General features: G+C 42.0%; 1 long non-coding RNA gene across 1 annotated transcript; it reads left to right on the top strand.

The window, feature by feature from the left end:
* Positions 1–45,779: 45,779 nt before the first annotated feature.
* Positions 45,780–47,946, top strand: LOC139356035 (uncharacterized). The gene is made up of 3 exons (XR_011607405.1): positions 45,780–46,146; positions 46,540–46,671; positions 47,636–47,946. It is a non-coding gene; the product is annotated as an uncharacterized lncRNA (long non-coding RNA).
* The last annotated feature ends 24,143 nt before the right edge of the window (positions 47,947–72,089 follow it).

Here is a 72,089-nt window from a genome sequence, read left to right as displayed (position 1 = left end):
CAAGGCAGCAGGAAAGAGTGAGTGAAGGAGGAACTTCTAAACACTTACAAATCATCAGATCTCTTGAGAACTAATTATCATGAGAACAGCATGGGGTAAACCACCCCCATGATCCAATCACCTCCCACCAGGTCACTCCCTTGACACATGGGGATTACAACTCGAGATGAGATTTGGGTGGGGACGCAGAGCCAAACCCTGTCACTCTATATTTTAATTACTACAGTCATTTATTCATTCATCTACCCAACCAACCAACCATTTATTACACACTGTTCATAGGGCACTATGGCAGACACTGGAAAGGAGACAATAGCAGTTCATGTCACCTGATCCTTGCCTTCTGGGAATGTACTGTCAAAAGGCTGTTTATAGGCACCCAAATGAACATGGCAGGTAAGAACCATTGTAGACAACCAGTGAGATGAGTGCTCAGGAGCTGGACAGGATCATTAACCAGGTGTTCAAAGTGCAATATTAACTGTGCATGTAAGGAAGCCTTGTGTTATCTTGCTCATCTGGAAGACAAGTGTGGTTGTCTGGTTAATCAATTTCTCTATTTGGGGGAAAGTTACCTTAATCTGAACCTAAATTGCCAATTATACAGGGAGTGCTTTATTTTCCACTCATATTTATCTTCAAGCATTCCAAGACAAGATACTCAGCTGACTACAGAAGGGTAAGAGTCCTCAAAAAAGACAGTAAGTGTAAGACAGAAGCAAATTTTTGTGGAGAACATTAAGAGACACTTGACCTCTGACAGTCCGAGCTTCAGGCTCAATAGCCAGCAGCTTGGCTGACATCTCCACTCATTATCCAATGAGCATTAAAACTTAACATGTCTAAAACACAGCTGCCCATTCCCCTTCCCCCAGCTAGACCCTCCAGCACTTTCTTCATCTCAGCAAGTGGCCAATATTCCCTTCCAGCTGCCAACCATGGGTGGCCTCTTTCTCCTCTTTACTCTCACACTTGATGTCTGATCCACCAAAACACTCACTTGGCCTGATTCCCACAACAGACCCAAAATCGGACCCCTTCTTATGCCTCCATCCCACCCACCCCATTCAAGCCACCATTCTCTCATCTGGACTAGTGAAGGGGTCTCCTGGAGCTGTTACCCCCGCCCTCTACCATCTCATCTCAACACACCTTATGATCAATTTTCTGACCGATGCCCACAGGCCCTGGACAATCAGGCCCTTCCATTACCTCCTGACTTCATTTCCTCCTTGCTCCCCCTTGCCCATACTGCATGTGCCTCCTGGAGACTTTCAGTCTTGCTGCTTTGTACTGGACATCTGCCTTGCTTCCCTCCTGTGACCTCATACTCTTTACTTTGTTCGCTTTGGTATCCCAGCACCTACACCAATCCCTGGTGCACAGCAAACACTCTGTACCTATTTGTTGAATGTGGTGAATGAATGAATGAATGAATGAATGAATGAATGAATGAATGCCATCTGGAATGTTTGATCCCAAAGTCCTGTGTCAAAGTTGGTGAAGACACCCCATGGGAGGACCAAACTGATATTGCTGGAAGTTTTGGTGTAAACTTGGGATGTGGCTCCTTGGAGCAAAAGATTCCATTTTTCATACATTCAGAGGAACTGATTCCCACCCCTGTGGATGAGGGCCCTAAGCAGCCTTGCCAGTATCCACAGACCAACTAGGCTTCTCCTGTGGGACCCAGATTTTCAGAAAGAGACAATGTCATCTTGTCCACATTTGGCAGTTGTACTACATCCCTTAAAAGCCACTGTAAGTGAGAAATGTACATTCTACTTTCGGGAGCGGGGAGGGGAAAGAAAGAAACTTTCCTTGAGTCAATTAGATGACCCGATGGTCAAAATCAAAATTCAACATTAAGAAGAACATTAAGGAATAATGTCAGTGACTTGGGCCTCCACACAGTACTTGGGCCCAGCCCCACCAGATTACAGCCACTATGATATGCTGTTTCCCTCTTCCTCAGGGGGAACCTGCTAAAAAGACCCCCTGGCTCCAAGCTGGACAATGGCATCCATGACACCATTGCAAACTCTCACCCACCCTAAACCCAACAAACTTTCAGTCAAATGCTTCTGCTCAGCACTCCCGTTGCCCCGAAATCATTCAGGTCTTTGTGGAGACTCTGCATTCCAGAATTTCAATGACGTCCCCAACACAAATCCATAGTGGACAAACCTAGGGAGTGCATTCCAACATGCTAATTTTCCAAGTTAGTAATAAGACAGAAGTGTGAACCTGGATCTGTCATTATCACCTTCTTGGACTTCATCAGCCAAATGACAGCCTGAAAACAAAGATGCTTTCAGGCAGGCAAAGAGTAGCCCCTTAAGAAGGCAGACAACAGGACTTGGAACCGGCAGGCCACACCTGCAGCGCCCTGTGACTTGTCTGAGGATCACAGTCAGTGAATCCAGAACCCTCCCTCCAACCTGCTCCTCCTAGCCTGGGTCCTTATCCCCCTCCAATTTCAGGACCCTGAGCTACCTTGCTGTTGATTCTGTCAGCGTGTCCTGCACCAGCCCAACTCTGACTCCAACTTTAAGGGTAAGGGTGGTTTCACACTCAAGGTCGCACATGCCCTGGGCAGGCCGACTCCCACAGCTTATTTCTGCAATGATAGGCTGATGCCAGTACTTAATCTGCCCAATTTGTGATGTGGATTTTTCCCTGCTGCAGTGTCTAGCACAATGCAGCTACTCAAAATATAAATGCCTGTATGAGACATCACATTAGGACTCCTAAAAGATCATTATGATGCCCCGAATCCGACTTTTATTCATAAACTGGGTCCCCTATGAATGCCCAGCTCTCTTTGCCACTTTCCTGACACAATATTAATAAGGCAGGAGCTGTTTCTGATGGGACATTGAGTGAAGATCCCCACAGAGGGTCCATAAGGAAAGACAATCTCTTCCTCATCTGAGCACTGGCCTCAAGGTAGCAGGGCCAACCAAGGAAGAGGATGCAGACATGATAAGGAGACAACTTTGCAAGCCGTAAAAAGAACACCGCTACTACCGAGGTTGCTTCCTTTGGCCAACCCTGGGTTGACAGACATGCTCCTCTGCAAGCCCCGCCAACCTACCACTGAGTCCTTTGTAGCAACAGAAGGTGAGTCGTCCCCACTGTGGGGAGAGAGCACCTCCCTACCAAGAAACAGTTTGTAGCCAACCGTCCACAATATGAAAATGTATTTAATGCAATTAATAATTTAAGAAGTGAGAGCATGTGCTCTTGGAGAGTTAAATGCTTGTCAGAGTGATCGATGCACGCTTCACCACCAATACATTTCGTATGAAGAGCAGAGGGATTTTGCAAACTTGTGTTGACCTTGGGTTGCCATATATAGGAGGCAGATTGCAAAGGCAGGCCTACTTAAGGAGGAACAGTGCTTCAGCTCCCAATTTACAGCCCTTTCTCCAATTAAAGGACTGTAAAAACATTAAAATTAATGCAGTCTTAACTCCTAGAGCAGGCCCTACTTTCTTAATTAGTGCATAATTATTCAGTTTTTGATATCCTGGAAAATTATCACATGGAAATTATTTTAGGCAGAGTAACAATAGCAAAAACTCCCTCCCCCAACTCCATTAACATGTGGAAGTAATTAACACTTTATTACAGTGAAAATACTATTACTGCTAATGTTTAATGACTTTTGCCATTGCATCCTAAGCAGGAAATTCAGAACACTATGGAATGATAGCTTCCTATAAATATATTACAAATGACTTGCAAAGATTATGATGGTTTGAACTAGCTGCGTTAAAAATCAAGAGGCCATAGACATTCAGTTGCTAAAAGCTTCATGAGCAGAGATACATAATTCGGTGTGAACTCACAGGAAGATGGCACGAAATCATCATTTAGGCATGGCCTGGACGGGCAGCCCGGGCACAATCTCAGCTGTGGCCTGCTGTTAATGAAACAGTGTCCCCTCTGCTGTGCTAATGGATACTTTTAAATGGACAGCCAAACTGTTGGAAGTTCAAGACATTGGAAAAAATTAAAATTAAATGTCTCCAGCTGAACAAACTGGAAATGATAGCAGAACTTAATATTTCTACAATTGGGAGGTATTAGCGGTGTTTGGAGTGGGGTAAAAATTATGATCGCTCTTACATAAATATCTAAAAATACAGATGCCTACTTAAGTTGACTTATAACAAGAAAAACTTGCACATCATACCTTTATAAGAAACTGAAAGGGAAAGATAGTTTGTTTCTCTGCCTGTGCCATGGAGTGTAGTATGGAGGGAAGAAAAGAAAGAGAGTCTTCCTAGGACCACTTTCAAAGTTGTAATCGGGGACATCTTGTGACTAAACCATTGTTCACCACTGTGTGCATTCAGGAACTGGAAATGTTAGCTTCTTTTTAATTTTAATTTTATTCATTTACTTAATGAATTTTTTTTTGAAAATTGTGTTGAAATCTCTACGCAAGAAGCATTGCAGAAAGGGTACCAAAAAGCAAAAAGCACTCCAAATAAATATGGGATGAATATGGGGTAGAAAATGCAGGTGACTTCAGCTAAGTTGCTTGAAATTTCCTCTATGTCAGGTGCCAGGTTTGCCATTAATGGTGCCCTCATGTTGCCGCCAAGTCTACAGCTCTCTAAAGTTTTATTACTGTCTTTGAGTAGTTCTAAAAAATTTCCGTACACCATCTTGTTTTCTGAGTCTTTTTTTTCCTTTGTTTCCATGCATTCCTGGGGTTTTAGTTAGTTCCCTTGGAGGAAAAATGTCTCGGAAACATTTCTCAGGCAGAGGGAAACACCTATGTCCTTCCTAAAGTGGATAAAAGAGCAAGTTACATCATTCAGAAAACTTTCAAATGGCTTCAAACCCATGCAATTGCTTTGATCCTAAAACACACTTGGGACCTGCAAGCTAAGCTGGCGGGGTCAAAGAAAACATAGCTCAAGTCATCTGAGGCACTCTGCCCAGAGCAGGGTAGCTGGGGAAGAGAGGTGCCCATCCATGAGACACACTGGGGGTCTCTCTGGGTGAGACCAGCCACAGCAGAAAGGGTCCAGGACTCATTCACTCAAACCCCACTCCCTCCTTCAGAGAAGGGAGCACCACCACCTCTTTGACGCTGAGCAGCCAGCCGAGGAGGGGAACATCACCTCTTCCTTTGTAGGAACGAATCCTGTTTTCTGCAGGTCTCATTTACCACCAAAAGGTAGGGCTTTGGGTTGTTAGTTCTAAGTCCCTTGAAGACACGGACAGTGTCTCATGTTCTTTGCATCTCTTTGGGCTCTATGAATATGAATACACCTGTATGATCGGTTAGTAATGCAGGAGGGGCAATTGGGGTCATGACAGGGGGTACAGACCATGAAGGAGGAAGCCAAGGCTGAATCCCGGTCCTTCTCTTTACAGGCTGCGTGAGGGTGGGTGGCTTACTCACTCTCAGTAGCCCACTTCCCTGGGAGAACACTGGTAGTCCCTGCCTCACAGGACTGCTGCAAGGTTAAAGAATTCATACACAGGTGTATTAGTCAGGGTCCTCTAAAGGGACAGGACTAAGAGGATAGATGTATAGATGAAGGGCAGTTTACCAGGAGAATTGACTCACACCATCACAAGTCCCACAATAGGCCATCTGCAAGCTGAGGAGCAAGGAAGCCAGTCTGAGCCCCAAAACCTCAACAGCAGGGAAGCCGACAGTGCAGCCTTCGGTCTGTGGCCGAAGGCCCTCGCAAACCACTGGTGTAAGCTCAAGAGTTCAAAACCTGAAGAACTTGGAGTCCGATGTCCAAGGGCAGGAAGCATCTAGCACGGAGAAAGTTCAAGGCCGGACTCAGCCAGTCAAATCCTTCCACGTTCTTCTGCTTGCTTTATTCTGGTCACGCCAACAGCTAATTGGATGGTGCCCCCCCAGACTGAAGATGGGTCTGCCTCTCCCAGTCCACTGACTCAAATGTTAATCTCCTCTGGCAACACCCTCACAGACACACCCAGGAACAATACTTTGCATCCTTCAATCCAATCAAGTTGGCACTCAATATTAACCATCACAACAGGTGTACCAAGGAGATGCTGTGGGTTCGTTTCCAGACCACTGCCATAAAGCAGATATCACAATAAGACAGATCACATGCATTTTTTGGTTTCCCAGTGCATATAAAGCTGTGTTTACACTACACCGTGGTCTGTTAAGCGTGTAATATCGTGATGTCTAAAAAAATGTACATGCCTGAATTTAAAAAATATTTTAAGATTGGGCATGGTGGTTCATGCCTGGAATCCCAGCACCTTGGGAGGCCCAGGCAAGAGGATCACTTGAGGCCAGGAGTTCAAGATCAGCCTGGGAAACATAGTAAGGACCTAATTCTACAAAAAAATAAAAATAAAAATAAAAAATTAGGCAGGAGTGGTGGTGCATGCCTGTAGTCCCAGCAACTCAGGAGGCTGAGGCAGGAGGAGCACTTGGGCCCAGAAATTCTAGGCTATAATGAACTGTGATTATGCTGCTACATTCCAGCCTGGGTGACTGAGGAAGAGCCTGTCTCTAAAAAATAAAAAATAAAAAAATACCTTATTGCTAAAAAATGTGAAAGATCATGAGCTGTCAGCAAGTCATAATCTTTTTGCTAGTTGAGTCTTGCCTTGATGTTGATGTCTACTGACTAATTAGGATGGTGGTTGTTGAAAGTGGGGTGACTGCGGCAATTTCTTAAAATAGACAGCAATGAAATTTGCCACATTGATTGACTCTCCCCTTCGTGAAAGATTTTTCTGAAGCATGCAATGCTGCTTGATAGCGTTTTACCCACAGTAGAACTTCTTTCAAAACTGGAGCCAAGTCTCTCAAAACTTGTCACTGCTTTATCAACTAAGTTTATGTAATACTGTAAATCCTCTGTTGTCATTTCAACAAGGTCCACAGCATTTTCACCAAATATATATTCTATCTTAAGAAACCACTTTCTTTGCCCATCTATCCATAAGAAACAACTCCTGATCCCTTCCAGTTTTATTATAAGATTGCAGCAATTCAGCCACATCTGCAGGCTGTAATTTCTAATTCTACTTCTCTTGTTGTTTCCACCACATCTGCAGCTACTTCCTCCACTGAATTCTTGAACCCCTCATAGTGATCCATGGGGGTTGGAATCAACTTCTTCCAAACTCCTGTCAATGTTGATATTTTGACCTCCTCCCATGAATCATGAATGTCCTTAATGGCATCTAGAATACTGAATCCTTTCCAGGTTTTCAATTTACTTTGTCCAGCTGCATCAGGACAATCACGATGTCCAGGCTATGGAAGCTATAGCTTTAATGAAATGTATTTCTGACATAATAAGATTTGATAGTTAAAATTACTCCTTGATTTATGGACTGCGGAATGGATGTTGTGTTAGCAGGCATGAAAACAACATTCATCTCTTTGTACGTCTCCATTAGAGCTCTTGGGTCATCAGGTGCGTTGTCAATGAGCAGTGATATTTTGAAAGGAATCTTTCTCTGAGCAGTAGGTCTCAATAGTGGGCTTAAAATTTTCAGTAAACCATACTACAAAGAGATGTTCTGCCATCTGGGCGTTGTTCTTCCAATTATAGAGCACAGGCAGAGTAGAAGTAGCATGGTTCTTAAGGGCTCTAGGAGTTTTAGAATGATCAATGAGATTTGGTTTCAATTTTAAGTCACCAGCTACCTTAGCCCATAACAAAAGAATCAGTATGGACTTTGAAGCTTTGAAGCTGGGCTCTGAGGTTTCCTCTCTAACTATATAAGACCTACATGGCATCTTCTTCCAGTATAAGCTGTTTCATCTACCTTGAAAATCTCTTGTTCAGTGTAGCCACCTTCTTCAATGCTCTTAGCTGGATCTTCTGGATAACTTGCTGTAGCTTCTCCATCAGCATCTTCTGTTTCACCTTGCACTTTTATGCTGTGGAGGTGACTTCTTTCCTTAAATCTCATGAACCAATCTCTGCTGACTTCAAACTTTTCTTCTGAAGCTTTCTCACCTCTCTCAGTCAGTATAGAATTGAAGAGAGTTAGGGCCTTCCTCTGGATTTAGCTTTGGCTATGGGAATGTTGTGGCTGATTTGATCTTCCATCCAGACCACTAAAACATTTTCCATGTTAACAATAAGGTTCTTTTTGCTTTCTTACCATGTTTTTTGTTCACTAGAGTATCACTTTTAATTTCCTTCAAGAACTTTTTCTTTGTGTTCACAACTTGGTACAAGAGGCCCAGCTTTCAGCCTATCTTGGCAGTAGACATGCCTTCCCTTCCTCACGCAGCTTAATCATTTCTAGCTTTTGATTTAAAGTGAGAGATATGTGACTCTTCCTTTCACTTGAACACTTAGAGCTCATTGCAGGGTTATTTATTGATCTAATTTCAATATTGTTTTGTCTCAGGGAAAAGGGAGGCACACGAAGAGGAAAAAGGATGGGGAGTGGCTGATTGGTGGAGCAGTCAACACACACAGTTTTTGAGTACGTTTATGATATGGTTTGGTTTGGTTCTGCATCCCCACCCAAATCTCACCTTGAATTGTAATAATCCCCAGGTGTCAAGGGCAGGGCCAGGTGGAGATAATTGAATCATGGGGGCAGTTTCCCTCATACAGTTCTCATGATAGTGAATGAGTTCTCGTGAGATCTGCTGGTTGTATAAGCATCTGGCATTTCCCCTGCTGGCACTTCTCCTGCCTGCTGTTGCTGCCATGTAAGATGTGCCTTCCACCTCCTGCCATGATTGTGGGGCCTCCCCAGCCATGCGCAACTGTGCATCCACTAAACCTCTTTTTCTTTATAAGTTACCCAGTCTCGGGTATGTCTTTATTAGCAGCGTGAGAACAGACTAATACAGTTTGCAATATTGTTTAAGCATGGTTCACCATGTCCCCAAACATTTACAATAGTAACATCAAAAGTCACCGATCACAGATAACCATAACAGACATCATAATCATAACAAGTTTGAAATATTATAAGAATTACCAAAATGTGACACAGAGACTTGAAGTGACCACATATTAAAAAATGGCACCGACAGACTTGATGAACTTGGGGTTGCCACCAAGTTTCAATTTGTTAAAAAAAAAAAAAAAGTGTCTGTGAAGTTCAATAAAGTGATGTGCAACTGACAAGGCATACCTGTATAAGCACAAGCAGCACAGTAATGGCCTCTAGTAAGGGCTCCGTCGGAGTTTGCTGTTGCTATCACTGCTACTACTATTATTACTACTATGACTATGCCCACATCATTGGTGGAACTGAGAGTTCTCTCAATTGTACAAGAAATATTGTGAAAGCCATCAGTTCTGCAATGATGACACACGAAGCCCATTACCATCAGAACTCTTCCCTCTCCCCAGGCTGCTCCACTGAGTGTCCAATGTGACACATCTATGCTCTCTGTCTGCTACTCTCATTTCCAGCTAATTTCCTGCCTTGAAAGTCTTGCTCGTGAACAGGAGGCAGAAGGCACAGAGCCCTCCTGTCCACCCTGCCTCTGGAGCCCATGAGGGTCTGGGGTAAGCCTGGAAGACAAAACAGACCCGAGCACATCTACTTGTGAACTAAGTGCCCCTGACCTGACTGGTGTCAGCACTGTCTTCCTAGCTGGAGACGAGGAAGAAGCCATGCCCCAAGGAGGACCCCAGGGAGGACCTGAGCCCTTCCTATGAGTGCCTCAGGAGAGCAGAAGACCAGAGGCAGGAGAAAAGAGAAGAAACTGGGTGCAAAGGAAAATCAGAGGGGGCATGAGGGGATGATGGATAAAAGACCTCACGACCCAGCCATCACATGCCTGCATGTGGGCCAAGGGAGACTCTCCCACAGGACACAGGAGACTCGTCAAGGGATGTCCACAGCAGCACTTCTCATGCTGGACAAACTGGAAGTGACCTCTCAGACTGCCTTCTGGGCCACGGGTGGGAAAATGGGGCCTATAAACAGACGCATATTCACACAATGGAACAGTGCACAGAAATGACGTGACTGGACCACAACTGCTTACAACACGAACGGATCTTGAAATACAATCATGAGTGAAAAAAAGTTGGCCCCAGAAGACTGCATGTGGAATGATACCATTTTTATAAACTCAAGATTAAACGAAACTACATAATGTACTGTCAGACATGCATACATTTCTAATAAAACCAAAATTTTAACTCCAGTTCCTTTTCCTCAGGGAGAGTGGACCTTCTGGAGTGAGGAGTGGGGCAGAGTCTAGAGAAGGGCAGATAGGAAGGGACAGGTTTGGAGCAGGGTCTCTTATAGGGTCATGCATGCTGTGGGCAGCATGCATGTGACACATGTGCTTTGCCTATTTCAAGCAGCTACTCTTAAAAGGCAAAGTAACGAGGGAAAAAAGAGACATCTGTCCTGAAATGACTTCAGATTACTTAATATTGCACCTGAGAAATAGGTGCAATATTTGTAGGCTCTAAAATCATTTCCTCTTCTAGTATGGACTTTTTTAAAATGGCAAAGGATCACAAAACTTACAAGACAGCAAGAATTGCCCACCCAGCCCCTAGTGGACACCTAAACATGGCTGGGTTTATCACTCCCACCCCTTCAGGGTGAGTCCCTCTGAGTGCCTGCCCTTCCCCCCATTGTTTTGGGGGTTCTTCTGCAGCTGGGGCGTGGGGTTAATTTCCAGTGTCCCTTTAACAGACTACCAGGACTAAAATGCTAGAACTCGTTCAAGGAAACTCACATTATCTGAAGCCACTGACAGTTTGGTGATATTCATCACAGCAGACAGCATTACCTATGCTGACACAAAATGTGATCTCTTATATAGGAGGAATACATGAAGGAAAGGAAAAGAGCATGTTGGAAAGCACCTCAGCTTTTCAGTACTATAATAGTAGATCAGTTTTAATAAACAAGGAAAGCATTCAGTTTTTCACACTGGTGAAAATTATTCAAGCAGCTAGCACACCTTTCCTGTGGTCAGTACAGGAAACTCTTCAGTTCTCATCTAATGCTTCTCCAATATTCAATTGCCTCAGTTTGCCATATTATCGTCTTGGCAACGCCAACACGCTCACCTGGGTCATGGGCTATCCACCTGAAACTGCTCCTCTACAGAGGCCACCTGTGGCCACTGGCTACGTAAGAACTTGCCTCTAATGCTGGCCATATCGCCATGTTAATGAATCATAGTGAATAACTGTAGGAAGTTGTCTTCCCAAAGAAATAACAACAGAAATATTAGAGCCAATGGTTTGCTTGTAAAATCGATTCCAGATTATTTCAAAAGGCCAACTATACAACTGGCAACAAAACACTCTTATGACAATTTAAAAACTATAGAGCTAAGGGAATTTTTATGCCTCAGCCAACTGTTTTGACTGCTTTTAATTAAATACAAATGAAATAATTGACATAAAGTGCCATGAGGCAATTATTTTGTTGGCATTTTGTCTCTTTGGAGGCAAACTGTTTACTGCATTGATCATCTAGAAAATTCTTTAACTCAGTTGGAGCCAGTTGTAACATAGCTAAAGAGGTAATATCAACTTAAGGTAATCAAGAACTCTTATGTGAGTATTGCATTTGTATTAACAGCACACATTTTAGATCCCAGTACAGTGCTATTTTTATACTTCTTTATCCCTGGGCCATCGCTGTAGAGATGTGGGATGTTAATTATCTTTTTTTCTGATTAGATATTTCAAATAAATGAATAAATTACAGTAAAATTATGTTTATCTGAGGTTTTAGCAACTTAATTGTTATTTCTCATTTTTGCAATAATCAGAATTTTTATTTTCTTTCCCAAAATGTACATAAACCCAACAAGAGTGCATCTGGCTCGTTGGCAAGACCTTAAGATATTTTTCCATCCACAAAGTCATCAGAGAATGTCATCATGAACCCACACAAGTTTCTTCACATTTTTGCACAGATGGAGTCAATCTTGGCTTTGCATCTTATAATAAACATTTAAAATATTAGTCTAACTTAGATTCAATATTAAATTTATAGTCACTATGAACATTGGTTAGCTTTCCAATAATTTCTAAAGGTCTGAGGTGAATGTCCAAATGAGATGAGACATTCATTTGGGTTTGAAAAATCAGCTATTCTGAATTTTTTGATGGCGTGTGGCCAGGGATCATGCAGGTGTTCAACTGGGTGTAGGAACAGCCAGCTCGACACTGCGTCCCTCCTAAGAGAGAACCCTTCTCCCAGTGGTGCGCACGAGGGTTTGTCTGCATATTTATTAGAGATGTAATACAAAATAGTTCTCCAGCTTAGAGAAAAGTTGTGGGATCATTAGGAAACTCCCTAGTCAACTTGAATTAAATTCTTATTTAGAAACTCGAGGGCTGCCGTCTAAAAGGATCAGCAACCGAGTAGTCTGAAATAACTAAGAAGGTGTCGTAACTAGAGCATTCAAAAAGAGACATCTATCTGCTAGTTTGGCCATTTGTAATAGGTGGTTTAATAACCAGATCAAAAACCAGCTTTGTAAGCTTAATATTTTTAATTGTGGTTCTGGCTTGATAAATTATCTTGATGAACTAGCTGATTGGTCCAAGTTCAAATAGCTTAAAAAGAAAGAAATGGCTTAGGCTCCTAGCCAATATATTCAGAACAAAACCAAACTGTTTGCCAGCTTCCCAAACTATTGCAATCAAAACCAGACAAAAGAAGGAGAAGATACCTCCTGGAACCTGCCAACATTTTAACCGGCGCGATTCTTCCGCTGAGCGCGCGCCTCAGCCAGAAGTCGGAGTGCCAGGCCAAGAGCGCACGCTCTGGCGGCAGTTCCGCGCTGACTCTTCAAATGATTGTCGTTTTTTCCTCTCCTGCTGCCAACTGCTCCCGGAGCTCACCAGCCTGTGTTCTGAAGCCAACAGTTCATAGTAAACCTTGCAATATCTCATTCAATCGTAATGCAATTAGTGAGGCGCGCGCTCCTGCTGGGCCTCTCCCCTCCACGCTTTGAGCCCCCAAAGAAGTCAATCACTGTGCCAATTTCAAGGGGCTCCGAGCTGGGCAAGGGAGGCTCAGGCTGCCCTGCACTTTGTCATTTCTGCTGCCTCCACCGACTCCTCCTTTCAGCAGCACAGAAGGTGGCTCCAGTGTGATGGCTTTCCAAACACTACCGGAAAGGCACAGCTCCTTGGTCAAACTATTTCCAAGTCAACTCTTGTGAGAAACGGGGCACAACCAGTTTCTCCAGACTGTGTAGACTTGCAAATGAAGCTCTGAAGGTGAATGAATTTGCACCGTGCAATTCATCAGGCAAATTCGAGGGATAATCAATTTCCAAATTACTTCCCTCCCTGGCCCATTGAATCCTGTATTTTCTTTCTGATGATTTGTATCTGGTGCATCCCCAACCTTGTGCTTGAATATATTTTACTGATCACCTAAAGCACTGAGCACCCATACTGGGGTTTTCAAATACCCATGCTCACTAAAAAGAGCTAGGGGTCTTTGGACACATGGCCGATTCCAGGGCTCAAGCCAGAAAAGATGAGCCTGGAAGAGCTTTTGTGCTAGAAAGTCAGAAAGTGTTTAGAAAATGATGGAGACATGTCAATACAACACAGAGCCAGTTTGGAGTGGCTCTTGTTGGCCAAACCCAGACAATTCAAACCACAGAATTACAGTGATAGCAATAGACTAAAACTCATTGATCTATAAGTCTGTACTGATATAGATGAATTAGTAAATAAATGAGGGGAAGAAGGATAGCTCGTCTTCACAGTTGATTGACAAGTAGAAGAAATGCTAGTGATTTTGTAATCATCATAGTAATGATTGAATTAGGCATGAATCCTCAAATGGATGCTAAAACCAATGGACGAAACTTTGATGAGAAACAGGATATTGACACCGTCTTAAAGTATGTTCCCACAAATTACTTATTACTATCAGAGAAACAGTAAATTTACGATGGAGAAATCTGGCAGACCCCACCCTAGCCAAGTAGCCAAAGTTACTGGAACAAAGTGACCTCATGGTTTCTCCTGATACAAAGCACTGGGAAGGGCACCATGTCGCTCCTGTGATATTCCTGCCAAAAATGCAAAATCTGAACCCAAGCATTCAGAAAATATCACACAAACTCAGATCAAAGAACATTGTACAAAATAACTAGTCTATACTTTTCAAAAACATCAAGGTCAAGAAGATTTTTTAAAAGGCTACGAAACAATTCAGGAACTATCCAGGCTAGAATCGAGATACTAGAACCCACTTCTGGGAAAATATGTATGGCTCTAAAGAACATTATTAGTGCATTTGATGAAATTTAAAAATGGACTATGCATCAATGTTAAAGTTATTCTTTCTCATAATTTTACTGTGACTGTGTAAAATAATTTTCTTGTTTTTAGAAATATACTTTTAAAGTATTTTGGAATAAATGCAACATGATATCTGTCACTTATTCTCAATGCATTCAGAAAAAATATGTGTGTGTGTATTCATGTATGCTTGTATATATGCATGGGTATGAATATGTTGTGTATGTAATGGTATATATATATATATATATGCACATGTGTGCGTGTGTGTTTGCGTATATGTATGTCTATAGATATGTATGACAGAAAGAGTTGAATCGGGCAAAATGTTAGCAATCAATAATACTGGGTAAATTCGGCAGTTCTTTGTAACTTCTGTGTATGTTGGAAATTATATCAAGTAAAAGTCTCAAAAGTTGCACTTAAATTTAGCATCCATTTGAGGATTCGTGACTAATCCAGTCATTACTATGATGATTGCAAAATCACCAGCGTTTCTTCTACTTTTCAGTCAACCATGAAGAAGAGCTGTCCTTCTTCCCCTCATTTATTTATTAATTCATCTACGTCAGTACAGACTTATAGATCAAATTAGCGGCATCGTTAAATATTTTGCCCAGCAAAGAGTGTCTGAAAAGGCTCCCCACACGGTAGGACACAAACCTCAGACACTGTTTACACTCAGGCAGTGGGGAAAAGAAAGTCCTGAGGATGGACTCCATGAGGAGTGAACTCCATGGGAAGCATTAGTGAGTCAACCCAGTGGTTCTCAACCAGGGTGGTTTCGTCCTTCCTGGGTGCATTTGGCAATGCCTGGTGACATTTCTGTTGATACACTTGGAGATGGGAGTGATGCTACTTGCATCTAGTAGGTAGGGACCAGAGAAGCTGCTCAGTATTTTACAATGCACAGGACAGCCCCTGCAACAAAGAATTATCTAGTCCAAAATGTCAATTGTGCCAAAGATGAGAAACCCTAAGCTAAACAGTTGATTTTCAACAACTACATGGTTAGAGATTGAATGTCAAATAAATTTAATTTCATAAATTAGAACAGCTTAATAAACCCTAGAAATATATTCAGAATTTTTCAGTTATATAAATGAGAGGTTTCTGTGTTGCCCAGGCTGGTCTCAAATGCCTAGCCTTTCCTCCTTATGTACCTGGACAATAGGCCTGAGCCACTGCAGCTCCCTATATTTGGAATTTATAATTCCTGTCATTTTTAAGGCTGATGAGAATAGATATTAATCAAAGGCAAGGCAGCATTTCTGACTTAAGAATGAAAGAATTTTTCAAGCTATCGTCGAAGCAAATAAGAGATACATGCTTTTCCTAAATTTAGGAATTTAATATAGATATAGCCATTTTGTGAAGGAAAAATGATAGCCAGAAAGTAATGTAATTGGACATTCTTGTTTTCTAATGTCTTTGAATCTTAAAATCTAAGATGAATATATTTTTAAGCTTTCTAAATATTCTTCCTTATTTTGTGTTGTTATTTGAAATGGCGTAGATGCGTCTGTCCTATGGACAATCACAAGCAGTCTAAATGTGATTCCTTTTAAGCACACTGAATTTTTTCAAACTGGCAATCTCCATTATTTTTTAAAAATTGCAAATCTAATTCAAATTGGTGATCACAATATGGAGAAAATGCGTCTAAATAACAATAATGCATTTTGAGGAGTTTAGTCCAATTTCGGTGGCTTGCTAAAATGCCCTCATCAAGACACGCTATAACCCTCTCAGTGCAGCTGATGCCAGGAAGCCATTCCCAAAATGAGTTCAGACGTAATTGCAGCCTTTGACATCCTCAATGTTAGGATCCTTCTAAATCATCTTGAAAAATATGTTGGTCTTTCAGGTTCGGTTATTTGGTTGCTTAAATCTTATTATAACCATCAACAACAGTTTGTTAATATAATTTCTTTCCATTCCCCCTCTTACATTGTCATCTGGAGTCATCTGTTACGTTGTCATCGGGAATCCCAAAGGGAACTGGGTCTTGCTTCCATCCTTTTCTTTATCTAACTGCTGCCTTTAAGAACTACAACACCATATCTTTAAAAACATGGATGCTCTTATCGTATTTCAGCTGACAATGGGCCCGCGTGTTTTTCTGTTCCCAGCACCTACCCACTCGACTGGTACACTCGTCTGTTATTTATAAAACTAACTCTGGGTTTTGTTGTCTTGAAACTTTTTAATGTTAAAATTCAGAATTGTTTGGCTTATTTTCCCTTCTACCTCCTAAAAAAATTCATAAAATTATTGCCGTTTTTCATGAAGATTTCAGATTTATTGATCGATCTAGCATGGGTACGTAGGTGTTTTCTACAGTCAGTGGAATAACCAGTTACTGGAATTCGAATGTGTGCCCTGGAAACACCTACACATCACCAGTGCCAACATGGTCCTACAGACACCGCATTTCCTTCTGCCTCTCTGGTTATGAGCATCCAAAGGGAAAAAACACCAGCCTTCCTTCCTCACATGAAGACAAAAGGAGTGGAGTAGAAGAGAAGATAAATCTATTTTGCATCTGCTATGTATTGGGTAGTGTTCTAGGTGTTTTAAATACACGGCTATTTTTTTCTTCTGGTTTGAAATAGCACCTGACTAACTAGCAGACCTGATACAGCCTGTACCTATCTTTGACCCTGTTTTCAGAAGATTATATTCCCATAAACTAGCACATGAGGAGTTTTCAAAACTATTTGTTAAATAAATGATGTATATCTGTGAAGATACTTACAAAGCAACTTTAAAAATGTTGAAAGCACCACACTGTTTCTGAAAATCAAGATGAATTAAGAGCTTAATGGCAGACTCTGGGTAAATCTCAAAATATGAGGCAAATGGAGCTCTACTTTTAAAATCAATAATCAATCAACACCTCCTTATCTAGGTTTTGCCTCGTGAAAAACTCAGGTTGTGGTTCACAAGAAAGATTCTGGCTGTAGAAAGCTGGGAGCACATTGGAAGAACACGCCATCCACTCCAACCAGAGCACATGAAGAGAAGGCTATTTCATATGAGTTAAAAGTCAGAAATCTCCAGAAAATAACAGAACAAGGTGTGGGACGCATGGTGCACACGGGATCCTGGTTTACAAACTCAGGAGCAGACGCAGGAAAAATGCTTAGTGCAATGCTAGCTGGGATGAAGTGTTTCCGCACACCTTGCTCACTTACCATACTACGTGAGAAGATGGTGCATGTGAACATAGAGAGACACGCGCTCAATGATGCCCCCTAGTACCTAAGGACACAGTGGGACCCTGAGTCCAGCCACCTTCCCTCCACCAGTGGAGAAAAGTCCCTGTCTCCACCCACTTTTCTGGGCAGCTGAAGCATTGAGACCGGGGAGCTCTTTCTTCTTTTGTTTCATCCTTTTGTTTCAGTGAGCAATATAAATAAGAAATACAACATGAGGCAACTCTAAAAGCACAACACAATAAGACAACATGAATCTTGTTCTCAACTTAGAGAAAGAGCATCCTTCTGGGTGGTAACCACAACACAAATTAGAAGTGAGCCCCTGGAATTCATTCAGCATACTCGAGAGCTCAAACTCATCTCCAGTGAAAGAGGACAGGAAATTAAAACCAACAAGATTTACAAAATAAGAATATGGCTGGGCATGGTGGCTCATGCCTGTAATCCCAGTACTTTGAGAGGCCGAGGCAAGTGGATCACCTGAGGTCAGGAGTTCAAAACCAGCCTGGCCAACATAGTGAAACCCCATCTCTACTAAAAATACAAAAATTAGCTGGGTGTGGTGGCGCACACCTATAGTCCCAGCTACTCAGGAAGCTGAGTCAGGAGAATTGCTTGAACTCAGGAGGTGGAGGTTGCAGTGAGCTGAGACCATGCCACTGCACTCCAGCCTGGGCAACAGAGTGAGACTCGGTGTCAAAAAAAAAAAGTAATAAAAAAATAAGCATATGAGAGGATGAACAAAGAGAGACAAATGAGTAAAGAAAGGAATACAAAAGGTTAAAACTGCAACAGGATTTAAAGCCATGTTGTAGACAGTGAATCACAGAACACATGACCGTGACTATGGCATATGTATTTGGGATTCTCTTTTGAACAGAGAGAAAAAGACAAAGAAATGAAAATGATGAAAGAAAAGAGCATGATAAGTGAGCACAGATAACAGTCTAAACATACACAAATTAACTGGTGGTCTAGAAGGGCTCTCTTGTCCCTCCAAAGAACAGAAGTTATCAAACATTACCCTCTCTAACTAAAACAGCAACAATGTTGTGAACTTGCTGATTGAGAAAGTTCACAGTGTTTCATGTAAAAGCCATAGGTGAGAGGCATATTTACATATCCTCCAGCAAATGATGAAAAATTGCAAGGAGGAGGAAGAAAGCACACCCTGCCTTTCTCTGGATAAACCAGAGTTTATCTACATAAGAGAACAATGACAGATGGCCTCCAAGTCATCCTTTGGAACATGCAGTGCCAGACTGGGAGCAGAGTCTTACGATGTCAGAGGGAAAAAAAGTTGTGTCTTACAAATAGGACCAGCCAAGTTATATGTTGTTGGTGAAGCAATAATATTTTTTTCAGCTGGATTGAATTTAATTAATAATTTTTCCATCAAAAGTCACAATGTGACCATAAGGATAAACAGAACTCACATTAAGAAGAAAAGAGAGTAACAGACATACAGTGACAAAATATAGTAGAGTTGACTAAAAGCATGACAAGCAAAAACATTTACAGATCACTCTTCTTCAGCTTTTTCTAAAGCAACAAATCTAAACAATGCTATGCCTTATGTTGCTTTTTTGTTGGTGGTGGTGAAGCAATTCTGAGGGCAATTCATTATTCTATCAACTTATTTATTAACAAAACATAAAAACTGATGAACTAATCCTTTCACTTAGAAACAAGAGGAAATCAGAGCAAATACCTAGTATACTAAATAAGATACCAATAAATTAAAACAGAAAAATCAATACAATAAGTCCAAACCTAGTTTGTTATCAATACCATTTTTATTTTTTTAATTTTAATCCATCTAAAATTTAAATAAAAATTATATGATGAGGGCAGGTACCATGGCTCATGCCTGTATTCCCAGCACTTTGGGAGGCCCAGGCAGGCAAATCACTTGAGGTCAGGAGTTCAAGACCAGCCCGGCCAACATAGTGAAACCCCATCTCTACTAAAAAAGAAAAATTAGCTGAGTGTGGTGGTGCGCGCCTGTAATCCCAGCTACTCGGAAGACTGAGGCAGGAGAATCATTTGAACCCAGGAGGCAGAGGTTGCAGTGAGCTGAGATCATACCACTGCACTCCAGCCTGAGCAACAGAGCTAGACTCTGTCTCAAAAACAAACAAACAAACAAACAAACAATGATATGAGGTGACTAGATCGATTTGGCCACTTTCATTTGATAATAAACCCCTGTATCAAATGTTAAACTCAATTTTAAGATAATATTTGAATAGCAGTAAGGCTGGAGAAACTTTCCCAAGTAAAACTCAAAAGGAATACAGGAAAAGGGAGTTAGCTCACGTTGTAAATATTTTAAATAACTGTGTGCCATGTGATGCCACAAACAATGTAGAAACGATAACCTTCCTGACTACCCATATAATAGACAAATATCTGTATCCCTAAATCACTGAGAACTTCTGCAAATGTATAGGTAGAAGAGTAAAGAACAAGTCTAAAAAAATAGACATCTAGACTGACAATTCAAAGAAAAGAAAATTCAAATAATTATCAATAAATACGTGGTCAAGGACATATAAATTGAAGCAGTGAAGTGATCTCATTCTTTTTACACACTAGCACAAATTATTAATATTGGTAACATTCAGTGTCAGCAAGAACATTAGGAAAAGGACATTCTCATGCAGTGCAGTTAGGAGAATGAATCATTACAAACTTTAAATGAAATAAACTAGCATTATCTATAAAAGGTTAAATTCCTATTTTCTCTTAACCAGGCATGTTTTCCTTTAGAAATTTACCCTATACAATAAAAATTTCAGCATGTGTATTTATCTGTATAATTGTGCAACATTATTTGAAAAAGAAAATACTGGAATCAACCATCAGTAGAGCTTAAATGAAATATCCTATAATAAAACATTATGGAATATTAAGCAGTTGTTTTATATTATTTATCAGCCCAGGGAGATATTCACTATGTACCATTACTTAAAAAATATCAAGTTGCATTGTGATCTCATTTTTATAAGACAAAACAAGATCAATATCAAAGGTGTATATTCTGGATATATGAATGGGTGAATGAGAGATAGATAGATAGATAGATAGATAGATAGATAGATAGATAGATAGATGGATAGATATGCAAACCAAAGTGTTAAATAACACTGATTATCTGATTACCTAAAAGGAAGAATGGGAGAATGGAGAGGGATTAGGGAAAAATAAACTCTTTATTCAGATAATTTTAGATTGTTTTATTTGTTCTAATTTAATAACAAAAATTGAAAATATGAAGCACCAGTAAAATAAAGAAAAAGCAATGCATGACTTTTGGAAGGAGAAAGGAGACAATTACAAATAAGGCTATGTAAGGAACAGTAAGAGACCATTCTGTGTAGACACCTATGATAATACCTTTGAAAATCTAAATGAGATGAAAAATGAACACATTTTAGAGACGACCAAATAAAAGTTATTCCAGGAAGGCAAGGATGGTTTGATTCCGGCAAATCTGGTATGTAATCAATTATATTAATAGCTCAAAAGAGAAAAATAATGTATTTATTTCAAGAAATGTCCTTAAAATGCACTGCATATGCAAAAATAAAAGGATATAAATTTCTTTGGGCTTTTATCATTAAATGCATTAGTGTGTGTAATAAACATGTACATAATAAAATTATTAGTGTACATAATAAACATGTACACTCATGCAATTAGTGATAAAATCCCAAAGAAATTTCATACAAAATCAGAAACACTGATGTCTTTCAATTCATTTAGTACAGAAAAAAATAGGAATATATATTGGAAAATATGAGTCAAAAAAATAATTACTCATGGATTACCTGTCATAGGAGATAAAGTAATGAACTGAAGAACTATTACAACTAACTATATAGGTCAGAGATCATGAGATAAAAATAAGTTTAAAAAATTAGTATTTTTTCCTATATAAGAAAAATAAAAAGATAGAAAATATAATAGAGATTGCATTCACAATAGAAAGGAAAAAGTTAGAATATCAAAAAATGATTTTAACAAAAATATTTACATTTAACTGCAAAATCTATTGAGAGCCAAAGAACGGTATTTAAACAAGATCAAGAGTCATATTATGTCCATTAATAGGAAACAATAACAGCAGAAATACAATATGTCAAATCTTCCCAATCTAATTTATACATTTAATTTAATTCCATTTGTACCCCAAAAAGGATATTTTTTCTCATAAAAATGATTCTAAAATTAACCTTGGAAATAAGTGAAGAAGAACAATTGGCAAGTGTCTGAAATGAAATGAGAGGGACTTGTGTTTCTAGATGGGGAAATGAACTATAAAGCCACCACAGCTGAGACAGCAAGGCACTGGCAAAGGAGTCACTTGATCTATGGACAAGTGACTTTAAAAATATCGAGTTGCATTGTGATCCCGTTTTTATAAGACAAAACAAGATCAGTATCGAAATGTGTATATTCTGGATATGTGAATGGATGAATGATTAGATAGATGGATAAAGATGCAAACCAGACTGCTAACTGACACTGACTATCTGATTACCTAAGAGAAAGAATGGGAGAATTAAAAAAAGAATGGGAGAAACTAAAAATCTTAGTGGGAGCATGTATAAGAATTTAGCATGTTGTTAATTGAGAATACAGGGACACAGGGAGGGGAACATCACACAACAGGGCCTGTCAGAGGGTGGAGAGCTAGGGGAGGGATAGCATTAGGAGAAATACATAATGTAGATGACGGGTTGATGGGTGCAGCAAACCACCATGGCACGTGTTTATACCTACATAACAAACCTGCATGTTCTGCATATGTATCCCAGAACTCAAAGTATAATAAAATAAATAAATAAATAAACTCCTACAACATTTAAAAAAAATTTAGCCTGTTAAAGGTCATATTTCAAAGCAATGGTTAAAGTGTAATCCAATAAATAGCTCAAGTTCAAGTGACTAACTAAAAAAAATTAAGTCAAATTCCCCTTCTCAGAAAACATTAAAATTAATGTGTAATGGATTCTTTTAAAGGTAAAATACAAAAAAAAAAAAAAAACACACACACACACAGAAGAAGAAGAAAATATAGATAAATATCTGAACCTGGGAGAAGATAGAGGTAGGAACACAGAAGCAAAAGGAAAAGATAGACAGTGATCACTTTAAACACATGCTCATGTTATACAAGAGATAAAGTAAATAATAAGAGCAAACACAAAGTATGTAAGAATATATTGTTAAACTATAAAAGACTCTTAACAAATTAATACAAGAAAAATAAATACCTTCATTGATAAAGAGTCCAAGGCTTTGGGAGGCCAAGGTGGGTGGATCACAAGGTCAGGAGTTTGAGACCAGCCTGGTGAAGATGGTGAAATCCAATTTCTACTAAAAATTAAAAAAAAAAAAAAATTAGCCAGGCGTGGTGGCGAGCACCTGTAATCTGAGCTACTTGGGAGGCTGAGGCAGGAGAATGGCTTGAACCCGGGAGGCAGAGGTTGCAGTGAGCCAAGATTGCACCACTGCACTCCAGCCTGGGCAACAGAGTAAGACTCTGTATCAAAAAAAAAAAAAAAGAAAAAGAAAAAAGAAAAAGGAAAAGAGTCCAAGGCCAGAAACAAATGATTCACCAGAGAAGAAAGCCAAATAGCCAACAACACGTGGTAATAAAAAGTTCTACCTCTTAGTAATCAAAGAAATGCAAATTAAAATAACAACAAAGCATTGTTTCTATGACATCAAGTCTACAAAACTTAACCAACACAAAATGCCCAGTGTGGGTGGGCAACGGGGAGATAGGCACTTTCACGTACTGCTGATAGGAGCATTATTTTATATGTAATCTTTCAGAAATGCAATTTTCTAGAATGTTTCAAATTGGGAACAACCTTTAAACAGGGAATTCCACTTCTAAGAATTCTTTCTGAGGGAACAGGCAAAAGCAATTACAAATAATTATGCACCTTCACGTTCGTCACAATGAGATTTGTAATGGCAAAAATTTTTACATGACCTAAATGTCCAATTGGGGCTAGTTAAATGAATTTTGCTACTTTACTCTGATAGACTAGAATCTATTCTGCCTTTTAGATTCATGTTGAGAATATCCATTCACATGGTTAAATAGTCCAAATTTACTGTCAAGTACCAAGGGCAGGTTACAAAACAGGACAAATAATATCATTTCAATATAGTAAAGCAATGACCACAGTCTGCACTGAAAAGACACCAAACCATTCAGAATAGATTTCTGAATGGCATTATTATCTTCTCTTTAACTTTCAAAAGTTTTACAAGGAACATGGTTTACTTTTATACATACGGAAAAGAAACATGACATTTTATTTTTGTGGCAACTTTTTATCATCAAGTTTCCAAATACTCTTAACCTCAACAAAATTCTGGGAATTGTAAGTCAGTTGGAAGTTTTTCAGAAAACAACAGTTTGTGTGACCTGCATGCCTGTCAGGCCAATGCTCAGCATCCCCCTGATTGCTGAAGCCCATTTGCAGGGGAATTAATCACCGCCATACTGGGTTTCCTGAGCAGTGAAGACCCAGAGCTCCCATTGAGCGAGTGTGCACTCTGGGCTGGACGCTGGGAGGAACGTCCAAGGATGGTTTCCATTTTAAAAGTGAGGGAACTGAAGCACACAGAGGTGAAGAAATTTGCCCTACATCACACAGCTTACAGGTGGAGGAGCTGGGATCCCAGCTCACACTCGTGGGCTGCTTTCCTTCCCCCATCACACTGTCATCTCGACTCAATGTGCGCATCCCTGCAAAGAGTTATCCTTTTAAGTTAAGTGTGGTCACACAACTTGCTTTGACAAACGGGATATCGGCAGAAGTGACGTGTCACTCCCAACAAAAGCTTTACGAGTGAATCTGTGCCTCACCCTGCCCTCTTTTCCTTTGTGCCACAAGAGCTGACGATGTTCCAGATAGGAGCTGCTTTGTCAGCTTAGGTCCTGGCCAACCTCAGGTGGGCATTTAGCGTAAGCAAAAAATATACCTTAGTTGCTTAACAACTCTGACATTTGGGGGCTGTTTGTTTCTGCAGCACAACCTAGCTTATCTTAACTGTGACATTGCCATTGAACAATAAACTTAACTGAATTTCCAACAGTAAAGAAGAAGAGTAGAATAGCATGTACTTATGTGATTCTCCTCTTTTCTGAGAAAAGAAAATGCACAAGTCTCTTAGGAGCTGGCACTAAATTTCAGAATAATTGTTTTGCCTGAATCTTTAGACCAGAGACAATAAGAAACATAATAAATTATTCACATAAACAAGAGTCTTTCTGTTCTTCAATATTCTAATCAAAAAGTAAAAATGATATTGCCTCCCTTGCAGAATTGGGATGAAGACGAGAGATGATGTGGGTAAATTTCCTAGCACCGTGGCTGGGCTTACCTGACCCTTGATTACGTGTCTCTGGGTTCTATCTGGTGACAAAGTAACCTGTCATGTTGGATGGGGAGGGCAGCTGCGCATAGATTATCAATGATAGAAGTTTGCAAAAGCTGATTGTTTCTAAAAGTAAGAGCAGATGAGAAGTTTTCACTAATATTACTCTCACTCACAATCTGATATGTTAACTTGACATAAAGGGGTATTGTTACAACTCTAGAGTTACGAACAACAAAGACATGACATCATCAACCAGGTGCATCCCCTTCAGAAGGAAGTGCCAAGGACCATAGCTTTTAAGAGATGGTTGAGCCCGCTATACTAGTGACCTGAGTTTCCTATAAATCTCCCACATTTACCTAATCCAGAACTGGAATTTACTGATTTGCTTGGAAGAAGTTGGTTTGTTCATTTCCCGGAGTTCTGAAACAAAGACTATACAAGTCCTGGCAGATGGCAGAAAAGTCAGGACAGTCTCCATCAGGTCATTTTTATACAATAAAATTTCAGGGAGAAAATTAAAACATTCATCCAATTAGTAAAATATATGGGTGGAAATTATGTACCATTTTTTGATTTTTTCTAGCTTCCATGATCCCTTTGGAATTTAATTCATCCTCTTTGCCAGTGTCAGATCTATCGACTGAGATCCCAATGTCAAAGTTAATAATATTTCAACTCGAGAATTTGGGAGAATTGTGAAATTCATAAAAGAGATATTTGAAACTCTTTATAATTATGACAAGTATATCTAGATTTACCAGAACTGCCTATATTTTGAGATGAGAAAATGTAATCTTTAACAGATAAGTTAATTATCCCAACAGCCAGAGCATTGTCCAGGAAGTGAGAAAGTTTATCCCAGAGTCTTAGGTTACTGACATGTAACCACAGCCTTCTCCCCTTCCCCAGGCCTGCAAGAGGAACTCAGCAACCAGAGAAGTCTTGGGCTTAATTTTATTATTAGACAGTATTGTTCTTTTTGAATATGAATGTGTCCCTGACTGAGGTAACAGGTGGGTTTTAAGTAGTCTAAAAACATAGGAAAAAATCACGTTTTAAAAAATTATTGGCACAACATAGATTATCTCTTCAAGGTAAGGCTACCTGCTTGTAGGCCGAATGGACTCTTCCAGTGTCAAAGGCAGGGTGGTCTCCTGACAAAAGGAAAGGGCAGACCTCAAATCCTCTCCCAAACCTGGGTGTCATTCCAAGTGCTGGCCCAGAAGGCTCCTCAAGACAAACGGCCTACCTCTGTGGTCAGTGTTTTATTGGCTTTATGAATGAATTATAGAAATAAGGAAGGGGAGATGTAACATGTGTCTCCCTGTAGAAAGTGATTAATAAGAATCTTTGTTAGACTTGCTTTTGATAACATTTTTCCCTATCTTTTACATTTTATCAGATCCACTTTAAGAATTAAAATCATTTCATGTTGGCTACTGTGGGGTTTTATTTTCATTTTCAGTTTTTGCCTCTTTTATGTGAAATTCTGCAGAGAAGGAGATATCATTCTGTAAAATCACAAATTACTGAAATCTAAGGTGGTGTGCTTTTGAACTTTCCTGTATCATTTATCTAAATGTATTGAGAAATCTGTGTTAAAATTTAAAATGCAATCTATTAATTCATCTTTTTGTTTATTCAAAACATTTTATTGCACACCTGTTGTGAGACTCACTGTGCTTGTCTTCAGGAATACCAGAAGGAACTACACGGAGGTGTATTTTTAGAGCTTTCTTATCTCGCAGTTCCAAATTCCTCATTACTTCTTCCATTCAAAAAGTTCTAAGCACCTCTTCACACTGTGTCCCCATCTTTTCTTTTCCATTTTGCTTTTGTCCCCAGCATCTCAGCTGACCCCAGAGGCATCGGTGGTTAATATTCCTAATTAATATCTGTTAGCCGAGAATTGTCGACCTCCTTAAACCATCATCTATAAAGTACATTTATTGGGCTAATTTGTTTTTACTTTCATTTAGGTGCACTGATGCAAATTAAAGACATTAACTAATCAGGCCTGAGAATAATTTATAAAGAAAAAGAAAGAGGTATGTCTTTTCCAACATAAAATATACGGAATTGCTACCAAAATGACCCAACTGAGCCCTACTGGTTTATTCAATCAGGGTCCTCTCAAATTCCGTCTGTGAACATTTGGTCAGTCCTTTTATGGAGAAAAGACATTTCTCCGGGTTCATATTAATTTTTGTGCACATCTGTGCACTCACCTAATCCCTACCCGCATACCACTTCAATTAAAATTAACGGAAGTCAAATCCTTGAGTGGTTTTAATTGCAATATGTAGATTATAAATGGTGCCCATCTTCAACCACACAAAAATTATTTTTTCCTTGGCCTTTCTCTCAGGAATAATATTTAACTATAGAGCTCGTTATTATGGATGAATTTTCATTTATTGTGTTACTGCTTCGCATGATACTGGGAGACCTCACCAATGGGCAAAAGGCCAATCAAAATTAATGCAAAAGTACAATTAAGGAATATTTTAAAGAAATGCCTTTTCATTCTATTCAAGGGCATACAGTGATATGCATTGCCAGAAAGAGGATAATGTTGGGCCTGCTTTAATGAGGCAAGCGTAATTATGTGTCAGCTCTATAAATGATGCGGTAAATGGTTTTTTCTCTTAAGTATGTTAAACATTGTCCTTACATCTGGTTTACAATATTTGCAAAATACTCCTCTCATAGATCCCTCGAAGATATACTTGAAACCAGCCTGTTTCCAAATTATCTGTCATTTAAACCAGCAGAATATGATTGAATACTCAGTTTCATTTCCACACACACTCTGCATATGCATTGCCATTTGCTAAACATTTTCAGCTTCACACTGCTCAACTAGTGATTCTTATCTGTACACTCAAATTAAAACAGTAGACAAAACCACCATTAAGGATTCAGCTTTTGTTTGTTTTGGCCAAAGCAAAAATTTATTTATATCCACACCCCCTTAAAAGCAACAAGTAATGTACCCTTTGTCAATTAAAGAGCAGAATTGCAACTACACGCAATCAGTGTTTTTATCTTAGGGAAGCAATTACACTGCCTCAAACAATAAGCTATGATAAATAGAATTTGTCACCAAAACAGAAATTATCATTAAGAAAGAAAAAGTCAAAGATGACACCAAGAAATGTCAACTAGGTTAATCACACTTAATTTGAAAAGACGACTATAACTTTAAGAACGCAGCTTAGCTGGAGTTGGAGCTTAGGTTTTTATTTTACTACTTTATAGCCTGCTTCACAACTACTTGGACAAATACAAAACAAGAATTACAGTGCCCCATAAGTTATTTTAATATCCTGTAGTGGTGCATACTTCCAGTGAAATCCCAAGACTATGATTACGGTTCTGTGTTTGTGTGAAAATGTCAAGTTGTTTCGAGTGACTACATACTCTAAATTATATATAACTGTTACTTTATAGCAAATAGGCACTAAAATTACTTTAAAACAGAAATGTAAAGTTATATTTTCATCCTTTTTGACAGATAATAAAGCTTATTTATGAGATACAATTTTTCAAGCATTAAAACATCTCATGTTTACAAAAACATTAAAAGTATTATTACTTGATATTTAAAGGAATGAAAAAAGCAAAACCATTAGGAAAATATTTGTCCAGCTCAGTGACTACTCCACTTTGTCAAACCGTTACAACTTCACTTATGAAAGTTACTAGTTTAAACACTTTTAAAATTAAAAATATTTGTAAGTTCAAATAGAGGCCAGTGATTTAAGATCTGTCTTGTTTCATAATCTGTTGGCAGGAACAAAATCCTTCCATATATATTTCAGGTGCAATGATGACATCTGATAGATTGTGTCTATTTTATTTAATCTGTATTTCCAGAAGTCATGTTAGTTAATTATCCAACCACTGAATCAGTGAGTGGAGTTAAATTATATTTGTTATTGCTCAGAAACAGAGTTTTGCATTTCTTCTTCTCCAGTGGGACTAGATTGCTTGATAAACCTGCAAATTTCCTCAGTCCATCCCTCTATCCATAACACTCTGCCAGAAGTGCTGAGGAGACCTGAAGAGAGTGAGTGAGTGAGTGAGTGAGTGAGTGAGTGAGTGAGTGAATTAGTATGTGGGTGAATGAGTGAGTGAATGAGTGGGTGAGTGAATGAATGAGTGAGTGAATGAGTAGGTGAGTAAGTGGGTGAATGAGTGAGTGAATGAGTGAATGGGTGAGTGGGTGAGTGAGTGGGTGAATGAATGAGTGAGTAAGTGGGTGAGTGAGTGAGTGAGTGAGTGAATGAGTGGGTGAGTAAGTGGGTGAATGAGTGAGTGAATGAGTGAATGGGTGAGTGGGTGAGTGAGTGGGTGAATAAGTGAGTGAGTGCGTGAGTGAGTAAGTAGGTGAGTGAGTGAGTGAATGGGTGAGTGGGTGAGTGAATGAGTAAGTGAATGAGTGAATGGGTGAGTGAGTGAGTGAGTGAGTGGGTGAGTAAGTGGGTAAGCAAGTGAGTGAATGAGTGAATGGGTGAGTGGGTGAGTGAATGAGTGAATGACTGAGTGGGTGAGTGAGTGGGTGAATGAGTGAGTGAGTGAATGAGTGGGTAAGTGGGTAAGTGAGTGAGTGAGTGAATGGGTGAGTGGGTGAGTGAGTGGGTGAATGAGTGAGTGGGTGAGTGAGTGAGTGAGTGAATGAGTGGGTGAGTGAATGTGTGGGTGAGTAAGTAGGTGAGTGAGTGAGTGAGTGAATGAGTGGGTGAGTGAGTGAGTGAGTGAATGAGTGAATGAGAGTGGGTAAGTGGGTGAATGAGTGAGTGAATGAGTGAGTACTTGGGTGGGTGGGTGAGTGGGTGAGGGAGTGAATAAGTGGGTGAGTAAGTGAGTGAGTGAGTGAATAGCTGAGTGGGTGAGTGAGTGAATGGCTGAGTGGGTGAGTGAGTAAGTGAGTGAATGAGTGGGTAAGTGTGTGAGTGAGTGAATGAGTGGGTGAGTGAGTGAATGAATGGGTGAATGAGTGAGTAAGTGGGTAAGTGAGTGAGTGAGTGAGTGAATGGGTGAGTGGGTGAGTGAGTGGGTGAATGAGTGAATGAGTGAGTGAGTGAGTGAATGAGTGGGTGACTGAGTGAATTAGTGGGTGAGTGAATGAGTGAGTGGTTGAGTGAATGAGTGAGTGAGTGAGTGAGTGAATGAGTGAATGAGTGGGTGGGTGAGTGAGTGAATGAGTGGGTGAGTGAGTGAATTAGTGGGTGGGTGAGCGAGTGAGTGAATGAGTGAGTGAGTGAATGAGTGGGTGAGTGAGTGAACGAGTGAATGAGTGAGTGGGTGAGTGAGTGGGTGAATAAGTGGGTGAGTAAATTAGTGGCTGGGTGAATGAGTGGGTGGGTAGGTGAATGAGTAAATAAGTGGGTGAGTGGGTGATGATGAGTGAGTGGGTGAATGAGTGAGTGAATAAGTGAGTAGTGAGCAAGTGGGTGGGTGAGTTAATTGGGTGGGTGAGTGAATGAGTGGCTGGGTGGGTGAGTGGGTGGGTGGGTGAGTGATTGGGTGAATGAGTGAGTACTTGGGTGGGTGGGTGAGTGGGTGAGGGAGTGAGTTAAAGGGTGGGTGGTTGGGTGAATGAGTGGGTAGGTGGATGACTGGATGAGTAAGTGGGCAGGTGAGTGGGTGAGTTAATGGGCAGGTTGGTGTGTGAGTAGGTGAGCTAATGGCTGGGTGGGTGGGTGGGTGAGTTAATGGGGGGGTTGGTGTGTGAGTAGGTGAGCTAATGGGTGGGTGGGTGGGTAGGTGTGTTAATTGGTGGATGGGTGGGTAGGTGGGTGAATTGATGGGTGGGTAGGTGGGTGAGTTAATGGGTGGGTGAGTTAATGGGTGGGTGGGTGGGTGGGTGAGTTGGTGAGTTAATGACTAGGTAGGTGGGTGACTGGGTAAGTGGGCAGGTGAGTTAACAGGTGGGTGGGTAGGTGACTGGGTGAGTTAATGGGTGGGTGGTTGTGTGAGTGAATGAGTGGTTGGGTGGGTGGATGAGTAATGTACAGTGCCTGCCCCTTGTCTGAGAGTCTTCATTTTATGGAGGAGGAAACAGAGAATGCCAAAATGCTCAGCCCACATCCCACAGCTGCTGGCCTTACGTTTTCCTCTTTGAAAGTGGTAAACAGTGTCGAAGACAGCAAGGAGTGGATGTCGGCCTTTTTTGAAGTTCCAGCCTGTAAGAGCTGTGCTGGACAGCGTCTATGCCCACAGATGAGATGGGCCTGCTGGGGCTTTCTTCTGGGCCCACAGCCACCTTTCTGTGGCCAGGTCAGCTTGGTTGTGGCAAGGTACAGGCGGAGGGCATCCCGTTGATGAGCCAGGCATCAGCAGGCCACACCAGTGTTGGTGTTTCAGCAAATGAGGGCTGGCCAGGCCACCATGCTGGCTCCAGTGGAGTGGGCTGTGTCAATGGCCTTGTTCTGGGTACTCCATGAGGAGGGGACACTCCACAGCTCAGGGCACACCTACTGTGAGTCCAAAGCAAAATGCAGGGGGGGGAAATATGACAACAAAGGACCCCTGGAAACATAATCCCTTCCAGAGGGACCTGAAAGGAAGCATTTCAAAGGTACCCTGGATGGACACTAGGGGCTTCAAGCTGCTGGCCTTCCATGCCCTCCCAGCAGCACTGACTTCCTCAAGGGCATCACCTCCTCCCCACAGAAGAAAGTCAAACCTCCTTCCCAGGAATATAAACACAGAGGCTGTGGAGCTGTCTCCTGGAAACAGTGGTGCCTGCACCGCGTCTGAGGGGCCCTGCTGCGAGCGCCCCCAGCTTCCTGTTTTTTGTTCCCTGAGGAGGCCTTGGCTCTTGCTCATCCCAGCTTCCCACCAGCTCCCTGCCAGAAAAGGCCCTTTGTGCTTTAGGGGCCAGAACTGGGTTCTCTTGCTTGTAACCAAATAATCCATAGCGCCTGATGGCACCGTCCTCTCGTTCCTGCTGGTCACAAGCTCACCAATGACATGGTGGCCCAGTCCTCTGTCTGGATTTCAGACCCAGGATGGAGAGACCTTCTGCTACCCTCGGCTTCACTACCTGGAAGCTGTCCCATGTCCTTTGCAGAGCCCAGGTCTGAAGGAATCCAGTAGTGAAGGAACATGAGTCACACGGCGTCCCTGCCCCACTAGTACTGTGAGCACCACTACGTCCACATCCAAGCCCTGAATGCCCTCCAGGGTTCTTTCAGGTTGCAGGTTCCAGGCCTATTTCACGCAGCTTCTGCCAATACGCTTTTCCTAGGAAGAGATGGGGTTCCTGTCCCGGGAAAGTTAATGCCTCTCCTCCAAGCCCTCAGTTAGCCAGAGGCCTGCCCAGGGCTCCCCCAGTGACTTTGCCACCAGGACAACATCCTCATGGCCACCCTGTCTGATCTGCCTTCATCTGCAGGCCCATGCCTGCCTTCTCAGGAAGGAGAGTGAAGCACAGCCCCTGAAAATTCCGGCCCGTGCCACCATCGGGGCAGCCCAAGGCTCCAGCACAAGAAGGCAGTCCATCCTGGGCATCAGCCATGTCCACCCAGCCACCAGGAATCTTGGCTCCGCTGCCCAGGGCAGGGAGTCAGATCTGAACTCCAGCACCATGGTCTCTGCAGGAGGCCCAGCGGGAGCCTAGTGAGCAGCTAAACCGAGGACAAAATGTTTAGCTGTGTTTTAAAAGACTAATCTCTGATCACACCCCATAGACTTTGTTCCTCCTCCCGAGCCATCATTAACTATTAATCCAGCTCACGGGCAGGGGAAGAGAAACCCATCTCTTCTGTTTAAAGGAGGAAAAAATCACAGCCTTACAGGATTGTGAAACAAAATGTGTTAGGAAGATATAAACACTGTCAAACCTATTTCAAGGTTCACTTACATAGGAGTGCAGGTGTGTGTGTGTCTACGCATCCGTCCCTGTATACAGGGGTATGTGTGCTTATGCATGTGTCCCTGTGTACAGGAGTGTGCGTGTTTATACATGCATCCCTGTGCACAGGGGTGTGCTTCTGTATGCATGTGTCCCCATGTACGTGTGTGTGTGTATGCATGCATCCCCATGTACAGGTGTGTTTATGCATGCATCCCCATGTACGATGTGTGTGTGTGTGTGTGTTTATGCATGCATCCCCGTGTACAATGTGTGTGTGTGTTTATGCATGCATCCCCATGTACAATGTGCGTGTGTGTTTATGCATGCATCCCCGTGTACAATGTGTGTGTGTGTGTACGCATGCATCCCCGTGTACAGGTGTGTGTGTTTATCATGCATCCCCATGTACATGTGTGTGTGTTTATGCATGTGTCCCCATGTACAGGTGTGTGTGTTTATGCATGCATCCCCATGTACGATGTGTGTGTGTGTGTATGTATGCATCCCCGTGTACAGGTGTGTGTGTGTGTGTATGCATGCATCCTCATATACAGGTGTGTGTGTTTATGCATGTGTCCCCATGTACAGGTGTGTGTGTTTATGCATGCATCCCTGTGTACAATGTGTGTGTGTGTTTATGCATGCATCCCCGTGTACAATGTGTGTGTGTGTTTATGCATGCATCCCCGTGTACAATGTGTGTGTGTGTACGCATGCATCCCCGTGTACAGGTGTGTGTGTTTATCATGTATCCCCATGTACATGTGTGTGTGTTTATGCATGTGTCCCCATGTACAGGTGTGTTTATGCATGCATCCCCATGTACGATGTGTGTGTGTGTGTTTATGTATGCATCCCCGTGTACAGGTGTGTGTGTGTGTATGCATGCATCCTCATATACAGGTGTGTGTGTTTATGCATGTGTCCCTGTGTACAGGGGTGTGTGTGTTTATGCATGTGTCCACATGTACAGGTGTGTGTGTGTTTATCTGTGTTTATGGGGGTGTGAACGGGGTGTGAGTGTTTATGCATGTGACCACATGCACAGGTATGGGTAGCTGGGAGCACTCCTGAGCCAATGAGATTTGCTAAGGAATTCTTTACCTTGATGTTGATTTAATACCAGATGAACCTGAGAAGGCAGAGAAATTTACTTGTTGGGTTAATACAATAATATGTTTAATCTGTAATGGCAGATGTAACAATTTCATTATTTTTCTCAGGAGTTATTATGAAATATCCTATTGTTTATTGACTAGATCAAATGAGAGGATGATGGATATATGTTGTTAGCCAAGGTGAAATATGGTATAATACAACCAAGTGTCTTTTTAGAATTTAGGCAAATAAATGTGCAAATCCATGCCACAAGATAGAGATGATACAATATTCAAAACCAGGGTCACTAAACACTTCCACTTCACATGAGAAACAGGTAGAGTTGAAATCTTTGTACTGCTCTTGTTTCAGCATCTTGAGAGGCACGAAGTCCACTCCTCTCCTGGTCCTAGATCTTTGTGGTGGTGTTTGCCCAGCAAGTTTTCCCATCAGCCCTTCTTCTGAGAACAAAGCCCTTATTTGTGTGGGGTCCATTCCATGGGGCACCAGGAGGGCTGACCCTTTCTCCCCAGTGGCAGGGCCTCTGACCCAGGCCCAGCCATCAGAGTTCCACATTGCCCAACCATGTAACTGGTCCTGCCATAGTCACAGCCCCCGAGCCACAGTTGTCTCTAAGACCTAAGATCTCCTTTCACTAAGATCACCACCCTTTGATCACGGTGCAAGTGGCCATGTTTTCTGTAACATGGGGAGAACCTGCCTGCAAATGAAGCCAACATAGAAGAAAACAGAATCCGGAGATGAAAAAGATGGATCAGATAGACTTCTGATGACATAGGCTAAACCTCTGATCCAGCCAATTCCTTGGCCAAACCTACTAAACGCCTGCTTTGGTGTAAGGAGTTATAGCTGGGAACTCAGTCACTTGCAACCAAGAGGATACTGACTAAATATTGCCCTGTGTCAATGTTTCTTTCTCTCACTCATTATTTCATTATTCCACACATTCTTCAGTGACCCAATAGTTAATTCACCTGCTTTTTAAAAATTGCTAGCTTGATTTATGGCAATAATCACCAAAAAAAACAAAAAACAAAAAACAAACATATTTCTTTCTTAGGCAGGGTAGAGAAAAGCTCAGATCAGTGAACTATAAATAACAAAAGGTGTTACCTTTCATGACAGCTTATCAAATTCATTTTCATAAAATTTTGAAATTAAAAGTAAATCATATCTTAACAGAACAATCACTAACTATGAGTCAAGACTGATTTAAGCAGAGAACTTGTGCAGAACTGAGCTTGAGGGGTGTGTGTGTTTGGAGTATGTCCACTTTTAGGTGATGGAAACATAACTGAACCAGAGAATCCAAATTTGGGGAGCTGCAGGGATCCCAGAATCCCCTCTCTACCTGTTCCCCATCAGGAAGCGGAAGTGATGGAACTTGTCCCAGGTTGTGAAGCACGTTAAATTCTGTCAGTCATTCTCCAAGAAGTACAGTCAGCAGCTGCAGTAGACAAAGAGTTGGTTGCGAGGAAGAAATTGGCAGAAGACATCCCAGACGGGAAGGCCTTCAGAAGACAGAGCGTTAGGGTTTGCCAGAGTGCAGGTTGCCATCAGAGAGACACTGTGGAATCCGAAAGTGCAGGGCAGAGAAACCAGAATGGTTCAGAGTTTGAGAGTAAGACTAAGAAGATAGGTGGGTTAAGTTTATCCTAAACCATCCACCCCAAACAGACGAAGATTTTCCCAGGACTGCCGGGTACTCAGTGCCCATAAGTCAAAAGTAGATGGGGAAATGGATGGTTGCGAATCCAATATTTGACTTAACAACTAATTCAAAACTGGGAAAAACTGGCTGAGGTTAGAGAAAGAAATAATACGTTATTGATTGAAGTGCTAGGCAGGAGACTGGAACCATGCAAGAATTTTAGGAGTAAACTTTTGTAAGTGACTAAATCACTTTAGCTAAATGGATTCCTAAATGACACCCTTAGAGGGTGGATGGGAAGCTCATTTCTACATGTTAGAACTGATTTTTCCTTTTGAGAAAATTAAACTTGGGAACCATAGAGAAGTGGGCCAGAAGGATTGAGGGAAGTTTGTAAGTGTCTGGCTGTGGGTTGAGCTGTCAAGCTTGGACTTGGAACTCAGGGTTGGAAGGAAGGAGAACAATATATGAGGCTGAGGGGGGAACAAATCCACAAGTTATTTTTAATAGACGTCTTTTGACTACATACTCATTGTAGAAGAAATCTATATTCTTCATGGGCTTGAAGACATTGTGGGAGCAGCCTCGAAATTTTCTCAATAAATTGTTCTTATTTCTATGAAAAATATTCCTGTAACACATGGCAGGCATCCCTCCAGTTTACTCCTCAGTGACTTTCTTGAGTCTGCCATGCAGCTCACTTTGCTCTGGGTTACATAAGCCCAGTGGCTTTGTCCTGTTGTCGGGCGTCCTGCTCTCCAAATGCACCTTCCATTTTCTTGTGTCCCCCTGCACCTGCTACCCTAAGCCCGACCCTCTTGCCTCTCCTGCTGCTCTAACCTACACAGAGCCCCAAGTCATGGCCAGCAAGGTGGGGAGATGCTTACGGTTCCCTCACTTGCCGCTCCTATAGAGGAGCTGGCAGTGTCTCCGCAGCACAGCCACTCTGGTGGCTGGGACCATTCTCCACTCCACTTGCTCAGGGGTTGGCATTCCTGACCTTCTGCTCCATGCTGAAGATCCCGGCCGGGCTCCTATTCCTGAAACCAGGAAAGGTTTGAGTTTTGTGCTCAAGGCCCCTCTCCCTATCCCTAACTTCCCTGAAAACTGTGCACGGATGCCAGTTCTTCCCCGGTGCACCTTGCTGAGGCCAGGTGAGCACCTCCAGATGGCCAGAGGGAAAGTGGAGAACTTCCCGGATGGTTTTGTATACTTAGGAAGCCATCCCTGCAGCTGCAGTCGGGCCCACAGTCCTTCCCATTATTGCGGACACAGTCACCTATAACCAGTCTCTATGTGGGCCTCGGGCACTGCTGGGCCTTTTCCTCTGCATACAGGCCCTCTCCCTGTACACACAGCTTCAGCACCATCTTCCCTTGAACTTAGTTCTTTTCATTAGGATATGAGTTCTCAGATTTAATAAAAGCCAAAAATTGATGAAAAAGAATTTGGTTGGCCGATTAAAAAAGGTTAAACATTTGTAAAGAGTCCTTCTTATTCAAATCACTTCTCTAAACATCCTTGAAAAGGAAACCAATGTCTTTGACCAGGTACAGCTCCACCCAGTCTCACCAGAAACCAACAGGCCAAGACATAAGCAGCGAATCCTTATCTGAGAAGGCTTTTAGGTGCACAACCAGGTGCATTCTCTTCAGGTGCATTGTCTTAGCCGACCATGCTGCGGCTGTGTTTACCATGGAAGTCTGTGCACCGGTTCCTCTCGATGGCTCCCACATCCTGAGCTGTCAACCTTAGTCCTACCAGCGTGGCTTCTACCTTGTCTCCAGTGGGTTGGCCTGAGCTCTTCCACTCCACTTCATCTGTCCTGATACATCAGCTCTGAATGCAGGCTAAAAGAAGACAGGTTCCTGATGAAATAAGAAATGGTGTCAGCACTCATATAGAGCTTAAATGCAGGCCTTTCAGTAAATTTTAAAGATGTATGAATAAAGGCATTCCCAGCAAATCTTGGGCACTTCATCGATCATATGGAAAGCTTTTAAAATAAAGTTACTAATATCTTAAGATGAGTGAACAGAAACAGTACTAGTAACAGACGTTGTTTTTACAACTTTAAAAGCTGATCAAGTCAGCCAAAAACACAGCCCTTCATTCGAGAGCCTTAGACAGGTAGGACTCGGGGCATCTGCGTCTTCTTCATACTTTTCTATACTTTGGAAATTTACGGTGAGAAGCATGAATTTTCTTTGTCAACAACAACAACAAAAACCTAAAATTTCAAAGTTGGTGTAAGTTATAAAATACCAACAAAGCTAAGAGCCACTCAATTGGAAAGAAAACTTCCAGCAATATTTAGGCGGTGATATATATCCACAATGTGATTTCCAGGATAACAGTTATTTTATTTGCTTACACAATTTGTAAAGTTTAGGCGAAAAGAAAACACTTATCTCTACATATTGCACTTGCTCAGAAAATGCAATAGCTTATCTCTAGAAGGCGTGTTTCTTGTGTCATTTTGGCATGCAATTGCTCCATATTTAAAAATGTTGACTGCAATCATAAAGCGTAGTGTTTAAAATTCAGTTCAACTCACACCTTGTCCTTGCAGAAGGTAGTTATTTGTCTCTGTCCTCTGATGGACTGCGCGGTATGATGCTCAAAACATGGGGAGTAAGAAAGAAGGAAAGCATGCAAGTCATCACAAATGAATCCAACTTTATTTCATCAATTAAATAGAGTGGGCGCTAAATATCATATTTGATTCAGAAATAAAGAATATGTAACTCAAAACACAAGCATCCAATGCACAGCTGCATCATATAATGACATGATTTTATATGAGAGATTATTAAGTCTTGCAAAAGTTAAAAGCATGCATTTCCTGAGCCCTAGAGGCCTGCAGCTAGTGGAAGGCTGCTGTGACAGAGCGCCGCCCTTGTGGCTGGCAGTTCACAGACGGTTTTGAAAGTGATTGGCTCACATGGTTGAACTATTACTTTAGATCACCAGTGACATTCTAGCGACATCACTGGTGACATTCTAAAATGCAGTGGTTGTACTGATTCTCGTAACATTTATGAAATAAGACAACAGACCCAAGGGAGTACATCCAGTCTGGAAGTTTTATCATGACCCACTCTTTGCTCCAATAGGGTGAAATAATATTTCCAAAGATTATTAAGGATATTATTACATCCTTTAACACACACACACGCACACACATATCTGTAATATTAAGAATATTCCCACAGAATATTAAGGATATTAAGAAAATGAAATGAAATGAAATGCATAATAATGAAGCTGATTTCTCAGTTTGAGGGAAATATTTAAGGTGATACAGCCACTGATGAGTGCCTCCAGCAGTCAGCTTTTGGACTGAGGCTTCCAGAGGCAGCCAAGTAGGTAGTGCCCCTGCAGACCCCCATCAGCCTGGTCTCCCTCTACCCCTGCCCCTGCCAGGGATGCAGGAAGAGCCACATTCCCGAGAGTGCTGGGAACATGTGCCTGATGGGTTGGAGACAGAGCTGGAGGCCAGGGAGGCCATGAACTTGAATATTCTGCCCAAGCCAAAAGGAAGTGGAAATGAGAGGATGGGAAATATGAGTCCAGAGCACTGGGCCTTCCAGAGGCAGTCAGAGGAGAGGGTTTCTCAGAGATGCTTCCACCTACGAGCTCCATGCACCTTCCCAAGGGAACAGCATGGTGTCTCACCATGACGTGGTCAGCCACTCTGGGTCACCAGGCCACCCAGTTGTGCCCCTCAGGCTTCCAGGCTGAGCCAAAAGGTGACCTCTGAATGCCCCCAGAGTCAAACTGTTTGCAGCCTGAGATGCCCTGTAAATTGGAGAGACCCTGGTGCTCCCTCTGGCCACATCAGGTGGGCCCTGTGATGCTCCTGGAATCTCCAACCTGAGGTCGGGTGAGTCCTGGGATTCTGCCTCTCTGATGAGCTCAGGGTGGAACTAAAATTGCTGGCTGTACTTTAAAGACTAGAAGTCTGGAAACCACGGGACTTTTGAGAAAGCCTAGTGCTTATGTAGGAACTGTTAGAGGTTTTTCCTTTGGGGGTGTGTGTGTGTGTGTTCACATTAAATATGTTGTTTAATGAATAATCTTATAGGGAACAATTACCAGGGTCTAACATGCCACATGCCCTGTTCTGTAGACTGGTAGGAATTTGCCTCAAAGATACAGAACTTAAGTTCATTAATTCTAAACCTAGATTCTCTTTACAAAGGACAGTAAAATACCTATGCCAAAAATCATCAGTATTTGGTAACTATTAACTGTGGTGACAAGTGATAATGGGGGGTTAACACTTAGCTTGGAGCCCGTTCATATATGCTAATATAAATTATCTGGGTCCTGAGCCTAGCAGGACACACTTACTAGCAAGGCAGTGAGATCAGCAGCAACTGTTTGAGACCATTTGCTCTGTATGCAATTCACACTTGTCACCACCACGGCCAGTCACAAGGAACATTCAGGCAAGTACTTCTCTTAAGGTCACCTCATTAGTCAAAAGGCCATCTGAGCTACCAGAGGAGAGAGGGTCTGTGGAGAGCTGCCAGCATCTCTGGGAGGGCCATGAGGAGTAGCTATTCGTTTTCAAATGAAAACTTTTTCGGTTCAGAAGCAAGCTAAGATGCAGGAGAAAATCATTTAAAGTAGCTCAGTTGCACAAAGTCATCTACAAAGGAAAATGTGAGCTGAACCGCCCAGTTTCAAAGCTGAACATCGGTGACTGTATGCAACTTCCCAAATTAAGAATTTCTAGAGCAAAACGTTAGGCACGAGCAATCTCTAAAAGTTTAAATTCACGTGGCATGGTTTTTCAAAATTGAAAATGAAACCAGCGGCTGTGCTCCCAGCGACAGCCTACTCTTGACGAACACAGTGCGGATGCAGGGGCTTTCGAGGTGGAGGAAAGGGGGATGCGTTGCTCCACTCCCTGAAAAATACCAGAAGCAGAGGGGAACCCATTCCACAACGACCAGAGAACAAGTCATGGGAGACCAATTTGATTGTGTCTCCCTGATAGAATTTCAAGATTCACCAACGCTGAGTGCAATACACATATTCTAGTAAAAGTTTAACAAAGCATTTGACAATAAGATCTATTAGATTGCAGAATGGACTTCCAAAGGAAGTTGTGGGAGGGCTCTCCCTAGGGAACTTTCAAGTCAAACAAGACAACCCATTTGAGGAAGCATATTGCAGAAGACAATATTTTTTTTCTCCAGATTCCTTGATTTAACCGGACCACTTAACAATTCTTGCATAAAAATATAAGCACATTTGAAACAAATCACTTTTCCAAAGAAAAGCATAGGCATAAGTGTGGGTTTACTGTGCCACTTTTTCTTTTTAAAATTCTTAACCTAGAGAAAGTGGGATCCTCCCAGAGGACCACATAGAGAGCTAGAGAGCAGCCAGCCATGCCCAAGGAAGGCAGAGCACAACGGACCGGCGACCAACGCCTAAGGACACGGGCATCTCTGTGAACAATAAAGGAAAATGGGTGTTGGGCCACACACACACTGCCTTCTACAACCTGCTCCATGGCCAACCCACATATGGGAGGGTATCCAGTGACATTTCTTATCAATAGAGGAAAAAGAATCATCCACACAGCTTGACAATTCAAGCAATGGGCACAGGACACAGTTTGAAACCCAGGTCCCTCTGTGTCCAGTATGATAAAGTACATAAAAGTGTGCCATTTCCTATCATTTCTAATCTTTAACCAGCCATACAAATATTGATAAGCCAGGAAATTCCAAAATGGTGCTGGTCCAGTATATAAACACTAATTGCTTTCCTCGTTGCACTGTACCATTTTTGAGAGGAAAAACGTGGAATTTTTTAAACCTTGATAGAAAATATATGCAGAATTTGTTTTCCAATGAACGCCTAATAAGGCTACCTCTTAAGTCTAGATATGTAAAAAATTGCCCTTTTCACAGCTGATAAAATACAAATTAATCCTTAGAGGATTTAATATGTGCCTATTTATTACTTTCAAATCTGAACGTACCATAGCAATTAATATGGCTTCTATTAGCCTGTGAGAAAATCAGTAACTGCCTTTGAAACAGGAAATAAATGCAAAGTTGACCCTGTTTTAAATGCCTTCTACCTTGTGTGTGTGCATGTGTGCAAGTGTTTACTTTCAGATGTGCTACCAGAGGTGTGATTTGATGCCCTTCAGAAGATCACAATTGCCAAAGCGCCTCTGTAGTTATAACATTGCTTCTAGAATCAATTTGAGTTCCACAAGCTTTAAATTGCAGTGTCTTCGGGGTATGAAATAATGTTGTTTGTATGCAACTGCAAGTTCAGTTTATTATGAGAAGTGAAAACATTTTAAAAATTAAAGAAACATTTTTCTTTGTGTTCACAGTTCATTGTGTTAGTTTAACCCCTACACTTACCCTCCACGGTTCATTTTAGAAATTCGCCTTTCATGTATTTTTGCATGCATGCAGACTTAACCCTTGGTTACCAAGGTCTTTTTTAGCGTGCCAGGTAAAATGAAGGCTTTTGAGAGCAAATATATGGTTCTCCCATCTGCCGGGAGTGTGTAGTTGGTAGACTGCAGAACTATGTAATTACATTTGCAGAAATTTGAGTATTTCTCACTTCTTAACGCACCCTTCTAAGAAGGCCAATCATGTCTATTTTTACCTTCATTTATTTAACATATGTATTTCTGTTTTCCCAATTGGATTCAAAGCATTTCAGGCCATAACAACTTATAACCTAAGCCATAGTGAAGTTTATTTAAATCTGTGTATTTTTTTTTATCCATTCATGTTTCTCACTGTTGATACTGAGCAGTTTTCAAAATAAGCCCCCCTTTTCTTCATCTTCCACCCACAATTTTAATCTCAAACTAAAAGGGTCGTTTAATTTTCTGCTTCAAACATCAATCCTCCCAATTACCACAGTACTTCTTCTTTAAGTACATGACAATCGGGCAGGTTTTATTCACATTTTTTAAGAAGGGATGTCTGTTTGATATTCTGCCTTTGTGTATTCATCGGCAAAAGTCTATATAATTTCCCGTAATGGTCTTGGTTTATTTACAATTTCAGCAGTCGTATTTGTTTAGGCTAAAAGAACGCCTCTGTGGGGTTAAGGAGAGCAGCCCTCTTTGCTCTGAGAATTATGTCACCTTCCTCTGTCCCATTTCAGCCCATGGAGTTCTTTTGACAGACAGCACGAACAAATCTGCATAAGGAAAAGTAAGTGACAGCTGGGGTCAGGCTCTCTCTGTTTAATGACACTGCCAGTTACACATTTCGAATTGTTTAAATATGAGTCTACAGCTTCCACAATCATCATTTCACTGGATCCACTTTTCATACCTAACAGCCAGGAAACTGACACGTAATTACACACTTGCTGATGGTATCGCGGTGCCGATAATTAAAACTGCCACCCGAGGATTGCGATTGCTAGTCTACAGCTGGGATGTTGTCAGGAGGCAGCAACTCCAGCAGCTTTTAACGCCATCTCCTTACAGGTGGACCTGGAGTCCCAGCACCGGAGGAACCGGCCAGCCTCCGCACATCATTCGCAACGCCTCGCACAAATGAAGAAAATCTATTAACAATCCAATAAGTGAAATACAAACACGGTGACCCGGGGGTTAAACTGTCTGCTTGGACGCAGGAGTCAGATCCGTTAGCTATTGTTCTTTTTTCTCCCTGTTGCTGTATTTACCGAAAAGATCGCCAAATGGTCTCCCACCTGAGTACAGCTTCAAGTTTTCACGGGTGAGGCTGGAGATGGTGCGAAGGAGGGTAGCTCAGTGCCTGCCTGAGTTCATTCCCGTATCTGAATAAAGAAATAAGGGAGACCCAGGGGAAAAAAAAAAAACAAAAAACAAACAAACAAACAAAAAACCACAACTCTAAACTCTAACTAGCTTGTTAACTAAGAAGAGATTTAATTTCTCGGGAGGAAATGAGATTGAGGTAGAAGAAGACTGGGGTGGTAGATGAATTCTGACCTCCCCGGAGTTCAGAATAATCCTCAGGCATTTGCCCAAGAAAGGGATCATGCTGACGGCACGATGTCTGGTGGCTTCCTTCATCCATGCAAGGACACACAGAGAGGGCAGAAGTGTGAAGAGTTGCTAAAATAATCTAAATAGGACAGACAGGGAATGCAAAAAAAGACAGGAGCCACCGTGAGTAGGCAAGAGCTGTGGATTTATGAATGCAAAACATTAAAATATTAGAAACAGGTAACTGGAAAAGTTAAAGCTGCCATAGACAAGTGATAATCCAAATTTTAATAGGCCCCGACAGCATGACAGAGGCAGCTTTGCCCAGAATGAACTATATTTATTCAATTCAAAAATGAGCAATGTATTCATTGCATTAGGCCCACACCTTATCATCAGCGTGGGTCTAGGTGTCGTTCATGGACTGCCTGCCTTCCTAAATAACCTCCTAGTGCGTCTGCACTGGGAAAATGAAGACAGAACTTCCACCCCCTCACTGAACTGAGCACAGGGGTAACCACCACAGGACAGGATTCAACCTGTCTCATATACAGGGACAGGTTTTCCTGATGCCCTCTGCTAGGCTGACCCACTGTCCAGGCTTGCTGGGACTAAGGGGTTCCTGAGATTTAGGACATTCAGTGACACAGCAGAAAGTCACACAGGACAAGTTGGCCTCTCCCACCCATTCCACTCCCATAATATTAAAAAGAAAGTTGAATTGATTTTCTTTGACCTTCAAGAAACCCTGATACAGAATTAGAGATTACAAATTTAGGGCTTATACAGATAGGCACCTTTATCCCAAAAGTAGCAGACGTGTGCTGGGTGAGGGTGAATATAAGGTACTTTCTAAAAGCTCTCATTTTAATCTACTGTAATTTAAAACATTTTAATATTCAAGTCACAAGGATAAGTTATGCAACGGAAAACAAACTTGCATGAACTTTTAGGAAGAAACATGTTTTCAGTTTTCAGAGGATGTTTGCTCTTTGGGCTTGTGGACAGCCAGGGTATAGTCCACACCTGGGGCATATTTATGGTTGCACTGAAGCAGAGCTGATCCACTGTACTTTGTCTGCCCGCAAGCCATAAAGAAAGGACTTGTGCAAGGACACCTTGAAATTCATCTCCCAGTGTTCTTCCCTGCTTCTTTCTCTCCAGGTCCCTAAGATCCGCTAGGATTTCCACAGGAAGGCAGCATACTATGGGTGTGCATGCTCTGCCCTCCCCTGCTCCGTGGCCCCAGCAATCCTCACTGGTCTTGTCTATAAGTGGTGATAGTATCAACGTCCACAAAGGCTACGGGAGGATTAATGTCATCTCACCAATGTGGAGTATGTTGTCCTGCTTGTTCTTGCTGCTATCAGGTGAACAGCTATCAGGTGATGGTTTGGTGGTTAAAGATGAAACAGTGATGGAGTTATTTCATACACACATTTCACAGATCTTAAATGCTTTATTGGTTATGATTTTCATAGAACTCTCATTAAATTTTCATAATTGGTATGTTCTTAAAGTAAGTGCACTGGAACAATCTCATTGGTCAGTTCTCAGATGACATTCAATAGTGCACATACCTTGCCTCAGATATTTTCCTAGTATTTGTGTATTGTTTACATTTATCATATGCATATTAGTTATAGTTGGGCTGTATTCTCTCCCCAACTCCCAAAATGGATCAATGACTCAAAAGTAAAACAATTTTAATATTGATTGTTTTTAATATTGAATAAATACTTATATATTTTAGGAAATCTTTTAATTTTTAAAATGTTAATAAAATACTCCAACATAATAAATATTAATAATGAGCTTGGCACGGTGGCTCACGCCTGTAATCCCTGCACTTTGGGAGGCCAAGGTGGGTGGATCACCTGAGGTCAGGAGTTCGAGAGCAGTCTGACCAAAATGGTGAAACCCCATCTCTACTAAAAATGCAAAAATTAGCCAGGTGTGGTGGTGTGTGCCTGTAATCCCAGCTACTCAGGAGGCTGACGCAGGAGAATCGCTTGAACCCAGGAGGCGGAGGTTGCAGTGAGCCGAGATAGTGCCATTGCACTCCAGTCTGGGTGACAAGAGTGAAACTCAGTCTCAAAAAAAAAAAAAAATAGCAATAATAACTAAGACTCCAATAAGAACATTCCTGCCAAGACACTTATAAACCTGGTCACCAGTGAATGACAGAGATGATGGTCAGGGAATTAGAATAAAAAGCTATTGGAAAAAGCCCCTTATGATGTCACATGCTATCAGTGGCGATTGTTGTCATGTGAACATCCTAGCGGGTCTTTGGATGCAGTACGTTGATCCAAGTCTTATACTACACAGAGCCCAGACTGACTCTGGCATCACCTGGACCAGCTACAAGATGGATGGGCATGATCACAGCCTGCCGTCCATGGCCCATGGTTGGGGGACATCTTGAGCAGCTATGCTGCAAGAAAGAGTTTTCACAATTATTGAATAATCATCCTGTGAGCAATGATATGAACTAAAAAACCAAATACAGAAATCAGCCCTGTTGGGACAAACAGATCACATCTGGAACCTGATTTACATGTGGGGGTTTTGCTAATAGGGAATTGGGGGCCTCTGGTCTTGATTCAGGATTGATGAAAATAATAAAAATTGTGAGTATTACCAAATCACGGAAGCAAATTGTGCAACTTACAGTGTGCTGGGCAAATAAATGCAGAGCTGGGTTATTTTCCCACACTGGGCAGCAAGGTTCTCACTGGGTTTGAGGTTTAGACATGAAGGATGAAACAAAAACTTGCCTTCATGGCACTAAAATGCCATTCATGACCGTGGTCTGAAATTTATTTACTTATTTATTACTTAAAAAAATATTTTTACAGTCAGGGTTTTGCTCTGTCACCCAGGCTACAGTGCAGTGGTGCAATCATAGCTCACTACAGCCTCAAACTCCTGGGCTCGAGCAATCCTCCCACTTCAGCCTTCCAAGCAGCTGGGACTACAGGTGTGCACCACTGCACCTGGCTAATTTGTTTTATCTTTTATAGATACAGAGTCTCTCTATGTTGCTCAAGCTGGTCTCAAACTCCTGGGCTCAAGCAATTCTGCCGCCTTAGCTTTCAAAGTGCTGGGACTCCAGACGTGAACCACCACCCTCAGATGTTGCCTGCATTTAGAAGGTGTGTTTAAGTGACCTTTCCTAGGGATATATTTGGTATTTTGAAGAGTCTAACCTATCCCTTTAGGACTAAAATACAACATGTTTGATGCTGAGGAAAGAAATATTAAAAATTTCTCAGTAAGACCAAACTGTAGGATGCACAGCTTATCTCCCAGAAGTTTGAGTCTTTCCAAACACTCAATGCTTTATTGCACTATGAATTAAAAAAAGATATATTTTAGGGGGAAATATTTTAAATCTACATTTAAGTAGAGACACCAAGCACAACAGAATACTGTTCAAATCCAAAGGCAACCAAATTGAGTCACCATTTTCCAAAACTGGAACATTCAGACTTGTCCTATAGGGAGGCACAGCCCCATCTACCCAGCATCCAGGGGACCCAGGAATCCTGGGAGGCACCTTCCTGCAGTCGTCAAATCCACATTCAATCTGGTGACAGGATCTGTGACCAATGTCATCAAAGCCCCCGGACAACGGGTGCAGACAGAGGCGTTCATACCACCCAATCCCAACCAGGAATGATGCCCACGGCCTTCCCAGCAGCCATCATTGCAGGTTGGGATTTTCTCATTTAGGATTTGTAAAAGATGAGAAAAGAAACAGCATGAAGGTTAACATAACAAAAGACTTAACTCTCTGTAAACCGAGGTACATCATGTCATCCTCACTAATGCATACATAGTAAGAGTTCTTATTAAAAAGGAAACACACGTTTTAAAAATTAAATTGAGAGGTATTATTTTCATTCACCAAATTCCCAGTCCCTTCCTATTATACTTTGAATTGGGACAATTCTATGCTCTGAAAATCTGGGCATTTCTGAGTCTTAAACAATCAAAAAGCAAAGACGGGCCCCAGTGCCCACATTTAAGTCATTCTCTAGATGCGGCTGAGCAAAAACTACACATGTGACTCCGCATTTGTGAATTTTATGGGCTTTTTCTCTTTGAATCTGGCAGTCAAAGTAGCCATCCAGCCAAAGACAAGATCTACAGGGAAAAGAGATACATGTGCATAAGAACAGGAAGTCAGAATAAAGCCATTAATATCTGAATCCGATGCGCTGTGGGATCATTCTGTTACGCGACACTAGTGCTCTCCCACCACAGAGTCCCGTGGAGCCAGATGCGTCCTGGCCTTCAGAGGTGCTCAGGCTGCCACCGGGGTTAGCACTGGGAAAAATTAAACCACAGCAACCCCGCCCGGTGCAGGACAGCAAGCAGTGAGAAGGGGGCAGATCTGAGGCCTTTCCATCTTCAACTGTCCCCATGCTTAAGGGCAGATGGTGGATTCCGGCCTTTCTCTCCTGCTGGGGTACAGGTGTCTGTGCAAAGGGATGGACATATGCACTGAGCTCTTGGAGACTTCATTTCCATTAAATTCTGAGTAGGAGTCTCCGGCCTGGAAGTGAGGTGCTGTTCCCACCCAGGTGCCCTCACGGGCCCTTTCCTTTGGTGACCTAGCACTTCTTTCCAGACTCTTCTGGTACACTCAACCTTCCCACCAGGTCCTACAGGGGTCGGGGAGCTGCATGGAGGGAGCACAGGAAGGCTGGCCGTGGGAGGGAGAGAAGCTCAGACACTGAGCCACCTACACACCTTTGCCCATTAGATCTGTCCGTGGAGAAGCAGTGCTGAGAGGGAGAGCCAGAGGCTGCAGGTGACAAGATGGCCAGGGGCCCCAGGCGTCGGCGACAGACCAGAGGCCATTGGTCTATGGTGTCAGGGCAAAGGCTCGGGCTGCGGTGGAAAGGGAAGATGGAGCAGAGGCCGCTGAAGGCTGCCAGAAAGAGCTGGCGGCATGCCCGAAGGCAGTCCTTGCTCACATTGGGCTGGGCTGGGCTGTGGGGAACCCACTAGCAGCATTGGGTCACAAGGTGGAGAGGGGAGGAGCACTGTCTCTAGAGCTCCTAATCCACGGGGACTACAGTACTCTCCAAGTGACCCCATGTGGGCCAGTGGGCAAGGAACCAGCAGCCCCACTAGAAGCACTGCCATGGATGTGTCAGCCACGCAGCAGGTCCAAGCAGCACTTCTATGCCATCCGAAATGCTTTCCATGTGAAGTCAGGCTGTGCCTTCCAGAACGGGGGGCTTCAGAGCAGCAGGGAGTTTCCTCAGCTCCGTTCACCAACTTCTAACGTGTTGCCACAATTGTGCAATCATTCGAAGGTTGGCAAGTCACTTCAATGTGTGTCACCCAAGGGCAAGACAGGCACTTGTTTTTAAGGGAACAGACTTTCCGGGGTTATATCTCTACGTATCAAATAGCCTAGCCGGTTGTTTCTCTTCACTTTCGGAGCACGTGGCTTTGGTTTCAATGCGTGTTGTGGAGCTGTGAATGGAGCTTTCTAAGATGGGGTGCTCAGAGACTTGGGGAGCCTCCAGATTTGCTCATTGGTGCCGAGATCACGCTTGCTCCAGCAGCCTCATCCTCATGCTGTTTTCAAAGAGCTTCCGGCTCCCAGGACACAGGCTCCTGCAGAGATCACAACAACATGGAAACCAAAGCATCCCCAGAATTCCACACTTTGAGTGCCTCATAGCAACTTTAGCACCAAACTACAAGTGCAACTGCATGAGACTCAAACCTACCGTGTCCACTGTGGGTGCTTCTCTTATGTTATTGTGCTAGTGGTAAACATTTACAAGAAAAATAAAATACCCATGTTAAGATGGAATATTGGACAGTGACAAATGCCAATATGAAAACTGGGGGAAGGTCGCCTGTGGGCTGCGAGAGATGCTGTAGACTTCAGGAAACAGAAATGGCAGCCAGGCCAGATTCATTCCCCTTGTCTTATACAATGGTGAGTGCTGGCAGCAGAAGGGGTCTGTGGAGATACAGCCAAGAAGTACACGTGGACCCCAGGAGAGCACCGTGGAGGCAACAGGCCTGCAGGTTCCCAAGCCTGTTCCCCACAACACCCTTCTCCCCCAGGCCCCAAAAGGGAGCGTTTGTTAGAAGAAACAAATGAAGGCTGCTTTCATACAAGACAACACATAGTGCCCCAAACTTCTTAAGCTTCCCCTCTGGTCCCCTCCTGATGACCAGTTGCCCCGCCAGGAAACCAACTGACCCATGAGGCCAGAACAGATTGTGTCTTGAGGTCTCAAGCCCCGCCAGCCTCATCCACACCCCCTACACCCAACCTGTCGCCTCCACAGCCCTTCCTGTATGGAAATCTGCCCTTGGGAAGGGCTTTGGTGCTCATTCTTACTATAGGTGTAAATAGCTTAGTGGAAATCATCCCAGATGAATTCACATTTTGGAAGGTATCAAAATCTTAAGCTAATATTTCGCGAAAATCACACAGGCAGCAAGAATTTTATTCATTTCAGGAGCAGGTATAATCTGCCCACATGCCCCAGGTATTCCTAGGAGAAGTAATATAAAGAAAGGCAGGGACCCATAGCAACCCTGGTAGGGACAGAAGAGGGAAAAAGGCAGTGGACAGGGCCTGCTGCTCAGTAGCCTGGGCAGTAGTCTCTGAAATCCACTGTTACCCACCAGCCTGCTGGCAGCTTAGTGGCCCGCATTTGCACAGATCTGCACTGACACCACCAGTCCCTGCCACTGAAGGATGCCATTTTAAATGCAAAGAGGCAGTCACTTCTGCAATATTGATTGCCAGGTGCCAGGATCCACTTCCCGTGGTCAAACACTGAGTGACTCCAGTCACAGGCGGTCACAGTCCAGTGGACAAAGGTGACAAGGCACCTGGCTGCATGCAGGACACCTGCCTAGAAAGCAGCAAGTGTCCGGTGTGTGCCACAACCACATCAGTGCAGGGATGTCAGTGCCACCTGCTCCTACAGACACCAGAGGTTGGGCTTGCTCTGGACCCCTCTGCAGGATTCTCTCCCGCCCTAGTCTTGGGCAAAGCCAAGGCCCACCTAGGCTGGGCTCAGGGTAGAAGTGACCTTCTGGGCTCAGGGTAGAAGTGACCTTCACCCCATGGGCATGGGCCACAGGAAAGGAAAAGTAAACTGCTCCTGTCTGCCGAGCCTGGGGCTCCTCTGAAGGGGATGCCAGCCCAGGGCTGTTAGCACACTGGGGCCTACGGGTGGTGTCATAGGGTCAGCTCTGCCAGGTTCCCCAGGACCAGCAGCAGATGCTGTGGTCACTGACGTATTGATAGAGACCGGAAACTCTCTGGTCCTTGAACCTCTCTGCACCTCAACACCCAACATCCACAGCCAGTCCCAAATATTCCCTAGATAAGCCCGGTTCAGCCCAGCTCAGCCCCACCCCACCCCCAGCTGCAATGTTTCCTGACATACCCCGGCTCTGATCCACACACATTGTGCTTATGCAAAGACTGGCGATAGAAGCTATACTGGGTCCCTTAAATAAGAGGAAAGTGAAGAAACAAACCAAGGGTGGTCAAGCCATATATGATAGCAGAACTCTGGCGCACGCCCTCTGTAGCAACCAGCTCAGAGCAGTCAGCACCTAGTCAATAACTGCTAGCTTCCAAAAGTTTTACCCAACTCCAAACCAATGAAGAAAGCCAAATACGCACCCATATCAGTCAAACTGGAGGCTCTGCTTCCAGACAGCACCCACTCACCCCCATCTTCCCCAGTCTTCCACCCGGGGCACACCGGAAGCCACCCCTGTTCCACTGAGAAGTACCTCACTCTGCTGCCTACCTCTGAGTCTCTGCCAAAGGCATGTGGCGATGGCCACCTCTGCCGCCAGAGCGAGGTCTGAGGGAATCGTTTGCTTGTCCTCTCATGCATGATCTTTGCTTATTTCCACTAAGGACATGCAAGGAAATAATTCCCTCTCAAGAGAGTGAGATGACAAGCCATCGACTTGGCAAAAGTATTTGCAAATCACATAGCTGATAAACGACTTATATCTAGAATATATAAAGAACTTTCAAAACTCAATAGCAAGAAAACAAACAACTCAATTTTAAAAATGGACAAAAACTTGAACAGATGCTTTACCAAAGAGGATGTACAAATGGCAAACGAAGAAATATTCCAGATCATTATCCATTAAGGCAATGAGAGTTAAAACTGTGACACACCTATTAACATGGCCAAAATAAAAAATACTGGCAATGCCAACTGCTGGCAAGAATGTGAATCAACTGCAACTCTCATATATTGCTAGTGGGTATGCAAGATCATACAGTCACTTGAGAGAACAGGGTGATGGTTTCTTACAAAGTTAAACATACATTTACCGTAAGACCCAGCAACAGCAATCCTGTTTGCACTCAAGAAAAACGAAAACTCAGTTTACACAAATAAAATGTACCTGAATGCTTATAGAAGCTTTACGTACAATTGCCAAAAACTAGAAACAAACCAACTAGAAAACAAATTGTGATCCCTCTATAGAATGGAACCCCACTCAGCAATAAACGGAAACAAACAGGCAGAGAAGCCAGACTGAAGGCCTCAGCAGGTGCAATTCCACTCATATGACATTCTGGAAAAGACCAAACTAGAGGAACAGAGACAGATCAGTGGTTGCCAGGAGTGGAGGATGGGGGCTTAGGATAAAGGGGTTTTCAGGAGGTGATGGAATTATTCTGTATCTTAATTGTGATGGTAGTTACTTGACTAAGCATTTGTTACTCTCATGGAACTATAAACCATAGCGAATACGTTTTACTGTACGTCACTTTAAAAACACATACAATTTTTAAAACTCCATTCCATCAGCATAGCCTTTAGATTTCTCATTTCCAGTAAGGTTTTGAAGGGCAGTAGTTCCACATTGCATTTTTTATGCTAAAATGCCATTAGTGATTCAGTCAAACATTAACTACAAAAATGGAGAAAACACCAGAAGCATCCGCCTCCCATCAGCGTTCTATCCCCTTTATCCACCTAGCAGCACACTCTAAATCCTATTGATTTGCTTATATTTAGAATACATAGTGTTTCCTGATGACAAAGGTAATATACATTCACTATAGAAAATAGTAAGAAGAGTAAGACATAAATAGTACCAGCTATACTATTATAATCTAATAATTTGCTTTTTCAAAATAGTTTTTGAATCAAGTTATTATTACTACCATAATGAAATGTCAAATATAACTCAATACAAATAGAAGGTATCTGTAAAATGATCATAATGAATATAAAACAGTTCAACTGTATTTTAAAAATTGAAATTTTAAAGGATAAAATGCAAGCCATGATAAATTCAATTAATTAACTTGAAAACAAGTTCCTCAATAAAAGAACAGACTTCTTTATGATCAGCTGTGAGTGAAGGGCTATTCAGTTGTCTGTTGTTTCCCCTGAGTCACTGGTTCTCAAATTTGAGGTTACAGGTAACATCCCCCAGACAGCTTCTAAAAACAGATTCTGGGCTAGCCCCAAATCCCATTAGAATCTCTGATTTATTAGGCCTGGGGTGAGATTTGGAATGTGCATCTCTCTAATAAAAGTCCAGGTGTGGCCAATGCTGCTTTGGTCTGGTGACCCAACCTTGAGAACCATTCCTTCAAAATGTGCTTCTGTTATCCAATTCATGCTTTTACATTCTCAGAAATATTTAAGCATCTGGCCACGGTAATGCTGGACTGTGAGAATTAATTCTTAACCAGAATGATGTGAGTAACTTACAGGAATAATCTACAGGCTCTGTTCTGAATGGAGAGGGGCAGCCAAATTCACGGCAATGAGAGGGTGTTCTCTGTGCACTCACCACTCCCCTCTGGGTGGGGGAGACTTTTATCAAGTCTTTCAAGTGCATCTTCATAATGCTGAAAATATTTTCAGCCAGTCCTTCAGATGCGTTCATAGCCAGGTCCTCTAAACAGGGGAAAGAGTCTCAGTCAGCCAACACAGGCACAAGCCCTCCTCCAGCTTTCCCGTCACCACCTTCTCTCGCCTGAGAGTGGAATATTGATGGCAGCTGACGCTCGCCTTCTAGGGATGGCTGTAGGTTGTCCTAATGAGCTAATATGTCTGCAAGATATGCTAATTTGCAAAGCCAGCTATAATCATGCATACAATCTCAGTTTGGAGATTTCATGCAGAAAGTTCTTGAAACCCAAATAGAGTGAAGACTTTTTCAAGCAAAGGCCGAGAAGCATCCATATGAAACAGGAGTTGTCAATAGTCAGTGGCGTCTCTCCCCTTAACTGACAACTCGCAGCTTTGGCGCCCTCTCCTCTCCTGTTCCCGCACATATCTGGAGTTTCTCTGTGCAGGCTGTAGCCCGGAGCAGCCACTCTGCACCTGCACAGTTAGAGAGCAGGTCTGAGACCCCACATGGCCTTCGAAAAGTGACTGTCTAGCCACACCGCAAGTGACAGTCACCAAAACACCAGTCAGATGGGCTCGTTACACTTTTCTCTCTAAATTCATGACAATATTTAATAACCAATAAAATTTTTAAATTCTCTATATCCATCTTCACATCACCAACAGAAAGCATTAAGGCATCACAGCATTACATTAAAACAGACATGCTTCCTGAATAAGTTCAAGAAAAATACCCAGAAGTGACCAAGAGCACAAATTAAAGATGACCCAGGAGAAGAAAACCTACTCAAGTCATTATATTCATATAAGGAAGAGTCCACTGAGCCAAGATCCAATAAATATGTGCATCCCCATGCTCACTTCTGCAGTATGTGGCCCATGTATTGCTTTGCACATTCTGAGTGATAAATGATAGTGGGTGGGTGGATGGATGAGTGGATGGGCAGACAGATGGGTGGGTGGGTGGATGGATGAATGGATAGATGTATGGAAGGATAGGTGGGTGGATGGATGGATGGATGGATGGATGGTTAGGTGGATTGATGGATGGATGGGTGGATGGATGGATGGATGTACGGATGGATGGATGGATGGATGGTGGATGGACGGACGGACGGATGGATGGATAGATGGATGGATGGATGGATGGATGAGTGGATGGATAAAAAGAGGAATGGATGGATGTACAGATGGGTGGATGAACAGTGTTGATGCAGAGTCATCATTTAACCTGGAAGCAGAGAATCTGACTCTCCTATCTGGTAGCTGTCTAAACTTGGTCAAGTCTTGTTAGCTCTCTGAGCCTCAGTTTTCACAACTTTAACAAAAATGTAATAACTACTGTCACACTGACTTTATAAGGTTTTTGTGAGGATCAGGTTAAGGAATATAAAAAGCAAGCTATTATAATGTCCATTTATCTGCTGAATTTTATTTTGTTTTACTTGAAACTTGGACTGACATAAACAAGCTTTGTCCAGCTTTCACAAACAGCTCGTTAGCACACCAGGTGACATGACAATTTACGGAGTCAGCCCTACAGTGATAACAACTGCTAACATTTTATGAGGATGTCCCAGATGCTAGACATTGTTCCATGAGCTTGATTTGCACTCTCGTTTAATCCACAAGTAACCCCCTGCGGTTGATGCTATTATCGTACCCATTTTCCATAAAGAAACTAGAACACAGAAAGACTAAGCAACTCACCTTCAGTCATGCATTTATTAAAAAGTGGCAAAGCCAGGGGGCAAACCCAACTATCTGGCCATTATGAGCACAAAACCAGTATGAGCTCACATTGGAGTCACACAGACCAGGCATTTCCAAGCACTTCCTTGCTTTTTCCTCCTGTGTGCCTTGGGTCCTGGTCTCTTCCTCCATCTTTAAAGCCAGAGTGCTGGGCTGAGTCCCTCCCACGTGGCATCTCTGATTTCTCTTTGCCTCCCTCTTCCCCTTTTAAGGACCCTGTGATTACATCGCGCTCACCTGGATAGTCCAGGCTCATTTCCCTATTTTCGAATCAGGGAATTTGCAACCTTAATTTAATCTGCAGCCTTGATTCCCCTACACCAACCTTACTTAGACTCCGGAGCCTGTTTTCTCATCTGCAAAATGGGCATAGTAATATTATCTATTTCATAAAATTTTAGGGATTAAGCGAGATGACACATTTAAGTGTCACTTGAGCACTTTGGCACACAGTAAGAACTAAAAAAAGTTTGAAATTTAAAAATATTTATAGCAGGCTATTCTGACTCTAAATTACAAAGCACAGGCAATCCTACAGATATGAACATTCACCCATGTGCCTGTGTGGATGTGCACATATATGTGCATGTGTATGCATGTATATGTGTGGTATGTGTGGCATGCATGTGTGCGTGCTTGCATGTGTGTGGGGGTGGGTGGGTGGGGGTGTGTGCATGGGGGATGTGTGCATGAGGGGTGTGTGCAGGGAGGGGTGTGTGCATGGTGTGTGTGTGCATGGAGGGGTGTATGCATGGAGGGGTGTTTGTATGGGGATGTGTGCATGGAGGGGTGTGTGCATGGGGGTGTGTGCATGGGGGGTGTGTGCATGGAAGGGTGTATGCATGGAGGGGTGTATGCATGGAGGGGTGTTTGTATGGGGGTGTGTGCATGGAGGGGTGTGTGCATGGGGAGTTGTGTGCATGGGGGGTGTGTGCATGGAGGGGTGTGTGCATGGGGGGTGTGTGCATGGAGGGGTGTGTGCATGGGGGGTTGTGTGCATGGGGGGTGTGTGCATGGAGGGGTGTGTGCATGGGGGGTGTGTGCATGGAGGGGTGTGTGCATGGGGGGTGTGTGCATGGAGGGGTGTTTGTATGGGGGTGTGCGCATGGAGGGGTGTGTGCATGTAGGAGTGTGCACGCGTGCGTGTGTGTGTGTGTGTGTATTTTCCTTTGGCTGAGTCGCTATCATTATTAGCTGGTCAAGAAGGAACTTTGAAGGCAAAACAAAAATGCTAATACACATCTGCCGCTGTGTGGAGAATGTGAACGTATTCCACATTCAGAGAAGACTTTTAAATGCCTGTAGAATCTCAAATGAAGGACCAAAGGAGGCTATTTTGGAATATCCTTATCCAGTTGCTGCTGAAAACCACCCAAACGGTTCTTTGCGATTTTATCAGAGACTAAATAGTCACAAATGAGCTGAACGGCATTTTCTTTCTTCATTTTCTCAACACGGTTGATAGTTTCCCTGCCAAGGCAACTGATGCTCTTCCCCGCTGGTTTCTTCCCCTCCCAACAGGGGGGATAACCAGTAACAGTAACTGAGAAGCCTTCCTAAACCCAGAGGAAAGCCCAGATAATTCACTCACAATCCAGGCCAGCCCAGGGAAGGCATCAACCAGTACTTGTCCCACGTGGGAAGTGAGAGTGGACAAACGCAACGCCAACCCCAGCTCCTTCAAACTGTGCGTTCACTTACATATCACTTTCCTATTGCTGCTGTACTAAGTTACACAAACTAAGTGGCCAAAAACAACACGAGCTTATTACTATATGGTTCTACAGACTAGAAATCTGGCATGACTCTCACCAGGCTAACATCCAGGTGTTGGCAGGGCTGCGTTGCTCCAGGAGGCTGCAGGAGAGAATCCGCGTCCCTGCCTGTACCTCCTGTGTGCCTTGACTCCTGGTCTCTTCCTCCATCTTTAACGCCAGAGTGCTGAGCTGGGTCCCCGCCATGTGGCACGTCTCTGAGGCCTCTTTGCCTCCCTCTTCCTTTTCGAGGATCCTGTGATTACATCAGGCTCACCTGGATAGTCCAGGCTTTTTTCCCTATTATGGAGTCAGGGAATTCACCAACTTAATTCCATCTGCAGCCTTAATTCCCCTTCACCATGTAATGTATGTGAATAATGTAATGTAACATATTCGCAGGTTCCAGAGATCAGGATGGGGACCTCTGGGAGGGGGGGATATGACTGCTTACAATTTACCCATCTCCTTCCACCTCCTCGAACTCTTGTTCAAGTAAAAAAGCTATTCTCGGGGGAAACGTCTGACATATAAGAAACAAATTAGAAAGCAGGCTGTAGTTATTATTTCACTGTTTTTCACAGAAAGATGTAGGACCACAACTATGGTGGCCACCTGTAACCAAGTCTTAAGCAAAAGTAATGAGTCCCTCACGGTAGACTTAAAGGTGGCAGAGTCCTCAGCACAGATGAGTCTTCAAAGATGTGTGTTGTGAATTCAGAGTCTCTGCTGACTCTATCTGCCATGGATTCTTTAATCATTCAGCCAGCAGTGAGGGCACCCAGGATGCCAGCACCCTCTGTGCAGTAGCAGTGAGGGCACCCAGGACACACAGCATCCTCTGTGCGCGGTAGCAGTGAGGACACCCAGGACGCTAGCACCCTCTGTACGGTAGCAGTGAGGGCAACCAGGACGCCAACACCTTCTGTGCACGGTAGCAGTGAGGGCACACAGGACACACAGCACCCTCTGTGCACGGTAGCAATGAGGGCACCCAGGACGTACAGCACCCTCTGCACGGTAGCAGTGAGGGCACCTAGGACGCCGGCACCCTCTGTGCATGGTAGCAGTGAGGGCACCCAGGACACACAGCACCCTCTGTGCACGGTAGCAATGAGGACACCCAGGACGCACAGTACCCTCTGTGCACAGTAGCAGTGAGGGCACCCAGGATGCCAGCACCCTCTGCACAGTAGCAGTGAGGGCACCCAGGATGCCAGCACCCTCTCTGCATGGTAGCAGTGAGGGCACTCAGGACACTAGCACCCTCTCTGCACAGTAGCAGTGAGGGCACCCAGGATGCCAGCACCCTCTGTGCACGGTGAAGGTTATACAGCCAGGCAAGCTGACAGTTGTCCAAGGTCCCAAAGAGCTACTGATGCAGCCTGTGGAAAGACATAAAAGGGTCCCGGGGTATCTAAATGCATAAGGTGCCTCCTCTGTACCCTCCTGTTCCCATAGCCAGCAGTTTTCCCTACGATGCAACAGGGCAGGTGAGGTCTGAGAACCTGATTTTAACTGCAGCCCCAATCCTTTCTGTCCCATAGCCTTAACCCACAGGTAAGGTCCCTGGGCAACCTCTGTGTCAAGTCATCCATAAAGATGAACACAGTGGACAACTTTTTATTCACCTAGGCCCTGCCAAGGCCAAATGTTGCCAAGAAAGGCAAGGAATGGAAATGGAGACATCTCTGCACAGAGGACCTCCAGGTACAGCGGAGCTGGCACTTGCCTCAGAAGCACATCCCCACTGGGAAGGCAGCCTCCAGCAAGTTTCCTGATGCACCAAATGGAGATGATAATACCCAGCTAGTAGGGTTGTTGTGAAGATGAAACTGAATGATGACAGATGTAAAGCAATCACCACCTAGTAGGTATCCATTAAATGTGGGTTTTCTCTGCCTCCAGCAGTTACTCACAAATTATCAGCATTTGCGGAATCCTGAAATACCAGCAAGTTACTCAAAACAAATCATTACAAACACTATGCTCGTGCTGGCTGTAACTTCTTTCCAATTTTACGAAGTCATGTAAGAACCGCTCAGGGACATGTGGATCTACAACGTGGTGCACTTGAACAAGACAGGGCTGCATCCCGGGTTGAACTGAACGCAGCCCACTGGACTCTCCAGTTTTCAAAGTGGCCTCAGCAAAAAGGATGTCAGGCTTCCTGTTCTGAAACCAATCAGAAGTAAGCAAAAAAGCTGGAATATAAACTCCAGTTTCAGTGAAGGTAGGAAATGATCACAGTCTCAAATCATAGATGATGGGTAACAGGCCTGACCACATCTGTGGTGGATGCCTGGGCCAGCGCATCTCTGAAGAGCTGGAACAGGGGACAGATGTCAGGAAAAAATGAGAAGGTCTTGAATAACCTGGGAAGAAGCAGAATGAAGGAAGGCAGAGCTGGAAATGGGGGCTCCAAGGAAACATGGTCAGCTTTCCAAGGCCCACCTGAAGGCAGAGCCTGGAATTGAAATAAATCTAAGAGAGAAGGGAAACAACAATTGGCTTCACTGCTGCCCACCAGAGAAGAGATGTTAAACAAAAATCAACAATGCAAAAGAGGTGTGAGCTTCCCTGTGAGCCTCACCAAGCCCTGCCAAAGTGAGGAACAGGAAAGGTAAGAAACCTGCTCCAGTCAGAGGGGTGCATTAGTCTGTTCTCACGTTGCTAATAAAGACATGCCCAACACTGAGTAATTTATAAAGAAAAGACGTTTAATGGACTCCACATGGCTGGGGAGGCCTTACAATCATGGCCAGAGTTGAAGGAGGAGCAAAGGCACATCTTACATGGCAACAGGCAAGAGAGTGTGTGCAGGGGAACTGCCCTTTATAAAACCATCAGAGCTCATGAGATTTATTCACTATCATGAGAACAGTACAGAAAAATCCTGCCCCCATGAATCAATGACCTCCCACCGGGGTCCCTCCCATAACACATGGGGATTATGGGAGCTACAATTCAAGGTGAGATTTGGGTGGGGACACAGCCCAACCGTATCAGGGGCGGTGTGGAATGGATGTGAAACCGGGTGACGGTTCCATGGACGCACTCTCCTTGGCCTGTTTTGCATTGTTCTTGAGTAAATAGCAGGGCCTGGTAGAACTGTCCCCAGCCAAAGGTGAACAATATTCTTTCCATGAAGGCCTGTGAAGACGGGACCCAAGAGAAGAAGGGGACCTGTCAGGGAAAAGGCCCATGAAGGGTGTGCATTCAAAGAATTGCAGCAAAAAGCAGAAAAAAAAAAATTATCCCAGCAAAACCTTCTTTCAATTCTCTGTAAATTTAAAATAAAATGGAATATGGAAGAAATAGCTTAAAGCAAAACTTTAAGAAATAAAAAGAGAGAACATTACAGAATAAAGATAAAAATACAGAATAACCATAGAGGATAAACTTGAAGATAAAACTGTTACAGAGCAAAAACCACAATTAAAGCCACAAGAATTTAAGCCAAAGGTGCCAAGAATGCAGGAGAACAGAGGACAAGCCTGTGGGAAATTCCATGAGACAAAGGGTTACAAGGAGGAGGTGATGGATATGCAATAAAGACACAGGCGTTCCAACTGATAGGCGGTCGGTTCCGACACAGACACGGCAATTTCACTTATTTACTTTTCCATATGTTCATTCTAACATCCTTTGAATGGACTTCTGACTGTACACACACTGTGCTAGTACCCTGGACATTAGCAGTAAGAAGCCACTAGCCCACTGGAAGCTTACATTTTAGTGGGTACAAGACAGGCAAGAGGCAAGAAAATGAACAAAGTTCAGATACTGCCAACTGCTCCAAAGAAAATAATTCAGAGCAAGGAAAAAGGGAGTAGCGGTGGTGAGGAGGACCAGGAGGAGAAGAGAACGTGGATGGTAAAGTTATTCGACACCTAGTGGAAGGAACGCTTCCCTAAACCAAAGCGAGGCCTGATCCCCAAAGCCAGATCCAAGCCTGTGGACATCAAGACATACACAGAGGAAGTGATTATATTTAAAAAAAAAAAAAAAATTTTTAAACCTGTAATAACAACAAACCAGAAAGAGGAAATCAGCTAACAAAGGGAAAATCCTAGCGGGCTGGGGATGTCAGACATGCCTCTCAGAGCCGGGAGCCACAGAGCAACTCTGGCCTCACAGATTTTTGCGCCTCAGTTGCACAGGAGCAGCCCAGGAAGCTCCTCTGAAACGGCAGCGCTCCCCAAGCCCTCGCCGAGAGCCTCCGAGTCACGAGGATGCAACGGCCTCCAGGAATCTGCACTTGAAACAAATCTCTCTGCTGATTCCCAAGCAGGGAATTCAAACATTCGCAGGTTGAGAAACACAGTGGCCCAAAGTTTGATGGGAAGAAGTGTAACTGTAGTGTTTCATAGGCAGCCAGTTTCTTTATGTCCATAATGAACAGAAAACACCCTCAGTATAGCAAAGATGGGCCCTTCGTGCAAAAATAAATAAATAATAAATAAAAGCTAACTGGAATCCAGGCAAAGAAGGAAAGTAGCAATGGGAATAAACTCACTGACTGGGGTGAGCACTGAAGGTGTGTTTAAATACGGAATTGAAACAACGCAATTGCAAGAATTATGGGGAAAAGGCAGCAAGTAAATACTGCTTTAAAAAAAAAAAAAGCAACAATATTAAAACTATAGCTATGCAAATCCAGAGACTGGGAGAGAGAACAAGAAGTATAAGGCCATCCATTTTCCCACCTTTCACAGATTGGGGTAAATCAAGACTATGTGGAGTGGATCTATCAAGAAATAGAGATGTAAGTATTTCTTTAAAGTTATAAAAGTGAGTACTAGAAGAACTAAAAGGAACTTTAGCCCTTCCAAATACTAGACAGGAGTTCTCTTCCTCTGTCTTTCTCACTTTCTTTTTGTTTCTCTCTCTGTGTCATATACATGTATACACACACAGAGTGTGTGAGCCAAAGATAAAAAACGAAAGATTTAAAATGTTATAGAAACAATAATGAAAAATTATGCATGACAATTTCTAAAAAGACCTAAGAATGAATACAGAATGCATACGATTTCAATCATCATTTTACAGATAATAATAGATACATAATAAATATAAATTGGATAAGTTGACCTATTAAAAGTATTTATACTAAATTAAAATTCAACCATATGCTGTATGTAAGAAACATCTTTAAAAAGTTACCCAGAAAGGTTGAGAGTAAAAGAATGTCAGCAAAAGGAACAGCAGAGGCGAACAAGATATCAAGGCAAGAAACCCACAAGCATGAAACTCTGTGTGGGGCACACCATCTCAGAATGCTCCCAGCGATACCATGAGGTCTCTCATATCCCCCTCTTGGTTTCCTTCATAGTGCTATTTACCTCGGCATCTTGTCCAGTATCTTGTTTATTTGTGATTTGCTGTCTGTCACTCACACACACAAATGTCAGCTTGGCAAGGGCCAACGTTTTCCTTTGCACATTCCTGGTGCCTAGAATAGCACATAGTTGCTGTGCAGGAAATATTTTTTGCAAGAATGAAGAAAAAATAGATATGATTTCAATCACTATTTTATAGATGATTCAAGACAAGAAAATCTATTAATGTAATTCACATATCAATAGACAAAGGAGGACATTTGATAAACGTATGTCAAAAGGAAAGTTTATAAAATTTAAAGTTATTTTCTGATGAAAAACTAAACTAAGAAATTGACTACATTCACCCTTAAATTGTGTACATGCATACAACACAGATACACACACATCATTCACCAAAAATCAAAAGCTATCATGATTCTTAAGGCTGATGTTTGGAAGCATAACCCATAAAATAAAAACAGGACAAGTCTCCCTGCTATTCCTCATTTTTTTCTAATAGTACTCAGCAAAGAAATTAACATAAGAAAAACTAATATAGTCTTAAGTTCTTGTATTTTTCTAGAGGAGGATAGAGATATTCGTGTTAAAACATTTTAAGGAATTACTAAAATAACAGAATGTTTACAATCCAAGAGAGCAGGGAAAAACTCGAGCAATCAAACAGAAGGCAGAAAATGAGAAACAAAAAGGCAAAGAAAATTGTAATTAAAAATTATTATTATTTACTTATTTATTACTACTTACTACTACTATTTATTATACATTATAAAAAGCCAAGTATTTAGAAATGAGCAGTAAAAAACAAAACGAATTCTTATAGGACAAGCTAAGGCAATATTTGGAGAAAAATAGATTCTTGAGTGCATATAGAAGAAAAATTGAAAAAGAATAAGCTAAGTCCCAGACTCAACAAGTTGTGTAAGAACAACAAAATGAACCAAAGGCAGGTGGGAGGGAGGATATAACAGAGATGACGACACACATTAGAGATGAACAAAACATGGTGCGTCTCTGGGAAAAAAATCAAGTTACCAAAATGATTAGAAATAATAAAACATGAGTAAGTTTGTGGGTTATGAAATTGCTCTTCAGAAATTAATAACTCTTTTCAATATAAAATAGTTCAAAACTAACTGGAAAAGGATTTACCATTCACAATAGCAAGAAATTAGATGAGATTCTTAGGTATAAACTAAAGAAACATGCATGGTAGGAAAACATTGAGCTCAATGAAGGGACATAAAAGAAGACTAACAAACAGGAGCCCGCAGCTCAAGAGTGCAGACGTTAAGTTCTCCCCAAATTAACAGATTTTTAGAAATCAAGAATTTTTTAAGAATTGAACAAAATTATTCTAAAACAACTATATGGGAAGATAGCCAAGAAACGTTTTTAGGAAAAAAATGATCTCCACCAACAAAACATCTGAAAAAGTGACCCTATTTAAAGCACTTGATACATATGAAATATGCTAAAACTTTACACTAAAAGAAAAATATTCAACTTTACAGCATGATAATCTAAAAAGCTTTTATTTAAAAGGCAATATGATATGGAGATAGGATGATTAAGTAAATACATGCAATGGAAATCCAGAAATTAATCAAATACATATAATAATTTTCCTATTATAATGTAACCACTTCAAACAGTGGAGAGAAAGATGGAAAATAAATTGTGTTAGAACAAATGAATAGCAATTTGGGGGAAGGGAGGAATGAATCACTGCTTCAACTCTATACATCAGTTAATTTCATTAGGGCCAAATACATAACTTCATGAATAAAACCATGATAGTTATTTAAAGAGTGTAGGTTTTTCCTAATAAACCAAAAATGGTTAAACTGGTTATAATTGTTGTCAAAAAAAAAAAAAGCTAAATAAAGTAGATGACTGATAACTCTGACTAAATAAAATGTTTAAAATTCTGTAAAGCAAAAGTGTCATATACTAAATCAGTGAAGAAATGAGGCCAGGCACAGTGGCTCACACCTGTAATCCTAACCCCACCAAGATGGTAGGATTGCTTGAGGCCAGGAGTTCAAGACCACCCTGAGCAACATAGTCAGACCCCGTCTCTACAAAAAACTTAAAAAATTAGCCAAGTGTTGGTGGCATGTGCCTGTAGTCCCAGCTACTTGGGAGGCTGAGGTGGGAGTATTGCTTGAGCCCAAGAGGTTGAGGCTGCAGTGAGCCATGATAGCACCACTGCACTCCAGGCTGGGCAACAGCATGAGACCCTCTCTCTTAACAAAGAGAGAAAAGAAAAGGAATAAAATGAAATGCTCACAACATTAGGACAGGTAAAAGGGAGATTTTGTGAATGTAAAAGTAATTCATACACCTCTTGTTTGTTACTTTAAACCTGATAAACCCAGAAGGAAAATGTCCACGGATATGAACAGGCTATTGAGAGAAGAAATACAACAAAGATACGAAACCACCATAAGTAAATAAATGCAAATCCAAGCAAAAAGCAGCACTTTCAAGTCTAGTTTTGCAAAGGCTTACCAGCAAGTGAATGTCCAGTTCTGGTAAACGGATGAGGAAAGGAAAACTCAAGCCTTCCTCAAGACAGCATGAATGGGTCCTCGGTTGAGGAGGTTAATTTGGCAATATTCCTCAAAAGTTAAAGTGCACGCATGCTTTGATCCAGCAGTTCCACATGTGAGGCTTCATCTTACAAATGCACCCACTTAATTGCACAAAAATTCTCTTTTTCACACACACACACACACACACACAACTGTTTATTCAAAAAATATATACAGAAAAAGCTTTCTGTCTGCAAAGTTCTGATGTTTTCACTTTATGTGCATGATTTTTATTCCCTCAACAACTCTATGGCATAAGTTTCATTTATTCCCATTTTACAGGGGAGGAATTGGGTTCCAAGAGGATAGGTAGATGGCTGGTGAGTGGCAACCTGTGATTAGAACTGAGTCCATTTTGTAACCAGACTTACAGTCTTAAGCATTATCCTTTTTCTTACCTTCCTCTTGTTCATAGTAATGGAAAATGGGAAACAATGTGTCTTAGTGGAGGACGAGTTTAAATAAATTGGTTGCTGGAATACTAAGCAGGATTAATTTTCACCAGGTTGAATTTATGTACAGAAATGCAAAAAAATTGTCTAAAATATGTTAGGCAAGAACCAGCGAGGTGCAGGGAGTCATGTAAAATGCTATAACGTTATTCATCTTGTGTACGTGCAAAGCCAATGCCTGCAGGAGTCCAGAGGAAGGTCTCCATAGGACAACCTCTGGGGAGAAGAGCTGGGGTGACCGGGAAATGGTTTGGCCAGGGTGTGGGGGGAACCTTTTAATTTCACAGATTTTGTACTCTTTGCTTTCTTTAATAATGAACATGTCTTTCTTCTGTATTTTTTAAAAGCTAAGTTTGAAATAAAGAATAAACATTTCCTGGATACTTCCCCAGGATATGAGTCTGTTCCAAGAGGCACACACCCAAGTCAGGAGGGCTGGCTGCATTCTGACAATATGATTTCTAGAAAGAGAGGAAAAAATGACTTCAAGATGTGATGTTTCCTCATAAACAGAGGGGCCGTCACAGCTGAACTCCTGGTTTGATAGTTGAATGTCCTGATGGCGTGTTTTTTTTTTTTTTTTTTCTGGCTATTCTACAGAGAGGGTCTTTAGGAAATCCTGCCACACCAAGGGCTTCGGCTGTGAGCTCGGTCCTATTTTTACAGGACTTCTTCCCCCATCACTCATTTTCAGCAAGAATGTGCCCCACAGTTCACGGAACTCAAGGCAGGGCCGTTTTTCTATCTTTGGCACAAATATTCCACGTTTTCCTGCGTACGATATTCCCCACTACCCAGGAGAAATTCTACAGCTCAAGAGAAATCTGCTCATCCCTCTAAATGAGGGCAGCCTCGCAAAGCCGAGAAGAGGAAAAGGTGCCAAATGACAAGGGACACTTCCATGGGCTCCACCACCCCAACAGGGAGGCAGATTTTGAAAAGAATAGTGCTGGAAACTTCTAGGGGGTGAAAGAGTAAAGCTTTCAATAAACCACCCAACCCAGTCTCCCATGGCATTTTTACAAAAGAAATTAGAATTTCATCACACAGGGCTTGTGAGAACACGAGCTGTATTTCAACACCCTCTTCCTTGCATAAACATCAATGACATGGTCATTTGCCTGTTTGTGAATTTCCATTATGGATAATTAAAAAACAAAACCCACTTCAGTTAGGGAAGATATACAACTCCTTATCAGAGGACAGTAGATGTTCTTCTTAACAGTGTACAGACAAGAAGATTAAATTTCAGAGAGAGATTTATTTTGTGCGATTGTCCCGTTATTCACCAGAGAATTGTGCAATGCAAGTAATCTGATCAGAATAATGCATAGGGACATATTTCAGAAAACCAATAATTGTGGTAACATTGAGCTGTGCAGGGTGCCAAAATAAAGTCCAGAATCACTCTCACCTTTTCCCCCAACTCCTTAATCACGGCCTCATAATACGCGGCCACATTATCCATTACAGGCACAAGCTGGCAGAAATCACTATTGGACTTCTAGAGATTCATTGTCATTTGAGATCCAAAGCACTTCTCTAGACCCAAAATCAAAATGATATTTTACAGATAAGCCCCAGCAAGATTTTACAGCTCTTATATCTTAGGGATTCTTTATCCTTGGCTAGGTCCTGGGTTTATTATTATTATTATTATTATTATTAATTATTATGTGTTAGGAATCAGTTAAGTCAAACAATGGAAAAAGTACTAAAACTGGCTGTATTTAAATTCTGTTTACTTCTTTAACCTTTTGACTTACCTACATAAAAGGTGATCTTTCAGGAACAAGTTCCAAACAGAATCACTGCCTATTTGCTTTCCTCAAATCCTCATGGAATAAACAGAATCTGTAACAAGATCCCTTTCACCATTTTTTATTCTGCTCATATTTGCAATGATTTTATAACAGACGGCTGGGCCGCCTCTCTCCCATCATCACAATCAGGGCAGCCTGGGATTAAAAACCATTTAGGGCCCAAGTCTTAAACAAACTCCCCACACAGCAGTATAATGAACATTATGCATTGTTTCTTTTTATTGTCGCTAGCTTTATCGGCTCAGCCAAGAAGCTGGGGAGTTCGTCCTCATTTTTAAGCAGAGGAGCAGCCCGCTTACCAACATGGTCAGTGGCATCCAGCAAGATTGCAAAGGTGGCAGGGAAGTAATGCATGAAGCCTTGATGACCACGTGCCCCATTTTATCATGAAACGGTCACACACTAGATACCTCTCCAGAGACTTTTCCCGGGAATATTTTCTTTACAAACATGAACTGGTGTCTAAATTGCTCAAGAACAAATATGTTGAGTTACTGACAAATTGCATTAAGAAGAGCAAAGCAATCTAACGAGTGCCTGAGAAGCCTCATCAGAGGGGAAGGTGCAAACCGTTCTCCGTTCAGTGGCCAGTGGATGGATATGCCTGGAGGCAGCACCACCTCCACCCACCTCCAGCGAGGTGGCCCCAGCAGGGCAGGCGGTGCTTCCACCCTGCTCACCAAGCCTCCGTTAATGAAATTAAGTGGGAAGATCAGCTACATTCCCATAGGATCTCCTTCCAGGATCCCGCAGCATTAAGTAGGGAGACTAGGCTGGAATCAGCCCCACTCCACCACAATTTCCCAGAGCTAGGTCACACATAGGAACCGCTCTGCAGAAACTGAATTCCAAATAAGATTCTAGTAACTCCTTCTGCTGTTATCTCTGAAGATGATTAGACTTGGAATCTTAGGTGAATTTGAATTTGTTCAATAAAACCAGAGAATATTTTAATAAGTGTGCATGGTTCTCGCATCGTTCTTTCCATGCCTACCTAGAAATGACTCCCCTTACTGATAATTAACAGGGAGGGACCAAGCTCCATCTCAAGAGTCAGCTTTAATCTTGAGTTTATCCATGAAAATGAGAAATGGGTGGTTCTTAGGGTAATGAATGCCTTTTGATCCTCACATTTTTAATATGTTAATAATAAATAACCTCACCACCTTATCTTTATATAATGTTTCACAATAATTGCATTATTTCTTCTTCTTTACTATGTGAATGAAGTAGACATTATCGTTTGAGACGATAACATTGAAGCTATGCAAAAATATCAACTTTATTCCTGTTAAAATCAGGCCTAAAACTGTTATCACTATGACTGTTTAACATTGTTCTGATTTATCCAGTGAAGTAACATGTGAAACACTTCACAATAAACAATGCTAAATGACAAAATCTTTCACTGCAAATAACATGAGCACATAAAGTCTCTTAGAATTAATATGCAGGTTAAGTGGCCAAAAGAAGTTGAATGTAGAAAAATTAATTCCTAACTTATTAGAAGGTATAATGGGAGAAAATGACTTTCATATGATCAAACAAGAACATAAAATGCAAGGATGAATCCTAGCAAGAACTGTACAGAATTTTCAATGGGAAACCACAAAAATTTCCTGGGTGCTATTAAGAATTTTATAGAAATGTGTCATGGTCGTTGATGGGAAGGCTGAATACAGTAAAGATGAATATTTTCCCAGTTAATTTAAAAGACCAGTGCAAATGCAGTCACAGTCCCAATGGATATTGTTATGGCACGTGACAGAATCATTCTAAAATTTATAATAAAAAATAAATAACAACAAAGAGCTGAGAAATTGTAGGGAGCAGGGGAGAACAATAAAAGAAAACTCTCCCTGTCAAAACCTCTCATTTATCTAATGTTTTTTTCACCTAAAAGGGAGAGTTACAAATTATGAGAAAGAAATGTGTATGCAAATAGCCATATTTAGCAAAAAGTGTTCAGAAAATAGTGTTTAAAAAACCTGACATAGGTTATTGGCACATGATGGAACAAAATAAATTCCAGATTGATAAAAATAATCCAGTGAGTAAATAAGAAATAAATAAGCCAATGTTTTAAAATAAGACTTTTTTTTACATCTTTGGGCTATAAATTCCACGAGAGGAGAATAATCGTGTTTTTTACCCCAGCGAATTTGTACAATGAATGAATGTAAAAACGGTGAAATAATAGAAAATTCACAAAGAAAATATGGATCGATGTGATGGTTTTCAATGTTTTTTAGAATTAAGGGACAAATAAATCTGGGAAAGATTGCAAATAATATGATCAAAGGTTAGTATTTTTAATACATGGGGATTTTATTAATCAATAAGAAAAAGACAATTTGAGACAAGTGGAGAATATTTCAAATTACAGTTTGGGAGAGTCAGGAAGCTAGCTGATAAGAGAGACACACACTACACCTGCCACGTGGTTCTGAGGGCCCACTATGGCAGGTGACATAAATTTATACTAGCCCTCACCCACGGGGTTCTGGGATTTTCTCCAGCAGCCCAGACACAGCAGCATCGATCTAAACACACTTTCAATACTTTGACATCATTATCTAAGAGATGACTGTGACTTCCCAAGATTCCCTGATAAAGATATATTTCCATTCACTTTTTGCTGAGCTGAGGTTTGGTAAAACCATCTTTACAAAAAGGGCTAGAATTTCATGCTAACTTGGTTCACAGAAATAAAACAAAATTGTTTTGCTTTTCTGTGAGAATTAATCCATTTACCTTACATATAAATGAAGAATTACTTTGCAGAAATAATAAAAATCTATCGTACTGTTATTTTGTGATTTAGTCCATATGAAAAACTCCTCTATCTCAAAAGCCTCCAAACACACACTCACTACACACACACACACACACGCACTACACATACACACACATGCACACTGAAAGTGTCTAAACACACAATCTAACTTTTCAAAAACTTGATACTCAATTTGTAGTGTTCCTTACCTTTGTCATCATGCATAAAATAGGAGGATGAGGCCAGGTGTAGTGGCTCCTGCCTGCAGCACTTTGGAAGGCCGACATGGGAGAATCACTTAAGGCCAGGAGTTCAAGACCACCCTGGGCAACATAGTGAGACTCCATCTCTACAAAAAATAAAAATTAAAAAATTAGCCAGGTACGATGGCACACACCTGTGGCGCCCATAACTTGGGAGGCTGAGGTGGGAGGATCCCTTGAGCCCAAGAGGTCAAGGCTGCAGTGAGCCATAACTGTGTCACTGCACTCCAGCCTGGGCAACAGAGCAAGAACCTGTCTCAAAAAAAGGATGAAGCCACAGTAGTTAGTGGAAAAGTGATGAGGAGAGAAGTCAAGAAACAAATTAAATTCCCTAATTTATAGGTAAAATTTAGGAAAGAATAAAAATATAAAAAGAAATAGATAATAGTGCAAACATTCAATTGCTTTCCTTTAAAAAGAGACAATGATGAAACAACGCAAGGTATAAGGTCAACCACGTCTGAAAATTTTGTTTTGTATTTCTGACTTGCTAATGGAATAGGTGTTCTTTGATTTAAAAATTAGAAAACAGGATTCTAATTACTATGGCTGACTGAAGACCCATTATTCTCTCATCTCTCTCTAAATCCTGTTGAAATAACTGAAGAAATAGATATATTTTAAACTCACTACCATATTGGAAGACCAGAGGGGTACTGTCAATAGATCAAAACAGGAAGGAAATTCTGAAAGATACAGAACACCTACAGAACACAATTGATTGATGGCAAATTCCAGTAAGCTAAAGGCTGGTCCTCAGCTTGCTGTGTTCACTTCCTTGTACAAACACCTCCCTCATCCACGCAGGGTGACCTGCGACTCCATTACATGATGGAATACAGGAAGAAGTCCAGCTACCCTGTGGAAGAGATCACCTAGAGTGACCCCATGTGGAGAGTGCCCAGGGAAAGAGGATCCCATTCATCCTGAGCCCGTCCCCACTGGGCCTTCCAGCTCAGCTGAAATACCAGGCAGCTGCAGATGCAGCCAATACCACAGGAGGTAGAAGAACAGCCCAGCTGAGCCTCATCACCCTCCGAATCACGAGAGTAGGTAATACAGTTCTCTTAAGTGGGATTTCTGAGACAGATATCCTCAAAGTGGGGTCTAAGGTCAGAGAAGCTGGGAGTTGCCACAAATAACTGACCATTGCCCTGGCCACTCCCCTGGGAAGGAGAATCCGGAGGACTCACAAGCTGCTAATGTTCCCTAAAAAGAAGCTCACCTGGCTGAGTCCTCTGCATAATAGCAGACTCCACCGGTGCTCCTATAATCAGAATTTGCAATTGCTGTCTAGGTAACACACTGCAGTCATCAGTAGTATTTGGCTTACAATATCTTCTATGAAATGAAGAATTAAGAATATTCAAATATTGGAGAAAATGGCATGAAATAGCAGTACCAATTATAGAGGGGTAAAGGATGATAAATGATGGTAACAAGAAAATTTTAAGTAAATTTAACAAGCTTAGAGAAATATGCTAGGATACCCATTAATTCATCTAATAAAATTTATAAATATTAAAAAATATGATTTCTAGATTGAAAAATTCAGTAAGAATTAAAAGACAAAGCCAAATATCAAAATAGAAAAATGGAGAATTGAAAAAGTCTCTCAAAATTCAGTCCAAAAGGACAAAGGTGAAAAGTGAGAGAAAATTTGAAAGATAACAAGGACAGATTCAGAAGCTGTAACACCCATCTTACTTGTCAGGTGAAAACAGGATGATGGAGGGAGAAAATAAAGAATTAATGGAGTAATTCTCCCTGTGCTGAAAAATGTCATGAGTTTTGTTTCATTTTGTCTTATCTTATTGAAAGGGTTAATCAAGAGATCAAGAGCTCTACAAAAAAATAAAAATAAAAATGAGTCCATTCCTCCATTCATCCTCAGTGTATCTAGAGAGCC

The sequence above is a fragment of the Macaca nemestrina genome, chromosome 9 (assembly GCF_043159975.1).
Source record: "Macaca nemestrina isolate mMacNem1 chromosome 9, mMacNem.hap1, whole genome shotgun sequence".
NCBI lineage: Eukaryota > Metazoa > Chordata > Mammalia > Primates > Cercopithecidae > Macaca > Macaca nemestrina.
The sequence above is the reverse complement of the archived record's forward strand: the minus strand, read 5'-3'. Positions and strand labels throughout refer to the sequence as shown.